This window comes from Trachypithecus francoisi, unplaced genomic scaffold (assembly GCF_009764315.1).
Source record: "Trachypithecus francoisi isolate TF-2019V2 unplaced genomic scaffold, Tfra_2.0 Lachesis_group5, whole genome shotgun sequence".
Classification (NCBI taxonomy): domain Eukaryota; kingdom Metazoa; phylum Chordata; class Mammalia; order Primates; family Cercopithecidae; genus Trachypithecus; species Trachypithecus francoisi.
In genome coordinates, this window is record NW_022681470.1 from 145,482,696 (window position 1) to 145,534,247 (window position 51,552).

General features: G+C 52.4%; 2 protein-coding genes and 1 long non-coding RNA gene across 3 annotated transcripts; 1 reads left to right on the forward strand and 2 right to left on the reverse strand.

The window, feature by feature from the left end:
• Positions 1-6,225: 6,225 nt before the first annotated feature.
• YJU2 (YJU2 splicing factor homolog) lies at positions 6,226-31,886 on the reverse strand. The gene is made up of 8 exons (XM_033195733.1): positions 31,780-31,886; positions 29,581-29,681; positions 27,751-27,895; positions 23,528-23,662; positions 19,170-19,351; positions 15,902-16,022; positions 8,774-8,924; positions 6,226-6,738 (listed from the first exon to the last, which is right to left on the reverse strand). Exons 1-8 carry the CDS (start codon positions 31,801-31,803, stop codon positions 6,626-6,628), a joined length of 972 nt encoding a protein of 323 aa, XP_033051624.1. The 5' UTR covers positions 31,804-31,886; the 3' UTR covers positions 6,226-6,625.
• Positions 31,590-37,200, forward strand: LOC117074369. The gene is made up of 2 exons (XR_004433571.1): positions 31,590-31,851; positions 36,966-37,200. It is a non-coding gene; the product is annotated as an uncharacterized LOC117074369 (long non-coding RNA).
• A 4,458-nt stretch (positions 37,201-41,658) lies between these two features.
• On the reverse strand, positions 41,659-51,013 carry EBI3 (Epstein-Barr virus induced 3). Its single transcript, XM_033195734.1, has 5 exons — positions 50,704-51,013; positions 48,858-48,990; positions 46,779-46,957; positions 45,256-45,413; positions 41,659-42,253 (listed from the first exon to the last, which is right to left on the reverse strand). Exons 1-5 carry the CDS (start codon positions 50,813-50,815, stop codon positions 42,101-42,103), a joined length of 735 nt encoding a protein of 244 aa, XP_033051625.1. The 5' UTR covers positions 50,816-51,013; the 3' UTR covers positions 41,659-42,100.
• Positions 51,014-51,552: the final 539 nt, after the last annotated feature.

Below are 51,552 nucleotides of genomic sequence, written 5' to 3' on the forward strand. Positions count from 1 at the left end.
TCACCCCTGTTAAGCACTTATGGCCAGGCACTGATTTTGGTGCTTTTGGCCTAGTTTCCTTGCTCTTTTTTTTTTTTTTTTTTGAGGTTGAGTCCCGCTCTGTTGCCCAGGCTGGAGTGCAGTGATGCGATCTCAGCTCACGGCGACCTCTGCCTCCTGGGTTCAAGCGATTCTCCTGCTGCAGCCTCCCAAGTAGCTGGGATTACAGGTGCCCGCCACCACGCCCAGCTACATTTTATATTTTTAGTAGAGATGGTATTTTCACCATGTTGGCCAGGTTGCTCTTGAACTCCTGACCTCGTGATCCGCCTGCCTTGGCCCCCCAAAGTGCTGAGATTACAGGAGTGAGCCACCATGCACGGACTTGCTGCGTTGTTTTTTTTTTGTTTGTTTGTTTTAAAGATATAATTCACATTGGCTGGGTGCGGTGACTCATACCTGTAATCCCAGCACTTTAGGAGGCCAAGGTGGGCGCATCGCCTGAAGTCAGGAGCTCGAGACCAGCCTGGCCAAGATGGTGAAACCCTGTCTCTACTAAAAATACAAAAATTATCCAGGTGTGGTGTCGGGCACCTGTAACCCAGCTACTTGGCAGGCAGGAGAATCACTTGAACTTGGGAGGTGGAGGTTGCCGTAAGCCAAGATTGCACCACTGCACTCCAGCATGGGCAACAGAGTGAGACTCCATCTCAAAAAAAAAAACAAAAACAAAAACAAAAAAAAACCCCAAAAAACATAACTCGCATATCCTACAATTCACCCATTTAGAGTGTACAATTCAGTGGTTTTTCAGTAGAGACTGGGTTTCACCATGTTGCCCAGGATGGTCTCCATCTCTTGACCTCGTGATCCACCTGCCTCAGCCTCCCAAAGTGCTGGGATTACAGGCTTGAGCCACCGTACCTGGCCTGGACTGTGTTTTTTTAATTTTTAAAATTCTTCTAGAGGGCCAGGTGTGATGGCTCACACCTGTAATCCCAGCACTTGCAGAGGCTGAGGCAGGTGGATCACCTGAGGTCACGAGTTTGAGACCAGCCTGGCCAACATGGTGAAACTCCATCTTTACTGAAAATACAAAAATTATCCAGGCTTGGTGGCGGGTACATTGTAATCCCAGCTACTCGGGAGGCTGAGGTTGGAGAATTGCTTGAACCTGGGAGGCAGAGGTTGCAGTGAGTCGAGATCGTGCCACTGCACACCAGCCTGGGCAACAGAATGAGACTCCATCTCAAAAAAATTTTTTTTTCTAGAATTGGGGTCTTGCAATGTTGCCCAGGCTGGTCTTGAACTCCTGGCCTCAAGTGATCCTCCTGCTTCGGCCTCCCAAAACTTTGGGATTGCAGGTGAGAGCCACCACACTCAGCCATCTTTCTTTCTTTCTTTTTTTTTTTTTGAGACGGAGTCTCACTCTGTCACCCAGGCTGGAGTGCAGTGGCATGACCTTGGCTCACTGCAACCTCCATCTCCCAGGTTCAAGTAACTCTCCTGCCTCAGCCTCCTGAGTAGCTGGGATTACAGGCGCATGCCACCACACAAGACTAATTTTTGTATTTTTAATGGAGACGGGGTTTCACCATGTTGGCCAGGCTGGTGTTGAACTCCTGACCTCAAGTGATCCACTCGCCTTGGCCTCCCAAAGTGCTGGGATTATAGGCGTGAGCCACTGCACCCAGCCAGCTTTGCCTTTCGTAACTCAGAGTCTGATGGCAGAGACATGGCCTTGTCCACAGGAGCCCCCAGTCTGATGGAGGAGTTGTGGTTCTCACTTCAGGAACTTCCATTTTTTTTTTTTTTTTTAGACGGAGTCTCGTCTTGCTCTGTCGCCCGGGCTGGAGTGCAGTGGCCGGATCTCAGCTCACTGCAAGCTCCGCCTCCCAGGTTCACGCCATTCTCCTGCCTCAGCCTCCCGAGTAGCTGGGACTACAGGCGCCGCCACCTCGCCCGGCTAGTGTTTTGTATTTTTTAGTAGATACGGGGTTTCACGGTGTTAGCCAGGATGGTCTCGATCTCCTGACCTCGTGATCCGCCCGTCTCGGCCTCCCAAAGTGCTGGGATTACAGGCTTGAGCCACCGCGCCCGGCCAGGAACTTCCATTTGATGGGAGAGATATGGCCCTACCTTGAGGGGTTCCCACTCTGATGAAAGAGACATGAGCCTGTCTTCAGGAGTCTCCAGTCTGATGGGGGAGGCAGGTCCAACCTTCAGAGGCCCCCTGTCTAATGCAGGAGACGTAGCCTTGACTTCAAGCATCCCAGAGTAATGGAGGAGACACAGGCCTGCCTTCAAGGGTCCCCAGTCTGATAAGGGAGGCATAGTCCAAACGTCAAGCATCCCCAGTCAGATGGCAGAGGCATGGAGTAAACTTCAAGGGCCCCGGTCCAACACGGGAGGCATGGCCCCAACTAACTCACAAGGTCCCAGCCTGTTAGATAAGATGTGAACCTTCCTTCTAGAGGCCCCTGTCTGATGGGGGAGGCATGATCCAGCCCGTCCAGAACTCCAGTCTGACATGCAGGCAATTGCAGTGGAGTTGCAGTGGGGCGGATGACCAAAGGCGTGGCCTTGGAGCCTGGAGATTCAAACCCAGGCCCTGTCCCTCCCTCACCCTGGAGCCTCCCTTACCCATAAATGGGGCAGCAACAGAGGATGTCCCCGGGGGCGTTTGTGGACCGAGTGGGTGGTGTCATCCGATTCCCAGATAAGGAAACAGGCTGAGGGAGCCCCAAGTTCACACGGCGTGGCCCCTCTTCTCCTGTAAGCCCAGGCTGGGGTGGCAGTGGGCTCCAGCAGAAGGGGTTCCCATCGCCCCTCCTCCCCGTCCCTCTGATGTGCTCCGGCAGCCAGGCAGCCCCGGAGGAGCTGATGGAGGAGATCTCAGACGAAGGCTGACAGCTCCCGAAGACAAGATGACAGACGCGGGCTGGTGGGGAACGGGTACTGTCGGCAGGGCTGGGGGAAGGGCAGGCTTCAGAGGGTGAAGGTAGGTGGCACTGGGAAGAGGGGCAGGGCAGGGAGGAGTCCCCCACTGGTCAGGAGGGACAGAGCCCGATGCATGGCTGTGCCTGCCCCTCTACTCCCTCAGCCCTGGGAACCCCCAGGAGCGAACTGGGAGCCGACAGCAGAATTGCCCCTGGGACACAGGGTAAGAGAACAAAGCTTCCCAGGGAAGAAAAAGAAATAAAAATAAAATTCTAGTGGTGTATGAAAGAGCGGTGTGTGGGAAGGGAGGAGGTGAAACCTGGGGCTCCCTGAGCCTGCTTCCTCACTGGGGAATGGGGTGATGCCCACTCAACCCATTTGTGAGCACGCACAATGTGCCGGCTGGTTTCAGCGTGCTGGGTTGTACCAGTTTTTTTGAGATGGAGCCTCACTCTGTTGTCCAAGCTGGATGGAATGGCTCACTGCAACCTCTGCCTCCCGGGTTCAAGTGACTCTCCTGCCTCAGCCTCTGGAGTAGCTGGGATGACAGGCGCCTGCCACCACACCCGGCTAATTTTTGTATTTTTAGTAGAGACAGGGTTTCACCATGTTGGCCAGGTTGGTCTCAAACTCCTGACCTCAAGTGATACACTTACCTCGGCCTCCAAAAATGCTGGGATTATAGGCATCAGCCACCGTACGTGGCCCAAATAAATGTCTACTGTGCATAATTTACCCCATCTGTGGTGTGCTGCGAAAGCAGCAGCAAATGGACAAAGACAGAAGCTGCAGACAAGGTCTGTGTAGGTAAGAAACTGAGAGTGTCTCGTGGCCAACAGCCGTGAGGGACTGAATTCTGTCAACAACCACAAAGGTTTGGAAGCAGGTCCTTCCCCAGTTGAACCCTCAGATGACACCCCAGCCCGGGCCTGTGTCCTTTTTTTTTTTTTTTTCTTTGAGACGGACTCTCACTTTGTCCCCCGGGCTGGAGTGCGGTGGCACAATCTTGGCTCACTGCAACCTCCACCTCCTGGGTCCCAGTGATTCTCCTGTCTCAGCCTCCCAAATAGCTGGGATAACAGGCATGAGCCACCATGCCCAGCTAATCTTTGTATTTTTTGTAGAGACAGGGTTTTGCCATGTTGGCCAGGCTGGTCTTGAACTCATGACCTCAAGTGATCTGCCTGCCTCGGCCTCTGAAAGTGCTGCGATTACAGCTGTGAGCCACTGTGCCCAGCCTGGCCTCTGTCTTGATCGCATCCTTGCTAAACCTTAAAGCAGGAGACCCAGTGAAACCACACCCAGCTCTCTGTTGTTTTTTTAAGTTGCTCAGTTTTGGAATAATTTGTTATGCAGCACAAGAAAACAAACAGGGGGAGAGGTGAACAATAAACATGCCCCCAAGGCATCCTCTCTGCACCCTCTTAGAACTCACTTACCTGCTTTATTTTCATCATAGTCATCACCACTTTTGGTATAATTTTATTTATTTGTATGTTATTGTAAAACTTAATACATAGAAGTTTTTTTGGCTGGGCACAGTGGCTCACACCTGTAATCCCAGCACTTTGGGAGGCTGAGGTGGGTGAATCACTTGAGATCAGGAGTTCGAGACCAGCCTGGCAACATAGTGAAACCCCATCTCTACTAAAAATAGAAAAATTAGCCATGCATGGTGGTGTGTGCCTGTAATCCCAGCTACTCTAGAGGCTGAGGCATGAGAATCATTTGAACCCAGGGACAGAGGTTGCAGTGAGCCAAGATCATGCCACTGCATTCCAGCCTGGGTGATAGAGTGAGATGCTGTCTCAAAAAAAAAAAAAAAAAAAATAGTTAACCTAAGAAAGGGTGTCGGGGCTGGGCGCGGTGGCTCAAGCCTGTAATCTCAGCACTTTGGGAGGCTGAGGCGGGCGGATCACGAGGTCAGGAGATCGAGACCATCCTGGCTAACATGGTGAAACCCCGTCTCTACTAAAAATACAAAAAGAATTAGCTGGGCGTGGTGGTGGGTGCCTGCAGTCTCAGCTACTCGGAAGGCTGAGGCAGGAGAATGGCGTGAACCTGGGAGGTGGAGTCTGCAGTGAGCCGAGATAGTGCTACTGCACTCCAGCCTGGGCGACAGAGACAGACTCCATCTCAAAAAAAAAAAAAAAAAAGAAAAGAAAAAATTAAAAAATTAGGTAGGTGTGGTGGCTCTGCCTCTAGTCCCAGCTACTTGGGAGGCTGAGGTGGGAAGATCACTTGAGCCTGGGAAATTGAGGCTGCAGTGAGCTGTGACTATACCACTGCACTCCAGCCTTGGTGAAAGACTAAGATCCTGCAGGAAAAAGGTGGAGGTCGGGGGAGGGAAGGTAGGCCCAGGATAGGAACTGCAGCATGTTCCTGTAATCCCAGGATTTTAGGGGACGGAGGCAGGAGGGTTGGTTGAGGATAGGAGGTCAAGTCCAGACTGGGCAACATGGCCAGATCCTGTTTCTCAATTTGTTTTTTTTTAAAGAAAGAAAGAAAGAAAGAAAGAGCAGGCACGGTGGCTCACACATGTAATCCCAGCACTTTGGGAGGCCAAGGCAGGTGGATCACCTGAGGTCAGGAGTTCGAGACCAGCCAGGCCAACATGGTGAAACCCCGCCTCTACTAAAAATACAAAAGTTAGCAGGATGTGGTGGCAGGTGGCTGTAATCCCAGCTACTCGGGAGCCTAAGGCAGGAGGATTGCTTGAACCTGGGAGGTGGAGGATGCAGTAAGCCAAGATCGCGTCATTGCACTCCAGCCTGGGAGACAAGAGCGAGGCTTCATCTCCAAAAAAAAAAAAAAAAAAAAGGTAAAGAAAGAAAAAAAATAAGAGAAAACAAAAAAGCCCAGGTGGTAAGCCTGGGCACACTTAGGCAACAGTGTGCAACATTATATTATAGGCAACATTTATATTATAAATATAAATATCTGGGCTCATGCCTGTGACCCCAGCACTTTGTGAGGCCGAGGCAGGAAGATCGCTTGAGCCCATGAATTCAAGATCAGCCTGGGCAACATGGCGAAACCCAGTCTCTTCTAAATATACAAAAAGTTAGCCAGGAATGGTGGCGCACACCTGAGGTCCCAGCAACTCACGAGACTGAGGAGGGAGGATCACCTGAGCTCGGAAGTTCAAGTCTGCAGTGGAGCCAAGAATATGCTACTGCACTCCAGCCTGGGCGAGAGTTAGATCCTGTCTCAAAAAACAAACCCCTGTGAATGCCCCTTGAATTGTGCTCACAGAGCCTTGCCCTGGGGCCTCCTCAGACTCTGGGAGAGAGAAGGGGCCCGGGCGATTGGCAGATTTCCTTTTATTGGTTCTAGACAGTTTGTGGAAGGAAGAGATGAGGCCATCCAGAGGCCAGTGGGCTCGCCCAGTGCCCCAGACACTGCCACCCTGAAGTAGTGTCAGAAGCTGAGACGCTCTAGGGATGTTGCAGCCCTAAGCATGGTGACAGGTGGAGGCAGGGGCAGCAGGTGTCCCCGAGGTGTTGAGAGGCTGGTGAGGGCAGAGAGAAGCGACCTCCTGGGGCTGAGGTCCCTGTTGGCCCTCTGTGCTTGGAGCACGCTGGCACTTGTCTGTAGGGTCTCCGGTTACGCCAAGGCCTCCTGCCCCGACCACCAGCAACGCCGGCCTCAACGTGGCTGAAGCTGGACGTGTGACCCTGACCCAGGGCGGGGGTCCTAGGCGGGCTCAGTTGCTGCTGTTGCTGTCGTCACTGTCCAGGTACGCACCCAGCTGGCTCAGGGAGGATGCGCCAGGCGTCAGGGCTGCAGGGTCGGCCTCCTTCCTGCTCTGCGGGGCTCCTGGGGGGAGAATGAGAGTTAGCTCATCTCAGCTCCAGAGCAGACGGGCCAGGGACAAGGCCTGGAGCACGGGACCGGCCACCTCTGCAGGTTTGCAAAGCCCAGAGGCGACAGCATGTCAATGGCCTGGCCTTTCTGGATGGCACCTGATGGGACCCATCGCAGATTTACGTCTGCACACCCGGGACTCAACAGCTCCGCTTCCGAACAATGGCCCATGCAAACCCTGCCCAGGCAGGCAATGTGGGCTGCCACAAATGGAAAAGGTGCAAAGTTCAAAGTCCAGTCACTGTGGACTTCATCGCCTTAGGGAAAATCACACTAAGGCAATTAAGAGGGGCAGATCCTATGCCCGGCTGTGAGGCCACTCGGACTCTCAGGCTTTTCCTCTGACAAATGGGATAATTTTTTTTTTTTTTTTTGAGACAGAGTCTCGCTCTATCACCCAGGCAGTGGCGCAATCTTGGCTCAGTGCAACCTCCGCTTCCCAGATTCAAGAAATTCTCCTGCCTCAGCCTCCCAAGTAGCTAGGATTACAGGCACCCGCCACCATGCTTGGCTAATTTTAGTAGAGATGGGGTTTCATCATGTTGGCCAGGTTGGTCTTGAACTCCTGACCTCAAGTGATCCGCCGGTCTTGGCCTCCCAAAGTGCTGGGATTACAGGTGTGAGCTGCTGCGCCTGGCCAGATGGCATAATTTTTACCAGCACTGATAAAAATGTCTCCAATGTCTCAAAGGCTCGCCGTGTGCCAGGGTCTACTCAAGTGCCACCGCTCACAGAATCAACCCAAACCGGGAGCCGACCCTACCTATGCGAGGTAGGTCCCCTTGGCTGCATTTTACAGGACAGGACACTGACGCCCCGCTGGAGGGAAAGGCCCTTGGCCAAGGCCATGGGACTAGCAGGTAGGCGTGCAAAGGACCTGCCCCCGGGATGCTTGGCTCCGAACTCTGGTTGGTTTTTTTTTTTTTTTTTTTTGAGACGGAGTCTCGCTCTGTCGCCCGGACTGGAGTGCAGTGGCCGGATCTCAGCTCACTGCAAGCTCCGCCTCCCGGGTTCACGCCATTCTCCTGCCTCAGCCTCCCGAGTAGCTGGGACTACAGGCGCCGCCACCTCGCCCGGCTAGTTTTTGTATTTTATTTTTAGTAGAGACGGGGTTTCACAGTGTTAGCCAGGATGGTCTCGATCTCCTGACCTCGTGATCCGCCCGTCTCGGCCTCCCAAAGTGCTGGGATTACAGGCTTGAGCCACCGCGCCCGGCCGCGAACTCTGGTCTTAACCACCTGGCAACGCTGACCCCACCCCTATCCTCCATCCCCCGGGGCTGGGGGTGTGGGACTCTCCTCCCTACAGAGCACCAAGTATGTGACAACAGAGACACACATGCCATACAGACAACCCCGGAGGTGGGACGGGGGATCCTGGCACCTGCTGGCAGCGAAGGCTGGGCAGGGAAACACGGATTCAACATTTATTTTATACACTCCCACGTGATTTGGGCTTTAAAAGCAAGCACTGGCTCATTTTGTAATTGAAAGACAAAAAGAGGCCTGGCGCGGTGGCTCACGCCTGTAATCCCAGCACTTTGGGAGGCCAAGGTGACTGACTGGATCACCTGAGGTCGGGAGTTCGAGACCAGCCTGACCAACATGAAGAAACCCCAACTCTACTAATAATACAAAAGACTAGCCGGGCGTGGTGCTGTAGTCCCAGCTACTTGGGAGGCTGAGGCAGAGAACTGCTTGAACCGGGAAGGCGGAGGTTGCAGTGAGCCGAGATGGCACCACTGCACGCTAGCCTGGGCAACAGAGCAAGACTGTCTCAAAAAAAAAAAAAAAAAGAAAAGAAAGAAAGAAAAAAGACAAAAAGAAGCCGCCCGCCTTCTCTGCTCACTCCACTAATTGGTCCTGTGGGGTTGCAGGCCACCCCCAACCCACCCCATGAAGCCTCTGTAATTGCACAGGGAGCGCTGCCGCCACCTAGAGGTCACTATGGAAACCGCGCCCGGCTCTGGGAACTCTTGTGACCTTACCTGGGGCAGGGGCTGCCTGAGGCTGCCCATTGCTGCAGTCCAGGTCGGCCTTTGCCTTCTTCACCACGACCAGCCTCGACAGCGGGGACCGGCTGCCCAGGCTGCCAATGCTCTGCTCCCAGACCTCCACTTTCCTCTTGGGCTTTGGGGCCTGCAGGTGATGGGGACATGTGTGGGGGTCTGGCCCGGATCCAGGGCCCAGTCTGGCCCCGCTGCCCTCAACCCCTGCTCACTGCCCCATGCCCACTCTTCCACTGCTGCGCTGACCATGTTCCTCCTCTGCTCTAAACTCCTCTATGGCTCCCACTGCCCTAGGCTTGGCACTCAAGGTCGCTGTCCATTCTCCATCCCACATAGCCTGCCCTGGTACTTCCTGAATCACACTGTGGCTTCTCATCTCCACGCTTTTACCCATGCTATTCCCTTCACCAGGGATGCCCCCTATCCCCTGCACTCGCTTGGTGAACTCCTACTCAACCTTCAATACCCAACACAAGACACCCCTCCTCTGAGAAGCCCATCATGGTTCAAGCTCACATACAGGCTGCATGTCCACGCTCACAGTGCCCTCTGCTGGCTGTTATAACTCTCTCCCCAGCGCTGCCGTGAGCTCCTGTCTCTGGCTCTGCGGTGCCACAGACAGTTCCTGGCACAAGGAGGTGCTCAATGTATTTGAGAGAATGTGTGAAAATGGAGGAAGCCGCCTTGGGAAAGAGTTAGGGGCAGGTAGAAAAGACCTCCAGTTCCTTCATTGCAACAGAAGGGACCCGTTAATCTATTTTATTAAAAATTTTTTTGGAGAAGGTCTCACTCTATTGCCCTGGCTGGAGTGCAGTGGTGCAATCATACATAGCTAATTGCAGCCTCGAACTCCCGGGCTCAAGCGATTCTCCTGCCTCAGCCTCCTGCAGGTGCACGCCACCAAGACGGGCTAACGTTTTTAATTTCTGTAGAGACAGGGTCTCACTCTGTTACCCGGGCTGGTCTCGAACTCCTGGCTCAAGCAATCCTCCCATTTCAGTGTTCCTAAAAGCTGGGATGACAGGCGTGAGCCACTGCATCTGGCCTCTTTAATCTGTTTTATGTTTAAATAGAGGAAGTGGTAACCACTGGGTTAAGGAAGTCCCAGTGGGTGCTCTACCCTCACGGAGCTCACTGTGTGGGGAGGGAGAGGAACAAGAAGACCAATACGCAGGACTATATCCATCTGGGTGAGAGAGAAGCCAGGGTGCATGAGCTTGAATTGTGAGGATGAGCTTCTCAGAGGAAGGGCGTCTTGCATTGGGTATTGAAGGGTGGGTAGGAGTTCACCAAGCGAGAAGGAAAAGGGGGCATCCCACGTAAGGGGAATGGCACGGGTAAAGGTGTGATGAGAAGCCACAGTGTGATTCAGGAAGAGCCAGGGCAGGTTATGTGGGATGGAGAATGGGCAGAGGCCTTGAGTGCCAAGCCGACGGTGTGAGGGGCGGCCACTGCTAAGGTGGTGGAGAGGCCTCCTTAAAATTGTGGCTCTGGGCCGGGCGCGGTGGCTCACGCCTCTAATCCTGGCACTTTGGGAGGCCAAGGTGGGTGGATCACGAGGTCAGATCAAGACCATCCTGGCTAACACAGTGAAACCCCATCTCTACTATAAATACAAGAAATCAGCCAGGCTTGCTGGCACATGCCTGCAATGCCAGCTACTTGGGAGACTGAGGCAGGAGAATTGCTTAAACCTGGGAGGCGGAGGTTGCAGTGAGCCGAGATTGTGCCACCGCATTCCAGCCTGGGTGACAGGGCGAGACTCTGTCTCGAAAAAAAAAAAAAAAGTCATGGCTCTGGGCTGATGTCAGAATGAGGAAAACAAGTCAAAAGGCACAGATGTCCAGGTGCAGTGGCGCACACCTGTAATCCCAACACTCTGGGAGGCGGGGGTGGGTGGACCACTTGAGGTCAGGAGTTCGAGACCAGCTTGGTCAACACAGTGAAACCCTGTCACTTTATTAATAAAAATAAAATACGGCCGGGCGCGGTGGCTCAAGCCTGTAATCCCAGCACTTTGGGAGGCCGAGACGGGTGGATCACGAGGTCAGGAGATCGAGACCATCCTGGCTAACATGGTGAAACCCCATCTCTACTAAAAAATACAACAAACTAGCCGGGCGAGGTGGCGGGTGCCTGTAGTCCCAGCTACTCGGGAGGCTGAGGCAGGAGAATGGCGTAAACCTGGGAGGCAGAGCTTGCAGTGAGCTGAGATCCGGCCACTGCACTCCAGCCTGGGCGACAGAGCGAGACTCCGTCTCAAAAAAAAATTAAAAAAATAAAAAATAAAATAAAAATAAAATAAAATAGCCGGGCGCGGTGGCTCAAGCCTGTAATCCCAGCACTTTGGGAGGCCGAGACGGGCGGATCACGAGGTCAGGAGATCGAGACCATCCTGGCTAACACGGTGAAACCCCGTCTCTACTAAAAAATACAAAAAACTAGCCGGGCGAGGTGGCGGGCGCCTGTAGTCCCAGCTACTCGGGAGGCTGAGGCAGGAGAATGGCGTAAACCCGGGAGGCGGAGCTTGCAGTGAGCTGAGATCCGGCCACTGCACTCCAGCCTGGGCGACAGAGCGAGACTCCGTCTCAAAAAAAAATAAAATAAATATAAAAATAAAAAATAAAAATAAAAATAAAATAAAATAAAAATAAAATAAAATACAAAACAGCCAGGTGTGGCAGCACACGCCCGTAATCCCAGCTACTGAGGAGGCTAAGGCAGGACAATTGCTTTATCCTGGGCGGCGGAGCTTGCAGTGAGCCAAGATCATGCCACTGCACTCCAGCCTGGGCGAAAGAACGAGACCGTCTCAAAAATAAAAATAAGATACCTAGGTTAGTTCCCAAACCTGTTTCTACAGGTGGTTCTCATCATCATTAAACTAAACGAAGGACTGGGAGGCCAAGGTGGGAGGACTGCTTGAAGATAGGAGTTTGAGACCAGCCTGGACAACATACAGACTCGTCTCTAAAAAAAAAAAAAAAAAAGGCCGGGCGCGGTGGCTCAAGCCTGTAATCTCAGCACTTTGGGAGGCCGAGACGGGCGGATCACGAGGTCAGGAGATCGAGACCATCCTGGCTAACACGGTGAAACCCCGTCTCTACTAAAAAAAAACTACAAAAAACTAGCCGGGCGAGGTGGCGGGCGCCTGTAGTCCAGCTACCCGGGAGGCTGAGGCAGGAGAATGGCGTGAACCCGGGAGGCGGAGCTTGCAGTGAGCTGAGATCCGGCCACAGCACTCCAGCCTGGGTGACAGAGCGAGACTCCGTCTCAAAAAAAGAAAAAAAAAAAAAAAAGTTAAAAATGAGCTGGCTGGCTGTGGTGCATGCACTTGTAGTCCCAGCTACGTGAGAGGCTGAGGTGGGAGGATCATGTGACCCCAGGAGTTGGAGGCTGCCGTGAGCTGTGATCGCATCACTGCACTCTAGCCTGGGTGACAGAGCAAGACCTCATCTCTATTTTTTTTTTTTTTCTTTTTTTTTTTTTGAGACGGAGTCTCGCTCTGTCACCCAGGCTGGAGTGCAGTGGCCGGATCTCAGCTCACTGCAAGCTCCACCTCCCAGGTTTACGCCATTCTCCTGCCTCAGCCTCCCGAGTAGCTGGGACTACAGGTGCCCGCCACCTCACCTGGCTAGTTTTTGTATTTTTTTTTTTTTTTTGAGACGGAGTCTCGCTCTGTCGCCCGGACTGGAGTGCAGTGGCCAGATCTCAGCTCACTGCAAGCTCTGCCTCCTGGGTTTACGCCATTCTCCTGCCTCAGCCTCCCGAGTAGCTGGGACTACAGGCGCCAGCCACCTCGCCCGGCTAGTTTTTGTATTTTTTTTTTTTTTTGAGACGGAGTCTCGCTCTGTCACCCAGGCTGGAGTGCAGTGGCCAGATCTCAGCTCACTGCAAGCTCCACCTCCAGGTTTACGCCATTCTCCTGCCTCAGCCTCCCGAGTAGCTGGGACTACAGGCGCCAGCCACCTCGCCCGGCTAGTTTTTGTATTTTTAGTAGAGACGGGGTTTCACCGTGTTAGCCAGGATGGTCTCGATCTCCGGACCTCGTGATCCGCCCGTCTCGGCCTCCCAAAGTGCTGGGATTACAGGCTTGAGCCACCGCGCCCGGCCCTCATCTCTAAAACAAACCAAGAAAATGCAAGTGTGGAGATATTCCTTCCTATAAAAGTTAGGATTAAGGTTTGAAAAGTCTTGATGAAGGTATATCATGTAAAACCAAATAAAACATCTGCTATAAAATCAAGTACAGGCACAAGACTGAGGGAATATATCATAAAAGGTTGGACTGCTTTCAAAGTAGCTTTATTCTGTTGATACTTTTTTTTTTTAAAAAAGAGAGGAAGCTGTAGACAATGAATTCTGGGAGTGGTTTATGCAAGAACCACAGTGTGAGAACTCGAATCAGGGGATATAGCTTCAAAGAAAGGATCTCTTAGAAAACTGTCTTGGGGGTCAGTCATGGTGGCTGATGCCTATAATCCCTGTGCCTTTAGAGGCCAAGGCAGGAGAACTGCTGGAGGCCAGGAGCAGGAGACCAGCCTCGGCAACACAGCCAGACCGCATTTCTGCAAAAACAATTTGAAAAATTAGGGGCCGGGCACAGTAGCTCACGCCTGTAATCCCAGCACTTTGGGCGGCCGAGGCAGTTGAATCACCTGAGGTCAGGAGATCGAGATCAGCCTGGCCAGCATGATGAAACCCCATCTCTACTAAAAAAGACAAAAAAATTAGCCGGGCGAGGTGGTGGGCGCCTGTAGTCCCAGCTACTCGGGAGGCTGAGGCAGGAGAATCACTTGAACCTGGGAGGCAGAGGTTGCAGTGAACTGAAATCACACCACTGCACTCCAGCCTGGGCAACAGAGCGAGACTCCGTCTGAAAAAAAAAAAAAAAAAAAAAAATTAGCCAGGCATGGTGGCAGGCACCTGTAATCCCGGCTACTCGAGAGGCTGAGGCAGAAGAATTGCTTGAACCCGGGGGCAAAGGTTGCAGTGAGCCAAGATTGCACCACTGCAGTCCAGCCTGGTCAACAAGAGTGAAACTGTCTAAAAAAAGAAAAAAGAAAAGAAAAATTAGCCAGGCATGGTGGTGCGTGCCTGTGGTCCCAGCTACTCAGGAGACTGAGGTGGGAGGACTGCTTGAGCCCAAGAGGTTGAAGCTGTAGTGAGCTGGGACTGCACAACTGCACTCCAGCCTGGGCAACAGAGCAAGACCTTGTGTTTAAAAAAAAAAAAAAAAAGAAAAGAAAAGAAATAAAGAACAATCGTTTCTGTGTGTCTGTGTCATTGGTTTATAAGCCCCTACTTTTACCACCTTCTTCAATGAACAAACCAGAGTGGCTGAGGCCACCTTGGATGAGTCAGCTGTGGTGGAAAATGCTGGTCATCTGCCAAAGCTCCTTCCACCCACACTTTTTTTTTTTTTTGAGATGGAGTCTCACTCTGTTACCCAGCCTGGAGTTGCAATGGCACAATCTTGGCTCACTGCAACCTGTGCCTCCCAGGTTCAAGTGATTCTCCTGCCTCAGCCTCCCGAGTAACTGGGGGATTACAGGCATGCACCACCATGTCTGGCTAATTTTTGTATTTTTAGTAGAGACAGGGTTTCCCCATGTTGGCCAGGCCAGTCTTGAACTCCTGACGTCAGATGATCTGCCCGCCTCAGCCTCCCAAAGTACTGGGATTATAGCACTTTGAGCCATGGCGCCCGGCCTCCCTTTGTTCTAGTTAAAAGCACAGCCAGGCACAGACCAGCTGGAGGATACATCTCACAGTCTCCTTCGCAGCCAGATGGGGCCTTGTGACTATGCTGTGGCCTATGGCGTGAGAGAAGAACTGAACTGGGCCGCATCTGAGGCTGGGTGGTCCTCCACACACCTTTTGCCTTCCCACAGCCAGACCCTGAAGGTGCTCTGAGCCAGCTGTGACCACAGCGCAGGAAGCTATGCTCTAGGAGAAGGAAGGAGCCTGAATTCCTGAATGGCTCCATGGAGCAGAGCTGCCCGGAAGTCCTAGAGTGTCAGCCCAGGGCTGTTACGTGATTGAGAAATAAACTTCTATGATCTTTCTTTACATTCCCTTCTTTCAGCAGCTTATGGCAAATTACAGACCATAGGCCTGCCACAGGTTTTAATAAATTAAGTTTTTTTTTTTTTGAGACAGAGTCTCACCCTGTCGCCCAGGCTGGGGTGCAGTGGCACGACCTTGGCTCGCGGCAACCACTGCCTCCCAGGTTCAAGCGATTCTCCTGCCTCAGCCTCCCGAGTAGCTGGGATTACAAGCGTGAGCCACTGCATTCAGCCTTAATTTTTATTTATTTATTTTAGACAGGGTCTCACTCTTGCTCAGGCTGGAGTTTAGTGACACTGATACAGCTCACTGTAGCCTTGACCTTCTGGACTCAAGCGGTCCTCCTGCCTCAGTCTTTCAAGTAGCTAGGACCACAGACATGCACCACCACCCAAGACCAATTTTTGTAATTTTGTAAAGAAGGGGTCTCACTTTGTTGCCCAGGCTGGTCTCAAACTCCTGGCCTCAAGCGATCCTCCTGCCTTGGCCTCACAAAATGCTGGGATTACAGGTAGTAGCCACTGCACCCAGCCTATAAATAAAGCTTTATTGGCACCAGGCAACACCCACTTATTTACACCTGATCATGGTTGTTTTGGGCTATAGCCACAGAGTGGAGGAGTTAGGATGCAGACTGGCCTTTTAAGAGAAAGTCAAGCTCTGGCTGCGTACAGTGGCTCACACCTGTAATCCCAGCATTTTGGGAGGCCGAGGCAGGCATATCACGAGGACAAGAGATTGAGACCATCCTGCCCAACATGGTGAAACCCCGTCTCTACTAAAAAGACAAAAAATGAGCTGGGTGTGGTGGTGGGCACCTGTAGTCCCAGCTACTTGGGAGGCTGAGGCAGGAGAATCACTTGAACCTGGGAGGCGGAGGTTGCAGTGAACCGAGATTGTGCCACTGCATCCAGCCTGGTGACAGAGCGAGACTGTCTCAAAAAAACAAACAAACAAAAGAAAAAGTCAAGATGACCCCTGGCTTCAGCTGTCGCTAGTTCACCTGGGAGTCCCCGGGACTCAGGCAGCCCCCCTCACCTCGTCCAGGATGGCGGTGGGGTTGGGCCGAAGGGCTGGCTGCAGGGGCGCGGGAGCAGCCTCATCCTCTGAGTCGGAGTCCTCCAGCAGTCTTCGCTTTCTGGCTTCCTCCAACAGGGCTCTGTGGGATGAAAGATGGGAACCTGGACGTGCTCTGCACGGGGAACAGGGCCTGGGATGCGCCTGCTGGGGTGGCGAGGGGCCCGGGTGCCTAGAGACCTCTTTCTGCCCTCAGTGAGCAGAGGTGGGAGGGAGTAGGGGGCACACAGATTACTTTTTTTTTTTTTTTTTTAAAGAGACAGAGTCTAGGCTGGGCGCAGTGGCTCGCGCCTGTAACCCCAGCACTTTGGGAGGCCGAGACGGGCGGATCACGAGGTCAGGAGATGGAGACCATCCCGGCTAACACAGTGAAACCCCGTCTCTACTAAAAAATACAAAAAATTAGCCGGGCGTGGTGGGGGGCGTCTGTAATTCCAGCTACTCAGGAGGCTGAAGCAGGAGAATGGTGTGAACCTGGGAGGCAGAGACTGCAGTGAGCCGAGATGGCGCCACTGCACTCCAGCCTGGGCGACAGAGCGAGACTCCGTCTCAAAACAACAACGACAAAAGACACAAGGTCTCACTCTGTCACCCAAGGCGGGATGCAGTGGCACAATCATAGCTCACTGCAACTTCGACCTCCTGGGCTCAAGCGATCCTCCCCACGCAGCTTCCTGAGTAGCTGAGTCCACAGGCGTGTGTCCCTATGCCTCCTTAATTTTCATTTCATTTAATTTTTGAGACAGAGTCTCGCTCTGTGGCCCAGGCTGGAGTGCAGTGGGGCAATCTTGGTTCACCGCAACCTCTGTCTCCTGAGTTGAAGCGAGCCTCCCAAATAGCTGGGACTACAGGTGCCTGCCACCATGCCTCGCTAATTTTTGTGTGTGGTTTTTTTTTTTTTTTTTTTGAGATGGAGTCTTTCTCTGTTGCCCAGGCTGGAGTGCAGTAGTGCAATCTTGGCCCACTGCAACCTCCACCTCCTGGGTTCAAGCAATTCTCCAGTCTCAGCCTCCCAAGCAGCTGGGACTACAGGCACGCGTCACCGTGTCCAGCTAATTTTTGTATTATTTATTTACTTATTTATTTATTTTTTGAGACGGAGTCTCGCTCTGTCACCCAGGCTGGAGTGCAGTGGCCAGATCTCAGCTCACTGCAAGCTCCACCTCCCGGGTTTACACCATTCTCCTGCCTCAGCCTCCCGAGTAGCTGGGACTACAGGGGCCCGCCACCTCGCCCGGCTAGTTTTTTGTATTTTTTAGTAGAGACGGGGTTTCACCGTGTTAGCCAGGCTGGTCTGGATCTCCTGACCTCATGATCCGCCCGTCTCGGCCTCCCAAAGTGCTGGGATTACAGGCTTGAGCCACCGCACCCGGCCAATTTTTGTATTTTTAGTAGAGGTGGGGTTTCTCCATGTTGGCCAGGCTGGTCTCAAACTCCTGACCTCAGGTGATTGCCCGCCTCGGCCTCCCAAAGTGCTGGGATTACAGGCGTGAGCCACTGCACCCAGTCTACTTTTTAATTTTTAATTTTAACATTTTTTTAGACGTAATCTTGCTCTGTCGCCCAGGCTGGAGTTCAGTGGCGCCACCTTGGCTCACTGTAACCTCCGCCTCCTGGGTTCAGGTAATTCTCCTGTCTCAGCCTCCAGAGCAGCTAGGATTACAGGCATCCACCACCACGCCCAGCTAATTTGTTTTTGTACTTTTAGTACAGATGGCCTTTGGCCATGCTGGCCAGGCTGGACTCGAACTCCTGACCTCAGGTGATCCGTCCACCTCGGCCTCCCACAGTGCGGGATGGCGGCGGGCAGGAGCCCCCGTGCCCGGCCCCTTCTACATTTTTACATTAACTTTTCCATGTCCATTGAGGGCAGTGGTGTGGTTAAGCGCCTGGATGCTGGAACCAGCCTGTCTGGATGGAGCCTGGAGGGTAATCTTGGTGGGGCCCATGTCTGGACCTCCCTGGACCTCAGCCCTCCTGCCCATGACGAAAACCACACTGACTCCCAGGGCTGTGCGGGTAGTGAGGTTAGAGCCGCGCCCGGCGCCCGGAAGGTGCGGGATGAACGCAGGCTCCCAACACTGTTCTGCACGGCATCACTGATCTGCGCGCCAATTATGCACCGATGAGGAACCTACCATAAACCCAAACCTGCTCCAAGCCCTGGGGACGCAGGAGACGCCACCACGTCCCTGTCCTTACAGCTCAGATTCTAAAGGACGGAGGGGAGACGAGGTACCAGGAAAGGAGGGGATCAGCATGCGGGCTCAGAGGTGGTTGGCGTCAAAGGCATTCACCAGCCAGCCGCAGGGGCTCACACCTGTCATCCAGCACTTAGGGAGGCTGAGGCGGGAGGATCGCTTGAGGCCGGGAGTTCAAGACCAGCCTGGCCAACATAGCGAGGTCCTGTCTACAAAAATAAAAACAGTTAGCTGGGCATGGTAATGTGCCCCTGTGGTCCCAGCTACCCAGAAGGCTGAGGCAGGAGGAACACCTGAGCCTGGGAGATAGAGGCTACAGTGAGCTATGGCTGCAGTGCTGCACTCCAGCCTGGGTGACACGGCGACACCCTGTCTCAAAGAAAAGAAAAGTGTTCACCCAGGAGGCCTGAGGCTGTGTCCTCAGAAGGCGGCTGGTGAGGGCGGCCCTTGGTGCGTGTCCGGGAGCCTGTGCTGGGGACCTCCCACCCTCGTGGATGGGACGGGCTCTGAGGCCTCACCTGTTCCTGCAAACACCATGGTTTATGCCTGACCCCTGCTTTCCTGTCGAGTCTGGAATCCCGGCATGGGCCAGGCAGCGGGGGCTGTGGGACCTCCCATAGGAACCCCACGCTGGGTCTCTACGAGATTTCCTGGGGATGGCGCCTCTCTCCAGTTCTCCCGGCTCGGGCTGGGGGATGAGGGCGTCCTGCGAAGCTGCACCAGGAGAGGATCTGGAAGGCCTGGCCCCCGACACATCCCAAATGCCTTTTCCCTTTGCTGAATCTGTTGTGTCCTCTCACTGTGACAAACCGCAGCCATGCGGGTGACCATGTGCTGAGTCACCGTGCCTGGCGGTGGGCTGGGGACCCCCGAGACAGATGCCGCAAGGGAGAAAGTAAGATGGGCGGTGGGAAAGGGGTCCCGGAAAAGGCGACACTCCAGAGAGCGGGGGAAGGGTTTGGGGCAGAGGCAGCGCCTGCCAGTGCAGAGGCTGTGAGGTGGGGCTGGGTGGGGCCGCCCCGACTCACGCGGTCTCCTGTTCATCCTCTTCCTGCTCTTGCCTCCGCCGCTCCTCCTCGGACAGGCGGTGCTGCCGCAGCATGGCCTCAAAGTCCACGTGTGCCTGCCGCTGGTTCAGGTCTTTCAGTTCCTGGAGGTTCTCCAGCACCTCCATCTCCAGCTTGGAGTCCTTGGTCCGGTTCTCCAGCACCTGGTGGGGGCAGGGCGGTGGGGCTGAGTGCATGGGGATCGCACTCTGGGGCAAACCCTGCCTGGCCTCGGGGGCTGCCACGGGCCAAGGGAGGAACCCCCAGCCCCATGTTTCCATCCTGCTCAGGGAACCCCCTGCCCACGCCCAGAGCGCTGTGTCCATTTCACAGGTGAGAACACTCAGGTCTGGGGAGGGAAAGTGACCACATGGGGCTAGGCAGTGGTGGAGCCAGGATCTGAGCCCCTGGGCAGGGTGGGGTGGAAAGAGGCCGGCTCTGGACTCAGGTAGCCTGGATTTCCGGCCTGGTGGAACTTTCAGTATGAATAATACATCTTTCAGTAAGAATAATAAGGAAAAATTTGGCCAGGCGTGGTGGCTCATGTCTGTAATCCCAGCATTTTGGGAGGCCGGGGTGGGCGGATCACCTGAGGTCAGGAGTTCGAGACCAGCCTGGTCAACATAGTGAAACCCCGTCTCTACTAAAAATACAGGCTGGGTGTTATTGGTCACGCCTGTAATCCCAGCACTTTGGGAGGCTGAGGTGGGTGGATCACTTGAGGTCAGGAGTTCGAGACCAGCCTGGCCAACATGACAAAACCCCATCTCTACTAAAAATACAAAAATTAGCCGGGCATAGTGGCATGTGCCTGTAATCCCAGCTACTTGGGAGGCTGAGGCAGGAGAACTGCTTGAACCCGGGAGGCAGAGGTTGCAGTGAGCCGAGATTGCACTGCTGCACCCCAACCTGGGTGACAGTGAGACTCCATCTCAAAAAAATAAATAAATAAAAATAAAAATACAAAAATGAACCAGGCGTGGTGGCACACACCTGTAATCTCAGCTACTTGGGAGGCTGAGGCAGCAGAATCACTTGAACCTGGGAGGCAGAGGTTGCAGTGAGCTGAGATCATGCCAATGCATTCCAGCCTGGGTGACAGAGTGAGACTCCATCTCAAAAATAATAATAAGGCCGGGCGCGGTGGCTCAAGCCTGTAATCCCAGCACTTTGGGAGGCCGAGACGGGCGGATCACGAGGTCAGGAGATCGAGACCATCCTGGCTAACATGGTGAAACCCCGTCTCTACTAAAAATACAAAAAACTAGCCGGGCGACGTGGCGGGCGCCTGTAGTCCCAGCTACTCGGGAGGCTGAGGCAGGAGAATGGCGTGAACCCGGGAGGCGGAGCTTGCAGTGAGCTGAGATCCGGCCACTACACTCCAGCCTGGGCGGCAGAGCGAGACTCCGTCTCAAAAAAAAAAAAAATAATAATAATAATAAAAAGGAAAAATTGTAGAAGACAACCTGAGCACCTACTGTACACCGGACCCTGGGCTAAGACGTTTCCATATGCCATCTCATTTAATCCTCACAACCCCCATTTTACAGAAAAGGAAACTGAGGCTGAGGGAGGCAAGTCCGGTGGCCACAGGCCCCTGAGGAGCCAGGCAGGGCTGGGAGTGAATCCCGCCTGGCTGCTTCCCAGTGCTGTGACCTTGCTGTATTTGCCCTTTGGAAAAAAGTCAATTCTGACAGTTTAAAAATATGTCCACAAACTCTGATGCTCCTCCTTTGAAGGGGTGGAGGTGACTCCCCTCCCCTTGAGCAGGGGCTGGCTCTAATGAAATATGACAGAAGTGACGACATATTAACTTCCGCGACTAGGAAGTAAAAGCACAAGGCTTCCTCCTTGCTCTCACTCTCGGGTCACATGCTCTAGGGTAGGCAGCCGCCATGTTGTGAGGACGCTCAAGCAGCTTCCCACACAGTGAGGAACTGAGGCCGACAGCCAACAGCCAGTAGGGGGAGCCAGTTTGTGAGTGGCTCCTCCAGCCCCAGTCCAGCCTTCAGATGATACTGCCCTGGCCAACACCTTGACTGCAACCTCATGGGAACTTCTAAGCCACAACCATCCAACTCAGTTGCTTCTGGATACCTGACACTCAGAAACTGTGGGATAATAAATGTTTGTTGTTTTAAGTCTCTAAGTTTTGGGATAACCTATTATGTAGCAATAGCTGACTAATACCAGGGTAAGAGCCCCCTGCTGTCAGTGTAACTAAATTCACACACAGACAGCAGTGCGGCAGGCCCAGGCACACACCAAATCCTTGCCAAGGCTCATTTCCCTCCCAGCTGCTCCGTATGGTCATAGAAAATGTTGGATCTGCTCTGATGTGGCTTGCTTAGAAAACTCACATTTGGCAGAGGTGAGTGGGTCCAGGAATAGATAGGAATGGATGAGAAATATGGAAGCAGGAGGGGACAGCAGGGAACAGTCATTTTAAAATTTATTAGCCAGGCGCGGTGGCTCACGCCTGTAATCCCAGCACTTTGGGAGGCCGAGGAGGGCAGATCACAAGGTCAGGAGATCAAGACCATCCTGGCTAACATGGTGAAACCCTGTCTCTACTAAAAATACGAAAAAAATTAGCTGGGCGTGGTGGTGGGCACCTGTAGTCCCAGCTACTTGGGCGGCTGAGGCAGGAGAATGGCGTGAACCCGGGAGGCAGAGCATGCAGTGAGCCAAGATTGTGCCACTGCACTCCAGCCTGAGTGACAGAGCAAGATTCCGTCTCAAAAAAAAAAAAAAAAATTTATTATATATATACATGTATATACGTGTGTGTGTGTATATATGTGTGTCTGTGTGTGTGTATATATATATTTTAGTGACAGTTTGACTCTGTCTCCCAGGCTGGAGTGCAGTGGTGTGATCATAGCTCACTGCAGCCTCAACTTCCTGGGCTCAAGTGATCCTCCCGCCTCAGCCTCCCTAGTAGGTGGGACCACAGGTGCACACCAGTACACCTGCCTAATTTTTGTTGTTGTTGTTGAGATGGAGTTTTACTCTTGTCGCCCAGGCTGGAGTGCAATGGCGCGATCTCAGCTCACTGAAACCTCCGCCCCCTGGGTTCAAGTGATTCTCCTGCCTCAGCCTCCTGAGTAGCTTGGATTACAGACACAGGCCACTATGACCGGCTAACTTTTGTATTTTTAGTAGAGACAGGGTTTTGCCGTGTTGGTCAGGCTAGTCTTGAACTCCTGACCTCAGGTGATGCGCCTGCCTCGGCCTCCCAAAGCACCTGGCTAATTTTTTTTTTTTTTTTTGGACACAGAATCTTGCTCTGTCGCCCAGGCTGGAGTGCAGTGGCATGATCTCGGCTCACTGCAACCTCTGTCTCCTGAGTTCAAGCAATTCTCTGCCTCAGCCTCCCAAGTAGCTAGGATTACAGGCACCTGCCACCATGCCCAGTTAATTTTTTGTATTTTTAGTAGAGATGGGGTTTCACCATCTGGGCCAGGCTGGTCTTGAACTCCTGACCTCGTGATCCACCCGCCTCAGCCTCCCAAAGTGCTGGGATTACAGGTGTGAGCCACCATGACTGGCCAGCACTTGGCTAATTTTTTAATGTTTTGTAAAGACACAGTCTCACTATGTTGCCCAGGCTGGTCTTGGACTCCTAGACTCAAGTGATCATGCTATCTCAATTCCTCAAGTAGCTGGGACTACACGTTCAAGCCACCATGCCTGACTCATTTTAATATTTCTGAGAAAAAACAAAATTGTCCTATTGGAAGTGAACATAATTTCTTTTACTTATTTATTTTTGAGATGGAGTCTTGCTTTGCTGCCCAGACTGGAGTGCAGTGGTGTGATCTGAGCTCACTGCAACCTCTGCCTCCCAGGTTCAAGTGATTCTCCTGCCTCAGCCTCCTGAGTAGCTGTAATTCCAGAAGCGCGCCACCACGCCCAGCTAATTTTTGTATTTTTAGTAGAGACAGGGTTTCACCATGTTGGTCAGGCTGGTCTCAAACTCCTGACCTCATTACCCGCCCACCTTGGCTTCCCAAAGTGCTGAGATTACAGGCGTGAGCCACTGCACCCAGTGTTAATTTTTTAAATTTTTCGTAGGAAGAGGGTTTTGCCATGTTGGCCAGGCTGGTCTAGGACTACTGACCTCAAGTGATCCTCCCACCTCAGCCTCCCAAAGTGCTGAGATTACAGGCATGAGCCACTATGCCTGGCCTCCTGGGGACATCTTGAAGTTTTGCCAACCACGTCCCCCACCCCATCTTCCTTCCTTGGGGACCTGAGGCAGGAAGGGCACACCCCCCAGCACACACATGCACCTACACACACAGTGCACATGAACACCTGCACGGCCCCCGACTCACCTTCATGGGGTTGTTCAGCTCCTCATCCTCCCGCTCCTTCTGCACCCTCTTCTCCTCCTCCTCCAGGAGCTTCTCAGCCTGGAAATTCCGCGTGGCTCCGTGCTCCATGGTGTAGTCTGTGTTTTCAGGGTCTGTCTGAGGGGAAGATAGACACACATCAGCTCCTACATCCCCAGGCACCAGAATCTTCTAAAGCAGCGCCAGCAGTTCAGGGCCCCTTCTCTCTGATTTTTACTGATTCTACTACCTTTTTTTTTCTTGTCTTATTGCTTTGGCCGGTGAGATTTCTTTCTAGTGCTCCTCCCATCTCCTTGGGCAAAAATGCCCAAAGCCCTGGCATGGACTTTAAGACTCTTCTCCTGAGGCAGGAGAATGGCGTGAACCCGGGAGGCGGAGCTCGCAGTGAGCTGAGATCCGGCCACTGCACTCCAACCCGGGCGACAGAGCGAGACTCCGCCTCAAAAAAAAAAAAAAAAAAAAAAAAAAGACTCTTCTCATCTGCCCACTGCCTCCCCCGCAGTCTCCACTCCCTACCCTCAACATGACTGCAAATAAAATCTCCAACAAGGCAGGCAGATCACTGGAAGTCAGGCATTCAAGACCAGCCTGGTCAACCTGGCAAAACCCCGTCTCTACTAAAAATACAAGGCCAGGCGCAGTGGCTCAAGCCTGTAATCCCAGAACTTTGGGAGGCCGAGACAGGCAGATCACGAAGTCAGGAGATCGAGATCATCCTGGCTAACACGGTGAAACCCTGTCTCTACTAAAAATACAAAACTTAGGCGGGGGAAGGTGGTGCATGCCTATAACCCCAGCTACTCTGGAGGCTGGGACATGAGAATCACATGAACCTGGGAGGTTGAGGTTACAGTGAGCTGAGATTGTGACACTGCACTCTAGCCTTGGCTACAAAGTGGAACCCTGTCTCAAAAAAAAAAAAAAAAAACTCCAAGGCTCTGCACATGTTGTGATTTCTGCCCTTTGTATTTATTAACACCTTTTCTTTGATTGTAAACCCTATGTATGAATATGTATAGAGCATGCCTCTGTTATTGTTTAGTGAATAGAGAGACTAAATACACCCTGGTATCTTCAATTACACACTGGCACAGAAAAGTGACATTAGCAGAAAAACTGAAATCTACCTTAGGTCTAAATGCTAATAGTAACACTATGTTTTTTGTTTTTTTTTGGGACAGGGTCTCGCTCTGTTGCCCAGGCTGGTGTGCAGTGGCAGGCTCATGGCTCACTAGAACCTCAGCCTCCTGGGTTCAAGCGATCCTCTCACCTTAGCCTGCCGAGTAGCTGGGACTACAGGTATGCATCACCACACCTGGCTAATTTTTAAATGTCTTTTTGGTAGAGACACGGTTTCGCCATGTTGCCCAGGCTGGTCTCTAACTCTTGGGCTCAACTGATCCTCCCGTTTTGGCCTCCAAAGTGCTGAGATTATAAGCGTGAGCCACTGCGCCCAGCCTCAGCCTACAATGTTAATGGTAACATTCCACCTTTAGTTTTTTTTTTTTTTTGAGATGGAGTCTTGCTCTGTCACCCAGGCTGGAGTACAGTAGCTGGATCTCAGCGCACTGCAAGCTCTGCCTCCCGGGTTTATGCCATTCTCCTGCCTCAGCCTCCCGAGTAGCTGGGACTACAGGCACCCGCCACCTCGCCCGGCTAGTTTTTTGGATTTTTTAGTAGAGACGGGGTTTCACCGGGTTAGCCAGGATGGTCTCGATCTCCTGACCTCGTGATCCGCCCGTCTCAGCCTCCCAAAGTACTGGGATTATAGGCTTGAGCCACCGCGCCCGGCCTCCACCTTTAGTTTCTTTTCTTTTCTTTCTTTCTTTTTTTTTTCTTGAGACGGAGTCTCGCTCTGTCGCCCAGGCTGGAGTGCAGTGGCCGGATCTCAGCTCACTGCAAGCTCCGCCTCCTGGGTTTACGCCATTCTCCTGCCTCAGCCTCCCTAGTAGCTGGGACTACAGGCGCCCACCACCTTGCCCGGCTAGCTTTTTTGTATTTTTTTAGTAGAGACGGGGTTTCACCGTGTTAGCCAGGATGGTCTCGATCTCCTGACCTCGTGATCCGCCCGTCTCGGCCTCCCAAAGTGCTGGGATTACAGGCTTGAGCTATCGCACCCGGCCTAGTTTATTTTCTTTTAATTTTTTTTTTTTTTTTTGAGATGGAGTCTCGCTATGTCGCCCAGACTGGAGTGCAATGGCGCCAGCTCGGCTCACTACAAGCTCCGCCTCCCGGGTTCACGCCATTCTCCTGCCTCAGCCTCCCCAGTAGCTGGGACTACAGGCGCCCGCCACCACGCCCGGCTAATTTTTTGTATATTTTTTTTAGTAGAGACCGGGTTTCACTGTGTTAGCCAGGATGGTCTCGATCTCCTGACCTCGTGATCCGCCCGCCTCGGCCTCCCAAAGTGCTGGGATTACAGGCGTGAGCCACCGCGCCCGGCCTATTTTCTTAATTAAAAATTTTTTTGTGTGTGTGTAGAGATGGACAGGGTCTCACTATGTTGCCAGGCTAGTCTTGAACTTCTGGTCTCCAGCAATCCTCCAGCCTTGCCTTCTCAAGGTGCTGGGATTACAGGTGTGAACCACCATGCCTGCCCCCACCCTTAGTTTCTTAGTGTGACAGATGTAACCTGGTTATATAAGATGCTAATATGTGGGGAAGCTGATGAGGGGTAGGTGAGAACTGTCTCTACTATCTTTGGAACTTTTCTGTAAATCTAGAAGTATTTAAAAAAAGTTTTTTTTTTTTTTGAGACAGGGTCTCACTCTGTCACTCAGGCTGGAGTGCAGCAGTGCAATCACGGCTCACTGCAGTCTTGGCCTCCCAGACTCAGTCGATTCTCCTGCCTCAGCCTTCTAAGTAGCTAGGACTACAAGTGCATGCCATCGTGCCTAGCTAATTTTTGTATTTTTTGTAGAGGTGGAGTCTCACTATGTTGCCCAAGCTGGTCTTGAATTACCGGATTTAAGTAATCCTCCTCCCTTGACCTCCCAAAGTGTTGGGATTACAGGCGTGAGCCACTGCACCCAGCCAAAATATTATTATTATTACTATTATTAATTTTTGTATTTTTTTTAGTAGAGTTGGGGGTTTCACCATGTTGGCCAGGCTGGTCTCGAACTCCTGACCTCAACTGATCCACTTGCCTTGGCCTCCCAAAGTGCTGTGTTATAGCTGTGAGCCACTGTGCCCAGCCCAAAAGGTTTTTTTTAATCAAAGAAAGAAAGTTTATGGCAAAAAAGTACTCAAAGAGTACTTAAGCATAGGAAGAGAAAATTTTAAGTTCTCTTCAGCCTTTCCTCAAATCCTCAGGGTAACAATTAAAAGTCAAATTGTGATTTTTATTGGCTGCGTAATATTCTATTGCATGCTAACTTTTTTTTTTTTTTTTTTTGACATGGAGTTTCACTTTGTTACCCTGGCTGGAATGCAATGGCACAATCTCGGCTCACTGCAAGCTCCGCCTCCTGGGTTCAAGCAATTCTCCTGCTTCGGTCTCCCAAGTACCTGAGATTATAGGCAAGAACCACCATGCCCAGCTCGTTTTTGTAGTTTTAGTAGAGATGGGGTTTCACAGTGTTGGCAAGGCTGGTCTCGAACTCCTGACCTTAGGGGCTCTCTTTCCTGCTTTGGCCTCCCAACCTGCTGGGATGACAGGCATGAGCCACTGTGCCCGACATTTTTTTTTTTTTAGACGGAGTCTTGCTCTGTCGCCCAGGCTGGAGTGCAGCAGTGCAATCTTCGCTCACTGCAACCTCTGCCTCCCAGGTTCAAGCGATTCTCCTGCCTCAGCCTCTCGAGTAACTGGGATTAGAGTCCGCCACCACGTGCAGTAATTTTTGTATTTTTAGTAGAGACAGCATTTCGCCATGTTGACTAGGGTGGTCTTGAACTTCTGACCTCAGGCAATCCGCCCGCCTTGGCCTCCCAAAGTGCTGGGATTACAGGTGTGAGCCGCGCCCAGCCTGCAAGCTAATTTGTTCTTCCATCCCTTTTTAATATCTGTCTAGGTTGCTTCTGTCTTTTTGTCTTTCTATAGAATGCTGCCATGAACATCTCCCCCAAACTGTTGTCTGTTAATTGGGGATAAACTGAAAGGAGATTCCCTGGATGGAGAGGATGGGAGTAAGGAACCCCAAGGCCTGCCCTGATCTGAGGTGGGCTGGGGGAGAGGGACCGGCCTGGCTGGCCGTCTCGTCTACCTTGAAGGTGATCTCTGCCAGGCAGCGCGTGCACTTGATGTAGAAGCGGAAGATGGGCAGGCCCAGGTAGACCTCGTTCTGCACCGTCTCCTTCCGAGCGTTGAATTTCTTCCCCTTGTAGATGTATTCTCCGCACGTCTTACACCTGTGGGGCGGGATGTAGGGGAGCGAGCTGTCTTGGGACTCCGGCTCCCACTGGTAGGCTGTCCCTGCGGCATCCTGCGAGATCACTGCTTGCTTGCCTCCTGCGACGGGGAGCTTCCTCCTTCACGAGGCAGGCTGCCCCACCCTGTGTCCACATTTCCTCTACCTGAGAGCTTCGTGTTCTCGTTCATATCTTTCTGGGGCTCGGTCCAAGGGTCGCCTGCTTGGGAAGCCCCCTGAGTAAGGGAGGCCTGCCTGTCATGCGCTCCCAGAAGCGATCTTGGTGCTTACGGGGCACCCCACCCTCCAGGGGGAAAGACGCCGCACAGAAAAATGCTGCCCCACCTCCCCCTTCCCCTCCTACTCCGGGCTCTGCTCCCCAGCCCAGCACGCCCGCCTCCTGTCTGAGCCTGCAAACACCCCCAGCTCAGTCCCAGCTCAAGGCTTTGGCTCCTATGGTCCCATGGCTGATGACACCCTTCGTCCTCACAGCACCACCAGCAATTTGCCTGATGTCGCCCTGACCACCCCAGCTACCTACAGCCCTCCCTCCTCCGCCACTGCCCCAGAGGCTCTCTCTCCTGCCTGACTTCCGGGGCCTGGGCACCTGCCTGACTACCTATGATCTCCACTTCCCAGTAGACTGTGGGCTCCATGAGGCCAGGGACTTTGTTTCTGGGGCCCAGCACAGACCCTGGCACACAGCAGGTGCCCAATGAATGAGTGTTGAATGAATAAATGAATGAGGGAGGGGGAGGAGCAGACAGGCCATCAACACATGGGCATGAACCAAATTTCACTGACCCAGATGCCTCTTTCCTCGTCAGGTGTGTGATTTCAGATACGCTACAGCATGAAAAGGTGTGGGGTTTAGAGTGGGTGAAATACAATAATTCTAAAGTGCTACAAAGGGTAAGATCTGGGTACCGTGAGTGGGGACAATGGAGGCCTCCCAGAGGGGGTGAGATTGGAGCCATGACCTATGGCAGACAAGAGGAGCTCAGCATGTGTAAGTAGAAGGAGAAGGCCAGGCGTGGTAGCTCATGCCTGCAATCACAGCACTTTGGGAGGCTGAGGAGGGCGGATCACCTGAGGTCAGGAGTTTGAGACCAGCCTGGCCAACGTGGTGAAACCCCAACTCTACTGAAAATACAAAAATTAGCCTAGCGTGGTGGCGCACACCTGTAATCCCCGTTACTTAGGAGGCTGAGGCAGGAGAATCACTTGAAGGCGGGAGGTGGAGGTTGCAGTGAGCCGAGATCACACCACTGCACTCCAGCCTGGGCAACACAGCAAGACTCTGTCTCAACAACAAGAAAAGAAAGAAAGTAGAGGGAGCGAGTTCCAAGCAGGGGCAGCAGTGTGTGCAAAGACCCTGGGATACGATGAGCTTGGCTGTTGGAGGAGCTGAAATATATCCATGGGGCTGCAACTCTGTGGGGTCCTATCCTCTCTGCTCACACGTTTACTAACCACCAAGATCTCAAGGCAGGCACTGGCGGAGGGGGGGTTCTAAAAGGTCCAGAGCTTAATCCCAAATGGTGAGGCAAAGGAGGCCTGGAGTGTTCAATGTCTGAGCCAGGACCCGTGATCTGGTCTGAACACAGGACGAGTCACCTCTGTGGATGCCAGGCACTGCGTCCTTCAGTCATGGCTGGTGTGTGGGGTCTCACGGGGGGTGCTCACCTCATGTTGAAGGGGGCCATCAGCCGCACCACGTACTGCCGGTCTTTGGGGAGCTTGAGTTTGGGGATCTTTGATGGGTCAAAGTCTGGCGGGTAGTATTTCTGCAGGGGAGGAAGGAAACATTGGGGGAGTTATTTTCAGAAGCAGGGGCAGGACATGGCAGAGGGAAGGGGCTCTGGGGAGCTGTGTCGGGTCCCCAAGCCCACCCTAGGTTCTGCGATAGGCAGGGAGGACTGGCAGGACTCAGTACAGTTGGAGGGAGGCCAGGCACAAGCTTCCTGACTCTCTCTCAGTGGAGACATACAGGATGCATTTGATTCTCCTAAATACCAGTCATGACAATACACGTGAAATGTTATCTACCTGGGAAGCTCTAAAACGCCAGTTTTTTTGTTTTTGCTTTGAGATCGAGTTTTGCTCTTGTTGCCCAGGCTGGAGTGCAATGGCGTGATCTCAGCTCACTGCAAAACTCCGCCTCCCGGGTTCAAGCGATTCTCCTGCCTCAGCCTCAGCCTCCCCAGTAGCTGGGATTACAGTCACCCACCACCACACCCAGCTAATTTTTGTATTTTTAGTAGAGATGGTGTTTCACCATGTTGGCCAGTCTGGTCTTGAACTCCTGACCTCAGGTGATCCACCCACCCTGGCCTCCCAAAGTGCTGGTATTACATGCGTGAGGCCCCATACCCTGCCCTTTGTAGAAGTTAAGCTTTGCTTAGCGCTTCTGTTGTTCTGGCAGGAGACTGAGTTTCCCAAGGTGTCCCAACTCCCCAGCAACTCTGTAGAGGGTAAACCAGGACTCTGTTAGCTCAGCCTCCCAATTACTATACTACATCGTTTCCTACACAGTCATGTCCCTGGATCTGAATCCTGAGTAGCTGAAACCTGCGGGACTCAGTTTACTCCTCTGTGAAACGAGCACATTGTCTTCTGTCTCCAAGAGTCTTTACACGTGTTCTTTGAGGCAAGGGGGATAAACTGCTCTTTGCAGTGTCTGGTACCCAGTAGGTGCTTCAAACACAAAGTGCTTTATTTTCCAGTGGTGTAGTGATCTGTCATAATCCATACTCATGCTCCCTTTGTATCCCAGGGCTCCTGTTTCCCAGGAATTCCTACAGCAAGCCTGGGACCGCTCTCCTAGAAAGACCTGCGTGCGGCCGGGCACGGTGGCTCACGCCTGTAATCCCAGCACTTTGGGAGGCTGAGGTGGGCGGACTGCCTGAGCTCAGGAGTTCGAAACACCCTGGGCAACATAGTGAAACCTCATCTCTACTAAAATACAAAAAAAAAAAATTAGCCAGGTGTGGTGGCGGGCAGCTGTAATCCCAGCTACTCAGGAGGCTGAAGCAGGAGAATCGCTTGAACCCAGGAGGCAGAAGCTGCAATGAGCCAAGAACATGCCACTGCCCTCCAGCCCGGGCAGCAAGAGCAAAACGCAGTCTCAAAACACAAAAAAACAGAACTGTGCGAACAGTATGGTTTACACTGAACCTCTGCTTTTCTTCTGGGAGTCTGGAATCTTGACCCCTGTCAGGCAGAGGGTATCTGCATGACCAGACACCAATAAACACACACACACACACACACACACACACACACACACACACACATCTCTCCAAAGAACACGATTGGCCACACACACACACACCCCCCCCCTCTTGACCCCTGTCAGGCAGAGGGTATCTGCATGACCAGACACCATAAACACACACACACACACACACACACACCACACACACACACATCTCTCTCCAAAGAACACGATTGGCCACACACACACCCCCCCCCCCCAACACGATTGGCTACAGGCCCCAAGAGGAACAGGGCTTCTTAGAGCCACGCCCCTCAAGAGGAGGGCACAAGACCGCCAGTATTTTAAGGAAGCCCCGCCCCCAGATAACGTGATTGGATCATTCCCTCCGGGAAAAACTCTATCTGGTGAAGTGATTGGGTAAAAGCGCAAGCCACGCCCCACAGATGACTGGCTACACCCAAGCCCGGAAGGGAAGACTTAGCGAAGGCCCACCCCCCACGGAAGGCGATGGGGAGGAGTCTGGGGAAGAGTCTGGGAAGCCCCATCCCGTGGAAGGCCGTTGGGAAAGAAGGGTTCCAAAGAGGAGATCCCAGGAAGCTCCTCCCTCTCTCGGAGTTCCGGGATGTCCCGCTCCGATTGGAAAACCCCAGTCGCCCAACACTTACGTTTAATACTTTTCGCTCCGACATCTTTGCCTCCTAATCACCTCGCAAGCACTTGAGAAATGGTAAGCCTGGGTAAGTACCGAGCTTTTCCGACGGAAGCCTCACTTCCGTAAACGTCACTTCCTTCATCCTCTGTTACTGGCTGCAGCATACATAACCGACTTCTTTCATTGGTTCCAATCTCCGTCTATCAAGCTGGAAGTCCCGGCGTCTTCCCTCCGGAGTTGCAACCTGAGTAGCGCGAAATAAGGGTTCCGGGAGCCATACGGAATTGGAGACTTTTCTAGAGTGCGCTGCGCCCCCTAGAAGTGGGCAGCGGCTGGTTAAAATTTTGTAACGTGACCTGGCTGCGCGTCTCTACAGCCCTTGTTCTTCATTCTTTTATTCAGCAAATATGTATTATGCGCCTGCCTTGTATTCTGGGCTCTGGGAATCCACACATCGTTCCTGTGCCCGCAGCTCTCACATGGGGTTGGGGCCACATATAGGATGACTTAAGAGGACCCTGGACACCTCTTGAGTCACAGACATTGACTTAAAGATCAGGCTCCAAACCCACTTCTTAAACATACGCAGAGTCTCCCAAATGTCCCTCCATTGCCCACCTGTGCCTTCCCTTTAAAGAGGACTTCCCATCCCATTCCTTCCCCAGCCTCCTTTCATGGACGTTCCCTCTATGTCAGATTATTCCAGGAAAGGGGTCCGGATCCAGACCCCAAGAGAGGGTTCTTGGATCTCGTGCAAGAAAGAATTCAGGGCGAGTCCACAGTGCAAAGCAAAAGCAAGTTTATTTAGAACGTAGATGAATAAAAGAATGGCTACTCCATGGTTGCCCACGTTTATGGTGATTTCTTGATGATATGCTAAAACAAGGGGTGGATGATTCATACCTCCCTTTTTTAGACCATATAGGGTAACTTCTTGACGTTGCTGTGGCAATCGTTTATTTATTTATTTATCTTTTGAGAAAGAGTCTTGCTCTGTTGCCCAGGCTAGCGGGCAGTGGTGCAATCTTGGCTCACTGCAACCTCCGCCTCCAGGATTCAAGTGATTCTCCTGCCTCAGCCTCCCAAGTAGCTGTGATTGCAGGCGCGTTCCACCATGCCTGGCTAATTTTTGTGTTTTTAATAGAGACAGGGTTTCACCATGTTAGCCAGGCTGGTCTCGAACTCCTGACTTCAAGTGTTCCACCCACCTCAGCCTCCCAAAGTGCTGGGATTACAGGTGTGAGCCACCACGCCCAGCCTGCCATAGTATTTGTAAACTGTCATGGTGCTGGTGGGAGTGTCGCAGTGAGGACAACCACAGGTAATTCTTGTTGCCAGCTTGGTCTCGGCCGGCTTCTTCACTGCAATCTCTTTCATCAGCAAGGTCTTTATGACCTGTATCTTGTGCCAAACTTCTGCTTTATCCTGTGACTCAATATGCCTTAATCGTCTGGGAATGCAGCCCAGTAGGTCTCAGCCTTATTTTACCCAGCCCCTACTCAAAATGGAGTCACTCTGCTTCAAATGCCTCTAACAAGATGACTTGCTCACTAAATGCGGACCCATGAGACACCAAGACCTAAGACTCCAGCCAGGCAAGGTGGCTCACCTCTGGAATCCCAGCACTTTGGGAAGCTGAAGTGGGAGGAGTGATTGAGCCCCGGAGGTCAAGACCAGCCTGGGTAACAGAGCAAGACCCCGTCTCTATTTAGAAAAGACACAAGGTTCCTGCCCTCCCAGGGATCACTGTCTGATGGGACAGACAGACAATAGATAAAAAAGGGTCCTTTCAGGGCATGAGGAATGATCAGAATGTTAGGAAAACAGGAGCATAGGAGAGCCGGGTGACACCATTTTAAAATCACTCCATTTTTTTTTTTTTTTTTTGAGACAGAGTCTGCTTCTGTCACCCAGGCTGTAGTGGAGTGGCATGATCTCTGCTCACGGCAATCTTCGCCTCCCGGATTCAAGTGATTCTCCTGCCTCAGCCTCCCAAGTAGCTGGGATGACAGGCACTCACCACCACGCCTGGCTAATTTTTGTATTTTTAGTAGAGATGAGGTTTCGCCATTTTGGCCAGGCAGGTCTCGGACTCCTGACCTCAGGTGATCTGCCCACCTGTGCCTCCCAAAGGGCTGGGATTACAGGCCTGAGCCACCACCGGCCACAAATCAATTCCATCTTAAAGGTAACAAGGCACATTCGCTGCCAGTCACGACCCAGGGTCATAAGATGTTTACAAGTGAGAAAACATCTTACAGATGCCTGGGAGGACACACTCCTACAACAATGGAAGGTCCAGAGGTCCTGACATCGTGCAGCAATATATGCTTTTACGATCGTTATAGTCACCGGGCGCGGTGGCTCAAGCCTGTAATCCCTGCACTTTGGGAGGCCGAGACGGGTGTGGATCACAAGGTCAGGAGATCAAGACCATCCTGGCTAATGCGGTGAAACCCCATCTCTACTAAAAAAATACAAAAAACTAGCCGGGCGAGGTGGCGGGCGCCTACAGTCCCAGCTACTCGGGAGGCTGAGGCAGGAGAATGGCGTAAACCCGGGAGGTGGAGCTTGCGGTGAGCTGAGATCCGGCCACTGCACTCCAGCCTGGGCAACAGAGAGAGACTCCGTCTCAAAAAAAAAAAAAAAAATTAGCCAGGCGTGGTGGTGCATGCCTGAATCCCAACTACTCAAGAGACTGAAGCAGGAGAATCGCTTGAACCTGGGAGGTGTAGGTTGCAGTGAGCCGAGATTGTGCCACTGCACTCCAGCCTGGGCGACAGAGCAAGACTCCATCTCAAAAAACAAACAAACAAAACCTTAAAGACAAGGCGTTCCTCCTCTTGTTTTCTGAGGATGCCCTACTTTGTAACTGAGTAACTGTCTTTTTTTTTTTTTTTGAGATGGAGTTTCGCTCTTGTTGCCCAGGCTGGAGTGCAATGGTGCAATCTCGGCTCACCACAGCCTCCGCCTCCCAGGTTCAAGCGGTTCACCTACCTCAGCCTCCCAAGTAGCTGGGATTACAGGCATGTGCTACCACGCCCGGCTAATTTTGTCTTTTTGGCAGAGACGGGGTTTCTCCATGTTGGTCAGGCTGGTCCAGCTGGTCTCGAACTCCTGACCTCAGGTGATCCACCTCCTCGACCTCCCAAGGTGCTGGGATTACAGGTGTGAGCCACTGTACCTGGCCAACTGAGTAGCTTTCAATAAACTCCTTTTTCCCTGCACTCTGAAACTTCTCTTGAATTATTTCCTGCACAGGATCCAAGAACCTTCTCTTGGGGTCTGGATAGAGACGGCTTTTCCTTTCTTCTTCTTTTTTTTTTTTTTTTTTTGAGATGGAGTCTCGCTCTGTCACCCAGGCTGGAGTGTAGTGGTTCGAGCTAGGCTCACTGCAATCTCTGTCTCTTGAGTTCAAGCAGTTCTCCTGCTTCAGCCTCCTGAGTAGCTAGGACTACAGGTGCCCACCACCACGCCCGGCTAATATATATTTTTTTGTATTTTAGTAGAGACGGGGCTTCACCATGTTGCCCAGGCTGGTCTCGAACTCCTGAGCTCAGGCAGTCCGCCCGCCTCGGCCTCCCAAAGTGCTAGGATTACAGGTGTGAGCTACCGTGCCCGGCCTTTTCTTATTTTTTTGAAACGGAATCTCACTCTTGTCGCCCACACTGGAGTGCAGTGGTGTGATCTCGGCTCACTGCAAGCTCCGCCTCCCGGGTTCAAGTGATTCTCCTGCCTCAGCCTCCGGAGTAGCTGGGATTACAGGCGCCTGCCCCCATGCCCGGCTAATTTTTGTACTTTTAGTAGAGTTGGGGTTTTGCCATGTTGGCCAGGCTGGTCTCAAATTCCTGACCTCAGGTGATCCGACCACCTTGGCCTCCCGAAGCGCTGGGATTACAGGTGTGAGCCACCATGCCCAGCTAGGGACCCTTTTTTCTGGCACCAGGAGGGCAATAATATAGGACAAGGAATGGTGTTAAATAAAGTTTACAGGAGGCCATTGGTTTGGACTGCGCTCCTGCACTAGGCCCAAAAGACCAAACCAAAATAAAGTCCCTCATGCAGAAGTTTGACACCACCAAGCTGAAACTAAGTTGTTTTTCTGATTTTCCAAGAAATCGAGAACCAGAAGGAAGTGGGAAGAGAGAGAGAGAGAAAGAGAGGGAATAGTCAAATCCATGAACAGAGGCGGGCAGATCACCTGAGCTTGGGAGTTCAAGACCAGTCTGGCCAACATGGCAAAACCCCATCTCCACTTAAAATACAAAAAATTAGCCGGGTGTGGTGGTGGGTGCCTGTAATCCCAGCTACTTGGGAGGCTGACTCACGAGAATTGCTTGAACTTGGGAGGCGGAGATTGTAGTGAGCCCAGATCATGCCACTGTACTCCAGCCTGGGCAACAGAACCAGACTCTGTCTCAAAAAAAAAAAAAAAAAAAAAAAAGGCAGGGTGCTGTGGCTCACGCCTGTAATCCCTGCACTTTGGGAGGCTGAGGCGGGCGGATCACGAGGTCAGGAGATTGAGACCATCCTGGACAACATGGTGAAACCCTGTCTCTACTAAAAATACAAAAATTAGCTGGACGGGGTGGCACATGCCTGTAGTCCCAGCTACTTGGGAGGCTGAAGCAGGAGAATCACTTGAACCCAGGAGGAGGCTGCAGTGAGCGGAGATTGTGCCACCGCACTCCAGCCTGGGTGACAGAGCAAGACTGTCTCAAAAAAAAAAAAAAAAAAAAAAAATCCCTGAACAAGCCTGTTTTAGCCAGCATGATGAAGTTCCCTCTGCTCTAAACTTTACAAGAAAAGTAACTTTGAAAGGACCAATCTACTTTTTGTTTTCTATTTCTGCTTTCCTCAGCCTTTTCCTGTCTATAAAGCCAACCTCCTTTTCAATGAGCTGAGATCGCCACTGCACTCCAGCCTGGGCAACAAGAGCAAAACTCTGTCAATCAATCAATAAATAAATAAATAATAAATAAATAAATCTGCTTTGCAAAAGTGGAAGGTTTAACAGACTTTAAAAAGAAAGAAAAAGAACCCCTAGTATTCTCTGCTCAGCTCATGGAAACATTCTGAAACTGGTCCAGTTGTTCCATAGAAGGAATACTTATGATTATTCAAATAAACATAGAAATGGATCCTCCCTAGTCTTAAAACTTGAAACTTACATTTGTCTCATCTTGGTTCCTTCCTCAGGAAACTGACCATCAGGCAAGGAACTGAAACTCATCAGATCATCACATCCAGACAATGAAGAGTCCAGACCCCATCATCCCTCAAGATTACTTCCTTAACATCCTCCCTGAATTTGTTTTCTCCCATTCCCCAGCTATGTAAACTCCCCAATTTTAGTTGGTCAGGGAGACATATGGGACTTGACCACCCCTTCTCCTTGATTGCAGCCGCAGGATAAAGCCTTCCTCCCTGGCAATCCTTGTTGTCTCAGTGATTGGCTTTCTGTGCAGATGGCAGCAAGAACTAGACCCAACAGCTGGCGTTTTAGTAGCTAATTCGATCTGATGAAATGAGGTGTTGCCCGATTCCAGAATTGCAAAGAAAACCCAATTAAGATCTCTGAAGTATACAGGTTGCAGCATTTGTGTTGTTTTGAGATGCAGTCTTACTCTGTTGCCCAGGCTGGAGTGCAGTGGTGAGATCTCAGCTCGCCACAACCTCTACCTCCCGAGTTCAAGCAGTTCTCCTGCCTCAGCCTCCCAAGTCTCTGGGGCCATAGGCCTGTGCCACCACACCAGGCTCATTTTTGTATTTTTAGTAGAGATGGGGTTTCACCATGTTGGCCAGGCTGATCTCGAACTCCTGACCTCAAGTGATTCACCTGCCTCAGCTTCTGAAAGTGCTGGGATTACAGGCGTGAGCCACTGTACCTGGCCAGGATTGCAGCTTTGTCTTTTGACCATGGATAGTGATGGAAAGGGGGCAATTGTAGGTGATGCTTGAGGGGCTTATGGCTGTGGTAACAGATGGCCACCAACTCAGTGTCTGAAAACAACACGCATTTGTTTTATGTATTTATATTTTTTTCTGAGACAGGGTCTTGCTCTGTCACCCAGGGTGGCGTGTGGTGCTGTGATCACAGTCACTATAGCCTCGAGCTCCCAGGCTCAGAGATCCTCCACCCTCAGCCTCCCGAGTGGCTGGGACTAAAAGCGCATGCCACCATGCCCAGCTACATTTTAAATTATTGTTTTGAGAGACAGGGTCTTGATATGTTGCCATGGCTGGTCTAGTACTCCTGGGATCAAGCGATCCTCCCACCTTGGCCTTCCAAAATGTTGGGATTATAGACATGAGCCACTGCGTCTGCCTACAACATTTATTATAGTTTTACAGGTCAGAAATAAAAAATGGACTGGGCGTGGTGGCTCATCAGCCCTGTAATTCCAGTACTTTGGGAGGCCAAGGTGAGAGGATTGCTTGAGACTAGGAGTTGGAATCTAGTCTGAGGAACATGATGAGACCCCATCCCTATTAGTCTTTTTTTTTTTTCTATTGAGACAGGGTCTCACTGTCTCACCCAGGCTGGAGTGCAGTGGCACAATCATAGCTTACTGAAGCCTCAGCCTCCTGGGCTCAGGCAATCCTCCTGCCTTAGCCTCCAGAGTAGCTGGGACCACTGGCATGTGCCACCATGCCTGCCTAACTTTTGTATTTTTTGTAGAGATAGTGTCTCACTATGTTGTCCAGGCTGGTCTCAAACTCCTGAGCTCAAGCAATCCAGCCACCTCAGCCTCTCAAAGTGCTGGGATTATAAGCGTAAGCCACTGTGCCTGGCATCTATTAATTTTTTAGAAATACTTTTTTTTTTTTTGAGACAGAGTCTCACTCTGTTGCCGGGCTGGGGTGCAGTGGCACGATCTTGGCTCACTGCAACCTCTATCTCCTGGGTTCAAGTGATTCCCCTGCCTCAGCCTCCCGATTAGCTGGGACTACAGGTGTGTGCCACTACGTCTGGCTAATTTTTTTTTTTTTTTATTTTAGTAGAAATGGGGTTTCACCATATTGGCCAGGCTGGTCTCGAACTCCTGACCTCGTGATCTGCCCACCTCGGCCTCCCAAAGTGCTGGCATTACAGGCGTGAGCCACCGATCCCAGCCAATTTTTTTTTTTTTTTTGATACAGGGTCTTACTCTTTTGCCCAGGCTGCAGTGCAGTGGTGAGATCATAGCTCACTGCAGCCTTGATCTCCTGGGCTCAAGAGATCCTCCCACCTCAGTCTGATTAGCTGGGAGACTATGGGTACATGACATCACAACTGGCTAACTTATTTTATTAATTTTTATTTTATTTTATTTTATTTTATTTTTTTGAGACAGAGTCTCGCTCTGTTGCCCAGGCTGAAGTGCAGTGGTATAATCTCGGCTCACTGCAACCTCTGCCTCCCAGGTTCAAGTGATTCTTCTGCCTCAGCCTCCTGAGTAGCTGGAACTACAGGTGCATGCCACAACGCCTGGCTAATTTTTGTAATTTTTAGTAGAGACAGGGTCTCACCATATTGGTCAGGCTGGTCTCGAACTCCTGACCTCGTGATCCGCCCGCCTCGGTCTCCCAAAGTGCTGGGATTACAGGCATGAACCCCCATGCCTGGCCTGTTTTATTTTTTTAGAGATGGAGTCTCACTATGTTGCCCAGGTTGGTCTGGAGCTCTTGGCCTCAAGCAATCCTCCTGCCTTGGCCTCATAAAGTGTTGGGATTACAGGCGTGAGCCACCGTGCCTGGCCCATTTTCATTAATTTGATGAAAGATCTTTAAAGATCTTTGAGATTATTAATGTAATTACTTCTACAAAGTTCCTTTGGCTGCGTCAGGCAAAATATTCATGAGCTCTGGAGATGGGACATGGATGTCTTTGAGGGACTGCGGAGTGTTACTCTACCTGCCACAGATGGGGTAGTCAGGGAAGGCTTCTCGAAGGAGGTGACTTTTGACTGGCGACCCAAGTGGAACCCACAGACAAGCCCAAGGCTGTTTCTCCTTCAGGGCCTGGCTGCCTTCCTTGCCCACTGTTCAGTTAAATCTCCCCAGAGCCACTCATACCTTATGGGTGTCTATCCTCAATGGGGCTGACATCTGGGCAGGTTTTCAGGAAGTGAACCGGCTGGGCGCGGTGGCTCATGCCTGTAATCCCAGCACTTTGGGAGGCTGAGGTGGGCAGATCACGAGGTCAGGAGATCGAGACCATCCTGGCTAACACGGTAAAACCCCATCTCTACTACAAATACAAAAAATTAGCCGGGCGTGGTGGAGGGCTCCTGTAGTCCCAGCTGCTGGGGAGGCTGAGGCAGGAGAATGGCGTGAACCCGGGAGACGGAGCTTGCGGTGAGCCGAGATCGCGCCACTGCACTCCAGCCTGAGCGATAGAGCGAGACTCCATCTCAAAAAAAAAAAGAGAAAAAGAAGGAAGTGAACCAACCTAACTGCTAATCTGAATGGATTATTTGTGACGTGATCTTGGCTCACTACAACCTCCGCCTCCCGGGTTCAAGCGATTCTCCTGCCTCAGTCTCCCGAGTAGCTGGGACTACAGGCAGACACCAACATGCCTGGCTAATTTTTTGTATTATTATATTTAGTAGAGATGGGATTTCACCATCTTAGCCAGGCTGGTCTTGAACTCCTGACCTTGTGATCCACCCGCCTTGGCCTCTCAAGTGCTGGAATTACAGGTGTGAACCACCATGCCTGCCCCTGAATGGATTCTACTGTCCCACTCCAGGTGGAACCCCCGCCCCCCGACCCTGGCATCCCCAGGCCCATGATGTCCCCTGGTCTAGCCCTGACAGTATGGGAGTGGGGATTTGTGGTGTCTGTGTCCTTTGGTTTAGGGCTGATTCCTCACCAGATCTCATCTAATCCAAGGGAGGAATCTTCATTTCTTTATATTTTTTTTCTGACAGAGTCTTAGTCACTCTGTCAGCCAGGCTGGAGTGCAACGATGCAATCTCAGTTCACTACAACCTCTGCCTCCCAGGTTCAAGCAATTCTCCTGCCTCATATAGTACTATAATTGCTTAACCGTCCATAGAACATACATTTACATATTTACTAATCATCCTCCAAAAACATGCTTACAAGCAAGAACTGTTCTAGGATACCATCAACTGTATTACATATCACTTAACCCCCGACATCCAAGTATTGTCCATTAGAATATCAACTAACCTAATACTTCATTATTGTACATAGTACATTACATCCTTTACAATACTAGCATCCCGAGTAGCTAGAATTATAGGCACCCGCCACCACGCCTGGCTAATTTTTGTATTTTCAGTAGAGACAGGGTTTCACTGTGGTGGCCAGGCTGGCCTTGAACTCCTGACCTCAAGTGATCCACCCACCTTGGCCTCCCAAAGTGCTGAGATTACAGGCATGAGCCACCATACCCAGCTGGAGTTTTCATTTTAACTCTGATTTTTTTGTTTTTATTTTGAGACAGTGTCTCACTCTGTTGCCCAGGCTGGAGTGCAGTGGCACGATCTCGGATCACTGCATCCTCTGCCTCCCAGGTTCATACCATTCTCTTGCCTCAGCCTCCGGAGTAGCTCGGACTACAGGCGCCTGCCACCACGCCCGGAGAATTTTTTGTATTTTTAGTAGAGACGGGGTTTCACCGTGTTAGCCAGGATGGTTTCAATCTCCTGACCTCATGATCCGCCTGCCTCAACCTCCCAAAGTGCTGGGATTACTGGCGTGAACTACCAGGCCCGGCCTCAACTATTTTTTTTTTTTTTTTTAAACAGGGTCTTGCTCTGTTGCCCAGGCATGAAGGCAATGGTATGATCACAGCTCACTGCAGCCTTAACCTCCTGGACTCAAACGATCCTCCCACCTCAGCCTCCCAAGTAGTTGGGACTGTGGGTGTGCCACATCACACCTGGCTAATTTATTTTATATTAATTTGTTAGAGATGGGGTCTCACTGTGTGGCCCGGGCTGGTGTCGAGCTCCTACCTCAAGCCACCCTCCCACCTTGGCTTCCCAATAAGGTGCAATAAGGATTACAGGTGCAATCCACGGCGCCCAGCCCAACAACAATTCTTTTCTAATTAAACAATAAAAAATATCTCACAGTGACGGTTCAGTAAGCCCCGCACTGTGGTAAAGGAGAAAGTAGTACATCTCCATTTCTCAACTAGAGAAACTGAGGCTCAAAGGGAGAAGCTGGTCATCTAAGGTTGCCCAGCAGCTGAGCAGCAGCAAAGCAAGGACTCCAGCCCAGCCTGAGCAGAGCCCATCCGCCCTCCAGCACGTGTCCCGGGGCTTAGGGTGGCGAGGACCCAGGTCCTGTCTGGAGGCAGCGGGAAGCCCTCACTACTTGCCCGGGCTCATCAGGGTAGTGGTGGGGAGACTCCAGTCACTCAGTTCCCCGTAGTCTGTGAGGTCCTGAGCCGCCACCTGGACGTAGTACCTGGCTCGGGGCCGCACAGCCCTGAGGATGAAGGATGTGGCTTCAATGGGCCCCACCTGAGGGAAAAGAGAGCGTCAGGTCATTAGAATGAGAAGATGGAGAGGGGCCGCTGTGCACAGAACCACACCACGGAGCCCCCAGTCCTCCCTGCCTGCTGCAGGCTCCAATCCGGGACGCTGGCCCCAGCTGTGCGGCCCCACCCCAAATAGCATCATGGGTTCCTCCCAATCCTGGCCTCTGTCTGTGTGGCCCCCAGAGCCACCGGTCTCACGAATCCTTCCTGGACCACAGTAGCCCCTGCAGATGTCTCACCCATGAGGGTCTTTGTTCGTCAGACACTCATCCCTAGAATCCTCTTCTTTCTCCTCCTCGGGACTAAACCAGGACCTCTGGGATAGGGCCCCAAACCTCCCTTTACCTCTGGTCTCACTATATTAACCATGCTTTTTGTTTTTTTTTCTTTGAGACGGAGTTTCGCTCTGTCGCCCAGGCTGGAGTGCAGTGGCCGGATCTCAGCTCACTGCAAGCTCCGCCTCCCGGGTTTACGCCATTCTCCTGCCTCAGCCTCCCGAGTAGCTGGGACTACAGGCGCCCGCCACCTCGCCCGGCTAGTTTTCTGTATTTTTTAGTAGAGACGGGGTTTCACCGTGTTAGCCAGGATGGTCTGGATCTCCTGACCTCGTGATCCGCCCGTCTCGGCCTCCCAAAGTGCTGGGATTACAGGCTTGAGCCACCGCGCCCGGCCTTGTTTTGTTTGGTTTTGAGACAGAGTCTTACTCTGTCGCCCAGGCTGGAGTGCAGTGGGGCAATCTTGGCTTACTGCAACCTCTGCCTCCGGGCTCCAGCAAACCTCTCACGTCAGCCTCCCAGGTAGCTGGGATTACAGGCGCCCGCCGCCATGCCTGGCTAATTTTTGTTTGTTTTGAGACAGTCTCGCTCTGTCACCCAGGCTGGAGAACAGTGGCACAATCTCAGTTTACTGCAAGCTCCGCCTCCCAGGTTCAAGTGATTCTCCCGCCTCAGCCCCCTGAGTAGCTAGGATTACAGGTGCCCACCACCACACCCGGCTAATTTTTGTATTTTTAGAGTAAAGGTGGGATTTCACCATGTTGGTCAGGCAGGTCTCAAATTCCTGACCTCGTGATCCACCTGCCTCAGCCTCCCAAAGTACTGGGATTACAGGCATAAGCTACTGCACCCGGCCCTCTTTTTTGAGACAGAATCTTGCTCTGCTACCCAGGCTGCAGTGCAGTGGCGTGATCTCGGATCACTGCAAGCTCCGCCTCCCAGGTTCACGCCATTCTCTTGCCTCAGCCTCCAGAGTAGCTGGGACTACAGGCGCCCGCCACCACGCCCAGCTAATTTTTCATATTTTTAGTACAAAAGGGGTTTCACCGTGTTAGCCAGGATGGTTTCAATCTCCTGACCTCGTGATCCGCCCGCCTCGGCCTCCCAAAGTGCTGGGATTACAGGCACGAGCCACCGCGCCCGGCCAACTTTTGTATTTTTAATACAGATGGGGTTTCACTTGACCTCCAGCGATCTGCTTGCCTTGGCCTCCTAAAGTGCTGGATTCTAGGCATGAACCACCGCACCCAGCCTAACCATGCTTTTTATTTTATTTAATTTATTTAAGTTGGTAGACAGAGTCTCTCTCTGTCGCCCAGGCTGGAAGGCAGTAGTGCCAATGTGGTTCACTGCAGCCTCAATCTTCCAGGCCCAAGTGATCCTCCCAGCTCAGCCTCCTGAGTAACTGGGGGCACAGGTGTGTGTCACCACACCCAACTAGTGTTTAAATTTTTTGTAGAGATGGGAGTCTCACTATGTTGCCCAGGCTGGTCTCCAACTCCTGAACTCAAGTAGTCTTCCCACCTTGGCCTCTCAAAGTGCTGGGATTACAGGTGTGAGCCACCCTGCCTGGCCAGAATTGTTCACTTTAAAATGGTTAATTGGCCAGATGAAGTCCTCACACCTGTAGTCCCAGCACTTCGGGAGGCTCAGGCAGGCAGATCACCTGAACTCATTGGTTTGAGACCAGCCTGGGCAACATGGCAAAATCCCATCTCTTCTGAAAATACAAAAATTAGCTGGGTGTGGTGGCCTGTAGTCCCAGTTATTCGGGAGGCTGAGGCAGGAGAATCACTTGAACCTGGGAGGCGGAGGTTGCAGCGAGCTGAGATCGCGCCACTGCACTCCAGCCTAGGTGACAGAGCGAGACCTTGTCTCAATCAATCAATCCATCAATAAAGTGAACAATTCGGTGGCTCACGCCTGTAATCCCAGCACTTTGGGAGTCCAAGGCAGGCAGATCACTTGAGATTAGAAGTTTGAGACCAGCCTGGCCAACATGGTGAAATCCCATCTCTACTAAAAATACAAAAGTTAGCCGGGCGTGGTGGCATGTGCCTGTAATCCCAGCTACTGCGGAGGCTGAGGCAGGAGCATCGCTTGAACCTGGGAGGTGGAGTTTGCAGTGAGCCAAGATTGTGCCACTGCCTGGGCGACAGAGTGAGACTCTGTCTCAAAACAATAACAACAACAACAAAAGCAGGTGTGCAACTGCTTGTGCGAGTCCTTGCTTTCCATCCGTTTAGTCAGAGGCCCAGGAATCAGATTGCTGGACTGCCTTTTTTTTTTTTTTTGAGATGGAGTCTCGCTCTGTCGCCCAGGTTGGAGTGCAGTGGCCGGATCTCAGCTCACTGCAAGCTCCGCCTCCCAGGTTTACGCCATTCTCCTGCCTCAGCCTCCGGAGTAGCTGGGACTACAGGCGCCCGCCACCTCACCTGGCTAGTTTTTTGTATTTTTTTAGTAGAGACGGGGGTTTTACCGTGTTAGCCAGGATGGTCTCGATCTACCTGACCTCGTGATCCACCCATCTCGGCCTCCCAAAGTGCTGGGATTACAGGCGTGAGCCACCGCGCCTGGCCTGGACTGCTCTTATTTAATGCACCCGGAATCCCAAGCTCTATGCGAGAGCCCAGCATACCTGCTGGTCTCGGTAGACGCCATTCCCTCTGCCGGGCACCGCCCTTCCCGGCGTCCGCCTCATCCTCCTCACCTGGTGGAAGCGGGCAGCTCCCTGACGCTTGTAACGGATCCAGTACTTGAGTGAGAAGATCTCTGGGAAGGGCCAGGACCTGGGAGGCTCCCACTGCACCTGGAGCTGGCGCTCAGCGAGGGGGCTTAGGCGCACGCCTTCTGGAGGGTCGGGCTTGACTGACGGACAAGCAAGAAGCAGTGTCAGGGGACAGTAAGTCCAGTCATTCATTCACTCATTCATTCAACCAACCAACATATTATATATATATTTGGTTTGTTTGTTTTTTGTTTTTGAAACAGAGTCTCACTCTGTCACCCAGGCTGGAGTACAGTGGCACGATCTCAGCTCACTGCAACCTCTAGGTCCCAGGTTCAGGCGATTCTCCTGCCTCAGCCTCCCGAGTAGCTGTAAGCCACCATGCCTGACTCAACCAATACATATTTATTGAGAAACTGCGTGCCTGGGGCTGCCACAGAGATGACATAGCGGTGACCTTAACTGACCTACCCCTGTCCTCATGGAACTCATAATCCATCAGAGGGAAGGCGGGAAATAAGAAATCCATAGTCACACAGAATAGAGGAGAAAGCTGGGGAGTGCAAGAATGGCAGTGACCACATTTTTTGTTTTGTGTTGTTTTTGGAGATGGAGTCTCGTTCTCTCGCCCAGACTGGAGTGCGGTGGCACGACCTCAGCTCACTGCAACCTCCGCCTCATGGGTTCAATAGATTCTCGTGCCTCAGCCCCCTGAGTAGCTGGGATTATAGGCACCTGCCACCACGCCCAGCTAATTCTTATATTTTTAGTAAAGGCAGGGTTTCACCATATTGGCCAGGACTGGTCTCAAACGACCTCAGGTGATCTGCCTGCCTCGGCCTCCCAAAGTGCTGGGATTACAAGTGTGAGCCCCTGGGCCTAGCCAGGGCTTGCAATTTTTAATAATCTACTCAGGAGAGGCCTTACTGAGGAGGTGATGTATGCACAGAGACCCGAAGGAGGTGAGGGAATAAGTCATGGGGACATTTTGGGGAAGGTGTTCCAGGTAGAGGACACCACCCATGCAGAGGCCCTGGGGCAGAACCATTCCTGGCATGTTGGAACATCGAGAAAGCCCATGTGGCTAGAGCAGAGTGAGCAAGGGGGAGACAGGGAGGAGGGGAGGGCATGGAGGAGACAGGGAAGGTTGTCCAGGGTTTGGTGGGCAGTAGGAAGGACTTGGGCTTTGACCCCAAGGCGGGTGGGAGCCATAGAGGACTGTAGGCAGAGGGACAGGCCCTGACTCAGGTGCTCTCAGGCGCCCTCTGGTGGCTGCTCTGGGAAGGACAGACTGTGGGGCCGGGGCTCAGGATGGAGGGGACTGGGCTGTCAGTGATGGGGGTGCTCCACGTACTGGTAGAGGAGGGGGAAAAAGGAGTCAGATTTTTGCTGAAGTGTGACGGTGCAGCGGCAGGACTGGAGGACAGGTGGGAGGTGAGGTGGGGTGGGGGGAGCTGGAAGGAGACGGCAGCCCCGCCCCCACCCCCACCGCCGCCCGCACTCACTGATGTGCTCCGCTATGAAAGGCACGAAGCTGCTGCTGGAGCCCCAGGGGTGGACGGCAGTGACATTGAGCACGTAGGGCGCCATGGAGAACAGCCGGACATCCGCGATGGTGCAGCTGGTGGACGCTGGCGTCTGCTGTAGGCAGGGCCAGCTGTGGCCCCGGGCAGCCATGCCGAACCTGCACAGGGTGGGACTCGCTGAGCGTCTCGGCGAGCGCCTGTGGCCTCAGCGCCTCCTGCTGCCGGGCCTGACCCGGGACCCCAAGGACAGGCAGGAACAGGAGGGGGCAGCAGATGGGCATCCTGGGGTGGGGTCCTGGTGGTGGCCGTGCCACCCTCCCGGGAGCGGGGCATGGGCCCCAACATCACAGTGCCCCTGATGGCTCAGGTCGGGGATTACAACCCAAGCTAGATACTAGGGTCCTGGATTCTAAAGGTTTCTGGGATGTCAGCATTCATTCATTCATTCATTCATCTGTTCATTCATTCATTCATCCGCTCATTCATTCATCCGTTCATCCATTCATTCATTCATCCATTCATGCATTCATGACAAGGGTCTCCCTCTGGCTCCCAGGCTGGAGTGCAGTGGCAGGATCCTAGCTCATTATAGCCTTGAACTCCTGACTCAAGGGATCTTCCCTGTCTCAGTCTCCAGATCGGTTGGGACTACAGGCGCCGCATCACCACTCCTGGCTAATTTTTACATTTTTTTTACTACAGACAGGTGTCTCAGTATGTTGCCCAGGCTGGTGTCTAACTTCTGGGCTCAAGTGAGCCTCCCACCTTGGCCTCCCAAGTAACTCGGACTACAGATGTGTGCCACTACAACCAGCTAATTTTTTTGATTTTAAGTACAGACAGGATATTGCTATGTTGCCCAGGCTGATCTCAAACTCCTGGACTCAAGTGATCCTCCCACCTCAGCCTCCCGAGTAGCTGGGACTACAGGCAGGTACCAACATGCCCAGCTAATTTTTTTCTTTTTCTTTTCTTTTTTTTTTTTTTATTTTTGAGACGGAGTCTCATTCTGTCACTAGGCTGGAGTGCAGTGGCACGATCTTGGCTCACTGCAACCTCCACCTCCTGTGTCAAGTGATTGTCCTGCCTGCCCCAGCCACCCAAGTAGCTGGGACTACAGGCGCCCGCCACCATACCCGGCTAATTTTTTGTATTTTTAGTAGAGACGGGGTTTCACCGTGTTAGCCAGGATGGTCTCGATCTCCTGACCTTGTGATCCACCCACCTCGGCCTCCCAAAGTTCTGGGATTACAGGCATGAGCCACCATGCCCAGCTAATTTTAAAAATTGTTTGTAGAGACAGGATCTCACTATTTTGCCCAAGCTGGCCTCAAACTCCTGACCTCAAGTGATCCTCCCATACCAGCCTCCCAAAGTGCTGGGATGATAGGCATGTGCCACGGTGCCCAACCCAGGAAGTATTTTATTATATTTTTTTTGAGATGGAGTCTCGCTCTGTTGTCCAGGCTGGAGTGCAATGGCGCCATCTCAGCTCACTGCAACCTCCGCCTCCTGAGTTCAAGCAATTCTCCTGCCTCAGCCTCTGGAGTAGCTGGGATTACAGGCATGAGCCAGTGCACCTGACCAATTTTTTAAATTTTTCGTAGAGACATTGTCTCACTGTGTTGCCCAAGCTGGTTTGAAACACCTGACCTCAAGCAATCCGCCCTCCTCAGCCTCCCAAAGTGCTGGGATTACAGGCATGAGCCAGTGCACCTGACCAATTTTTTAAATTTTTCGTAGAGACATTGTCTCACTGTGTTGCCCAAGCTGGTTTGAAACACCTGACCTCAAGCAATCCGCCCTCCTCAGCCTCCCAAAGTGCTGGGATTACAGGCATGCACCACAGCGCCTGGCCCGCCCTCCTCAGCCTCCCAAAGTGCTGGGATGACAGGCATGCACCACAGCGCTTGGCCCTGAAAGTATATTTCTGTTTGGCAGGGCTGCCCTAGAATTCCATCGGCCTGGGGTTCGGGATGTCTGGGTCTCCAGTTTTCCTGACCCCAGGGCTCTCCAGGAAGTCCAGTGTCCCTGAGGCCCCCTTCCAGGCTCTCCGACCTGTACGTGGCAATGAAGGACACGGGGCTGGTGGAGTTTGGAGCAGGCGGCAGGGTCCAGGAGCAATCCACAGCAATCGGGTACCGAGGGGCTCGGCATTGCACCCGGGGCAGTGTCAGAGCTGCTGGGGGCCCTGCAGGAAGACAGAAAGAGTGAGCTGGTTTACCCCCAGATTGTCACAGCCCTCCTGTGCGCTGGGCTTCTGCCACGTTGCCAGCCAGTGCCAGGCACATGGTAGGTGCCTAATAAAGGCTTGTGGAATAAATAGGTATATGGACAAAAGGCATCTGTCATCTTTTATCCCCACTGCAGTGCATCGAAGTGAGAACTATTAGCCCATTTTCCAGACAGGGAAGCTGAGGTTTAAGCATCTACAGAGAGGAACTTGGGTAAGAGGGAGATGTTTTACTGTGTTCTCTCTTTTGCAATTTTTTTTTTTTTTTTTTTTTTTTTTTTGAGACAGAGTCTCACCCTGTCGCCCAGGCTGGAGTGCAGTGGCTGGATCTCGGCTCACTGCAAACTCTGCCTCCTGGGTTTACGCCATTCTCCTGCCTCAGCCTCCCGAGTAGCTGGGACTACAGGCGCCCGCCACCTCGCCTGGCTAGTCTTTTGTATTTTTTAGTAGAGATGGAGTTTCACCGTGTTAGCCAGGATGGTCTCGATCTCCTGACCTCGTGATCCGCCCGTCTCGGCCTCCCAAAGTGCTGGGATTACAGGCATGTACTGCCATGCTAGGCTAATTTTTGTATTTTTAGTAGAGATGGGGTTTCACCATGTTGGCCAGGCTGGTCTCAAACTCTTGACCTCAGGTGATCCACCTGCCTTGGTCTCCCAAAGTGCCGGGATTACAGGTGTGAGCCACCAAACCCAGCCTATAAATTATTATTATTATTATTATTATTATTATTTTGAGACAAGGTATCGCACTCTGTCACCCAGGCTGGAGGGCAGCGGCACAATCATAGCTCACTGCAGCCTCCAATTCCTGGGCTCAAACGATCCTCCCACCTCAGTCTCCCAAGTAGCTGGGACTACAGGCACGTGCCACCACATCTAGCTAATTTTTAAATTTTTTGTACAGATTGGTGGGGGCCGGTCTCACTATGTTGCCCAGGCTGGTCTCAAATTCCTGGCCTCACGTGATCCTCATGCCTTGGCCTCCCAAAGTGCTGGAATTACAGGCATGAGCCACAATGCCCTGCTGTAACCATTTTGTCTTCAAGGACATGGAAAAGTTCTCCAGTGCAAAATGAATGTCGGCCGGGTGCGGTGGCTCACATCTGTAATCCCAGCACTTTGGGAGCCCGAGGAGGGTGGATCACCTGAGGTCAGGAGTTGGAGACCAGCCTGGCCAACATGGTAAAACCCCGTCTCTACTAAAAATACAAAAAGTAGCCGGGTGTGATGGCAGGCGTCTGTAGTCCCAGCTACTCGAGAGACTGAGGGAGGAGAATCTCGCTTGAACCCAGGAGGTGGAGGTTGCAGTGAGCCGAGATGGTGCCACCGTACTCCAGCCTGGGCGACAGAGACTCCGTCTCAAAAAACAGATACCAGAAGAAACAAAATGAATGACTATGACTTGAATTTGTGCTTATGTCTGTGCAGCTCTATGGATACCTCTAAGCTGTGACTGCCAGTCCCTATCACCCACAAGGTGACATCCTTCCACCCCTACCATGGCACTCTGCCTCTCTGTGCCTCAGTTCCTCCATCTGTACAATGGGAGGGTAACTCCATCCCACCAGTGGGCACACAGGAGGCGCGTGAGTTCCCACCTCAGACATGATCCGAGGCCAGTCCACGCGTCACGTCCGTCTGCCTGGGTCCCCCAGCGCCCCCCACATACCTTTCCTTCCACTGCAGGGCAGGCAGCCAGCCCAGAGGACAAGGGCCAGGAGAAGCTGCGAGGTCATGGCTGCGGCCAGCTCTGCTCTCAGGAGCAGGGGTGGGAACGTCATGGGAGACTTGAGAGGGGAGGTGGTGAGGACTTGGGACCTGCCCAGGGGAAAGCCCAGTCCAGGGTCAAGGCCCCCCTTCGACTTCCTTCAGGTCTGACTCACTGACCGGGCTCCTAGGGAGATGAATTAGGGTGCGGAGGAGCCCCAGCCCCCTGGGGAGTGCAGGCCACCCCTGCGCGGAAGGCCCCGAGGGTGGGGGCAGGGGGAGGAGGTTGTGAAAGGGAGAAGTGGAGACCTGCTGGCTTTTCCCAGCACAGCATGTCCTGCTGGCCTTCCTTCCGCTGCCCTGAAGTTGGGGAAACCCCAGGCAGGCAGGCAGAGGCTCGGAGACATGGAGGGAGATGGAGGCAGACACTGGAGAGAGAGGCAGAGAGACAGAGAAGACAGGAGGAGGACACTGAGATAGAGGGACGGGGAGATGACAGAGACAGACACAGAGAGAGACAGATGAGAGAGGCAGAGAGAGACAAAAGGAGGACACAGAGGTAGAGGGATAGAGAGACAGGGGGATACCAAAGACAGAGACAGAGAGACACAGATGAGAGAGGCAGAGAGACATAGATGAGAAGAGGACACAGAGAGACAGGGGAATGACAGAGACAGAGATGAGAGAGGCAGAGAGACAGAGGAGAGGAGGAGGACACACACACGCAGAGAGAGAGAGACAGGGAGATGATGGAAACAGAAAGAGAAACACAAGAGAGCAGACAGAAGAAGAGAGACAGAAGGACAGAGAT

What these genes read in the sequence shown, in the direction of transcription:
- EBI3 (XM_033195734.1), bottom strand. Translation starts at nt 50,815, where the DNA reads ATGACGTTCCCACCCCTGCTCCTGAGAGCAGAGCTGGCCGCAGCCATG. An exon ending in GCCCTGCAGTGGAAGGAAAG is followed by an intron (nt 48,991 to 50,703) that starts GTATGTGGGGGG and finishes GTCTTCCTGCAG; the next exon opens with GGCCCCCAGCAGCTCTGACA. An exon ending in TTTCATAGCGGAGCACATCA is followed by an intron (nt 45,414 to 46,778) that starts GTGAGTGCGGGC and finishes CTTGTCCGTCAG; the next exon opens with TCAAGCCCGACCCTCCAGAA.
- YJU2 (XM_033195733.1), bottom strand. Translation starts at nt 31,803, where the DNA reads ATGTCGGAGCGAAAAGTATTAAAC. An exon ending in CGGAGCGAAAAGTATTAAAC is followed by an intron (nt 29,682 to 31,779) that starts GTAAGTGTTGGG and finishes CCTCCCCTGCAG; the next exon opens with AAATACTACCCGCCAGACTT. An exon ending in ATGGCCCCCTTCAACATGAG is followed by an intron (nt 27,896 to 29,580) that starts GTGAGCACCCCC and finishes CCCGCCCCACAG; the next exon opens with GTGTAAGACGTGCGGAGAAT.